This window comes from Antechinus flavipes, chromosome 3 (assembly GCF_016432865.1).
Source record: "Antechinus flavipes isolate AdamAnt ecotype Samford, QLD, Australia chromosome 3, AdamAnt_v2, whole genome shotgun sequence".
Taxonomy (NCBI): Eukaryota; Metazoa; Chordata; class Mammalia; order Dasyuromorphia; family Dasyuridae; genus Antechinus; species Antechinus flavipes.
In genome coordinates this window covers 272,530,437-272,602,525 of record NC_067400.1, presented here as the reverse complement: position 1 = coordinate 272,602,525, position 72,089 = coordinate 272,530,437, and positions in this window count along the sequence as shown.

Sequence of the window (72,089 nt, the reverse complement as noted above, 5' to 3'; positions counted from 1 at the left end):
ATTATTAATCAGAGAAATGCAAATTAAGACAACTCTGAGATACCACTACATACCTGTCAGATTGGCTAGAGTGACAGGGAGAGATAATGTGGAATGTTGGAGGGTATGTGGGAAAACAGGGACACTGATACATTGTTGGTGGAATTGTGAATACATCCAGCCATTCTGGAGAGCAATTTGGAACTATGCTCAAAAAGTTATCAAATTGTGCATACCCTTTGATCCAGCAGTGTTTCTACTGGGCTTATACCCCAAAGAGATACTAAAGAAGGGAAAGGGACCTGTATTTGCCAAAATGTTTGTGGCAGCCCTGTTTGTAGTGGCTAGAAGCTGGAAAATGAATGGATGCCCATCAATTGGAGAATGGCTGAGTAAATTGTGGTATATGAACGTTATGGAATATTATTGTTCTGTAAGGAACGACCAGCAGGATGAATACAGAGAGGACTGGCGAGACTTACATGAACTGATGCTAGGTGAAATGAGCAGAACCAGGAGATCATTATATACCTCAACAATGATACTGTTTGAAGATGTATTCTGATGGAAGTGGATCTCTTTGATAAAGAGAGCTAATTCAGTTCCAATTGATCAAGGATGGACAAAAGCAGCTACACCCAAAGAAAGAACACTGGGAAATGAATATAAACTGCTTGCATTTTTGTTTTTCTTCCAGGGTTATTTATACGTTCTGAATCCAATTCTCCCTGTGCAACAAGAAAACTGTTCGGTTCTGCACACATATATTGTATCTAGGATATACTGTAACCTATTCAACATGTAAAGGACTGATTGCCTCTAGGGGAGGGGGTGGAGGGAGGGAAGGGAAAAATCGGAACAGAAGTGAGTGCAAGGGATAATGCTGTAAAAAAATTACCCTGGCATGGGTTCTGTCAATAAAAAGTTATTAAAAAAAAAAAAGATATACTTTAACATGTTTAACATATATGAGACTGCCTGCTATCTAGGGGAGGGGGTGAAGGGAGAGAAGGGAAAAGTCTGAACAGAAGTGATTGCAAGGGACAATGTTGAAAAATTACCCATGCATATGTTCTATCAATAAAAAGCTATAATAAAAAAATATCCTGGTGATATTTTGGTAGCCATCTCTGATGCAGGAGGTTGAGAGAGGAAATTTTAAAAAAGAAAAATGTCTGCATGATATTTTGTTGTAAATTTTCATGTACAATCATCTTTTTTATTGTATTGTTATAGAAATGCTTGTTTTATTCCAAAAATTTGAAATAGTAAAAGTATTTTTTAAAAATCTTGGTGATTTATAGACCTAATCACATGTGTTTTATGAGATTGGAAATTTTTTTCTGTACGTCTTGGACAATGAAGTCAGCTTTGTCCTTTCTAACTCTAAAATTCTGTACTACTTTGATTTTGTGAGGGGTGAAGGAATAGGGTTCACATTGGGATCCCAACAGGTCAAGTTATATTAATAACAAGGCTCTGTTTGGCGCATCTAAATCCAGGGAACTGAGATGAAAGAAAAAACTTATTGTAGAAGCTGAATTGCAGATTAAGATACAAATATACGAATATGAGTAGGCAGGAAGAAATAGGATGTCAGAGGAGATGATTTGACTGACTTAACTTGATTTTTCAAACTTGAATCTTTTATGATATCTGCTTGTGTTTAATATTTTTAGACTAGATTGATGTGCCTGCATCTACTGGCCAGATCATTCTGACTTTCTCTTCACCCAGCTGTAGTACTAAGGCTTATGTTAAGCCTTTATCTAGCTTGAAGCTGGGCCTAGAATCAGGAAGAGTCATATTCATGAGTTCAAATCTGACCTTAAACATTTAACTAGCTGTGTGACCCTGGGCAAGTCCCTTAACGCAAATAAATCTGGTCAATCTCACAGGTTTATTTTGAAGAAGTACTTTGTAAATGCTATAAAAATAGTTGTTTGGGGAGAAAGTATTGGTGGATAGTTACAGAGTTTTTTGATTTACATATAGTAGAGATTTCAAAAGCCTATAGAAATGTCTCCAGCAAGCTCTGTTAAAAGCTTCCAAGATCTCCATTATTCAATGTGATCTAAAAGTGTCATGGTGTTAATACAAGATTTCCAGTGATGGGGGGAACTGGAGGGGAGGCTGGACCCTTATAGCGACATTCAATGGAATCATATGTGTTCATCTTCCAAGATCTCCATTATTCAATGTGATCTAGAAGTGTCATGGTGTTAAAACAAGATTTCCAGTGATGGGGGGAACTGAAGGGGAGGCTGGACCCTTATAGCGACATTCAATGGAATCATATGTCTTCATCTTTATCCTGGCCATTACTCACCATTTTTTTTTTCCCTTCTGCTCCTGCTGCTGCTATTGCTCTACTCTCTAAACCAGAGGATCATTAGAGGATATAGCTGGAAGGACATTAGCCACTCTGCTTTGCTTCTGCCTAAGGGGCTCTGAAGGGAGAATAGAGAATATAGCAGCCTCTTGGGCCCTTATGTTAACATATGCTATCACAATAATCTCATAAGATAGTGCAATTATTATGACCTTCATTTGACAGAGAAAGAAAGGGAATCACAATAGTTAGTTAAAAGAGCTGAGACGTAGCCCCAAGGAGTCTAACAAAATCCAATAATTTTCCTTCTCCACCATAACTGCTTAAAGTATAAGATATTTTGGAGAACAAATTTTTTTTTTAAATCTTTATTCTGAAAAATCTAGAATGTTTACTTTTTGATGACATGAAGTCATGCTGTGAAGAAAGAAGCCTTCAAGTTTTAATTATTAACTGTTATTCTCTCTGAGAAAGAAAACAGTTCTGTGTATGAGTGGACTGCTTGTCTTAGTGACAGTTTCTATCTAGAGGGTGATATCTTTATCGAGAAGGACTCAAGATTTAGATGAATACCTAAGGGATTCCTGGGGAAAAAAAAATCTCTGCTGTATATTTCATAATAGCAATAAGCACATCCATCTCCAGAGAGGGAAAGAGGAGTGTGCCTCAGAGTTTTGCAGTTCTGTGAATAAAGGTTTATTACTTTCCTTTACCTTCCATCAATCAGCCAAATGTTAGGAGAAGTAAAAAGAAAACAAAGAAACCTAATCTTGGTGTCTGTAACAGAAAATAAAGTGGCCAGAATATTCTCTCATTCCTGACCTTGAAAGTTAACTTTTTCAAAGTTGATTAGAACTAGAAAATGTTTCATGATTAGAACAAACAGCTGCCCATATGATTTGTGGGTCCTGGTCCTAATTTAGACTTTCTTCTATCTGTCATGAAGCTTTTATTTCTTCATTTACTTGGAAAAAAAGTGCATGGTATGCTTTTCTACCCTACAAGAATCTTAACTAAATTGTCAGGCAAGGGCAGCAGGATTTGTAAAGCCAGCAAGCACCATTATTTAGCCTCTTGGGAGGTGTTTGGGCTTGCCAAATCTGATGTTTCCAAGGATACTGCTAATTCTCCTTTTCCTGTCAATGTCTTAAAAACATGTTGAGATGCTACAGGACTCAGTACATTTATTAATTTTTACAACTCCCCAATGCTCAGTTGTAGAGCTAACAAGCTGAAATAGGTGACTGTTCTCTCTCCTTCTATAGAGTCTGTTTTCAGAGAATACCAATGCTGACTGTTTCCCAATCAAAAGATCAACAAGCATTTACTGAACACATACAGTATGCTAAGTGCTGTCCTAGAAATTGAGAATACAAAGACAAAAATAAAATAGTTTCTATCTTCAAGGAACTTCTAATCTTTTGGGAAGACATCATGTCTGTAAATACGCATGTAGAAGATATATATATTTATTTATTTATTTATATCTTGGTCTGTCTTGATTTGTTGTTTTGTTGATTGTCTAGACTTAAGAAACTGATAAAAAAAATGTTAAAAATACAGATTAAACTTGAATATATGTCATGGATATTTTTTGGAGGGTAAGGGGAAACTGGTTATCCAACATTTACCAATACAGTCAATTGTGGGGAAGGGCAAGGGCAGTGTGCTGCTCATGTAAGTTATGTATGTCCACATTCGTCGATCAATATGTGGCTTAAAGGGAAGCATTTAGTAGATAACTCTGGACTCTCCTCTGCCCATACTTATCCAGGGAGCCTTTGGTTCATATCAGGAGGGGAAGCACCATTCTACTCTCTTCAGACAAAAGGTATCACACTGGAATGATATTTTTTTGTCCCTCTTCCCCTCCTGCTAAATACTGCTAGTCTAGGGAAAATAATCTTTAAGTTCAAACTATATGACTGATCTCTACTCCTTAATTGAAGAGGACTGAAAATTATATATCCAAGGCTTGACTTCCTTAACATCAAATATCAAACAAACACATAAGCAGTAGCATTAAAATATTTATTCAAGCTCATAAGAAACAGAAATCTGAGAAGGTATGCTAGTGAAAATATACCAGACATTAATACAGAGTATTATTACATAATTATGTAATACAATATATTATATTGTACAGTAATAATTATATAATTATATAGTATAATAATAAGCATGATAGCTCAAACAAGAGTCTCAGATCTCACTAAAAGGAAAATTCCTCAAAGTCCCTACAGTGGTAAATTAGAGATTGGGACATAATTGAGATGTCAATACCTCTATGTCTGCTTCTTCCCAGAATCTTTCTCTCTCTTTAGGAATATTTCCCTGAAGAGAATTTGGACCTGAGAGTCCTGTCTCTCAAAGCTAAAATACTAGAACCTCTTCTTTTCCCAAGCTCTACTAGATCAGTGCTACTGTACTGAAAAGTATTTATAGAGGTTATAAGATGGAAGAAGACTAAAAACGCAAAGAAAAAGGATAGGTTTAAAAGGATTTTGAATGATAAAGGAGCATGAGAAAAAACATAACCATTAGCAGAAAGGAAAGTTAGAGATAGATTGTCATCTATAAGGAACCAGGTCTCAGGACTAAAGGGTAAAAAGAACCTGAGGGAAATAGTCTAAAATAATAAGTTCATTAATTATAGCATGGACGTTCCAGAGGACAAAGTGGAAAGAGCAGGCAGATACAGAATGGAAAATTGAAAAGATTGAGGTAACTGGGAATGAGAGAGTAAACATCAGTAAATGGAAGCAGGGTTGCTCTTTGGTACTCTGTATATGATATTCAGTATCAGACAAAAGGATGGGCAACTGAACTTTTGGAGAAGGAATTTAGTAGGCTGGCTCTGGATGGTCTATTGGACAAAAGTATTGGAGTTACTAAGGCTTAAAAGATATGTAGTGATTTTGCCAAAAGTCACACAACCCATTATGTAATCAAATAATTTATGGATATGAAGCTATTTGAAAACAGTCCTGAAAATAGACATCTTTCAAATCTCAAGGATACTTACTGTCTAGTAAGTTGCTTGGTAAACTTAGAGAACTTTATCTATCTTTATCTATCTACTGCTCTAGATAAAGTGGATATAATTTTAAAAAGAAAGAGTTTATATTTAGCTCTAATAATAAGGAGTTAACATTATGATGCCCCATATCATGACACAATGAAGAGATTATTGACTTTGAAGTTAAGGACCTCAATTCAAAAATTAGTTCCTACCTTTATGATCTTAGACATCTTCACTTTTCTGGGTCTTGTTTCCTCATTTGTAAAAAAAAAAAAAAAAAGGAGATGTAATAGATAATCTCTAAGCTTCCCCATATCTCTTAAATCTAAGATGAATAAATATGATATATACATAAACTATAATACATAAAAAGATTTTTTTTTGGACAGACTAGGGGTAATAATTGGGAAAGTAAAAGAGGTCTTCCTGAAAATGTATTTGAGCTGAATTTTGGAGGGAGTTGGCATTTGAGTTAGAGAATATCAAAGGCAAATTTACTGCATTTCTTTGCAATAGAGATTAGTTCTCCCTAAAAGACAGCAAAGTTGTCCCTGAAACTTGATTGATTCATGCCCCTCTTAATACAGTTTCTGGTCAAATAAGGATGTAAGAAGCCCTGTCTACCTGGCATCCCTGTTAACTGTCATCTCATTTCTCTTCTGCCCTTTATAGCTAAACTCTTTGAAAAGGCCATCCACAATTGTTGCCTACTCTCTACTCTCAGTCTCTTTTTGATCCTTTATAATCTAGCTTTGCTTCCCACCTTATCATTCTACCCAAACAACTCTCTCCAAAGTTATCAATGATTTCTTTGTTACCAAATTCAATGGTTTTTTCCTCAATCCCCATTCATCTTGACCTTTAAGCATACTTTCACACTACTGACATTGTTCAGCTTCAGGTTTTTGGAATTCAACAATCTCCTGATTTTCTTCCAACCTATCTGGTCATTCCACTTTCTCCTTTGCTGGATCCTTCTCCAGATCACACCCTCTAGCCATAAGTATCCCTCAAGTTTCTGTCCTAGGACTTCTTCTCCCTCTATTTCATTTGGTGTCATCAGCTCTCATGAATTTATTTACCATCTTATGTTGATGATTCTCAAATTATCCTGCTTCAATCTCTCTGCTGACCTCCAATCTCATATTTCTAACTGCCTTTCAGCTATCTCAAACTGGATGTCCACTAGACATCTTAAATTCAACATATGCATTATTTCATTATCTTTTCCCCTAAATTCTCTCCCACCCTCCTACTTTTATTACTATAGATATCAAAGTTCCAATTCCTCCAACTTGACTCCTCACTATCTCTCATCTTCCTATCCCCCAAATCTAATCTGTTGTCAAGGCCTTTATATTTTATCTTTACAACAACTACCCAATAGTCCTTTTCCATATCCCATATGTCCTTTTTTCTCTGATACTGCCACCTCTAGTACAGGTGATCATCACCTCAAGCATATTCTGTTGTAATAGCCTATTGATGGGCCTGTGTGCCCCAAGTCTCTACCCACTCTAAATCTGTTGTCTCTCCTGTTAGATTGAATAAACTCCTTGAAGACTGAAACTATGTTTTGCCTTTTTCTTATTTCTAGCACGTAGCACAGTATCTGAAACATAGTAGGATGTTGAAATATGTTTATTGATTAAGATAAGTTTTGAAGTCAAAACTTCTGACTCCAGAGCCAATACCCTTTCTACTGTCTTAATTGCAAGCATCACACGGGATGGGCAGGTTTGGATAAAATATAATAGGCATTATTGCCAGATGGATTCTGGCAAGAGATTCATTTGAATATTTGAGCATCTTAATATTTTAATTCTTCTAGAAACCTATGATTTTTTCAATATGGGCATTCCCTGAACTCAGCTTGTGATCCCTTCACACCTAGCAGATGGTTTCATGAATTTCTTTGGCCAAAATCTTCATGACCTGATGGCCAGCCTTCTGGTGGCATGCAATTAGCAAGGCTGGTCCTTGGATGACATTCTATTACTGAATCTGTACTCCAAACCTCTCGAATTTGGTATGACTTGCCAGAAATTGTGTTTGGCTGGCAGTGTCTTCAAGGGGTTTATATAAAATTATCAGTTTTAAATAAGGGAAAGGAATGGTATGCAGTAATTCATTTGTAAAAAAATATTTAAGTATTTATTATATTCACATCATTGTATTGGGTAAAGAGGAAAATACAACGGATAAATCATTATGGATTTCATAATTCAGTAGTTAAATATTATAAACAACACACTCTAAACAAACAACTCTACAATTAACAAACAGGACACAATAAAGAATAAATACCTGAAAATAAAGCTTTTTGTAATTGTTAAGATAGAAAAAATAATTTCTCATTCAGGAATTACTAAAAGTTATCATAGAGATAATTGTCATTAACTTTTGGCCATTAAATTCAATATGTACTTACATTGTCCCTATTATGTGTAAGACACTCTGGTAGATACAGAAGTAGCCAAATGAAAAATCATCCTTTTCTTCAAGGATATTATATTCTATGGTGAAGGAGGGGGATACAACACATAATTGGATAAATATCTGCTTGATAGCTGGAGGAGGTAGAGTGCTATTAATTAGGGACTAAGAATAATATTTTATAGAGAAGATAATACATGGGATGAGCTTTGAAGGAGGATAAGAATTCTGAGACAGATATAGGAAGAAGTGTGTTACTGAAAAGTAGGATAGTCTGTATCTGAGACACAAAATACTGTTCGGGGAACAACAAATAGACCACTTTGGCCAGAATAATGAGTAATCGAATAAAAGTAATTGGAATACTTGGAAATATAAGCAGGAATCATTTTGAAAAAGACTTGAAATGCCCAATGGAAGAATTCATATTTCATCTTAGAGGTAATATTGAACCACTGAAGCTTACTGTCACTGGAGTTTATTGAATAGGGGTGATGTGGTTAGTGACAGTGCACAGAGGTGTGAGAGTCCCCTTCTGGTCAGCACAGGTTCAATGTGAAAGAATTCATGAACCCGAAATATTAGGCTGGCAAAAAGAGAGTTTATTGGCACTGCAGAAGTCAGTCCTGGCAGAGAGATTAAGGTCCTAGCAGAGAAATCCTGGCAGAGAGATAAACAGAGGTGTTAACACTGAGAAGAGGGTGTCTTCACAGCAGGCAGGGGTCCTGACAGGCAATTATGCCAAGGAGAGAGGTTCCTTGATAAGGCCCAGTCCTGCTTTGGGCCTCTGCAAATTATGAGTTAAAAATTGCCCTTTTTGATTGATTGATCAATTGAATGAAATTCCTTCAATGTTGTCACTGCCCCCAGGCCTAGATTTCCAATTGAATGAGACCACTTAAGTTTGAGCTAAGTAGGAGTGGTCCTAGACTCAATTTAATAAAGGATGTAACTAGTCCCACCAAGATAACAAAATGAAGCTCTTTATCTTGATTCCCTGAGGTGGGCCTTTCCCAGAGGAGAGTTTCTCAAGAGTTCAAGGAGAGTTTCTCTCCCCCAAAGTCAGAGGACAGTTTTAGGGTTCCTCCCATCATTTCCCCCCCTTCAAGCAATCACCCCCAAATTCATTTGGGGTAAAGGGGCAAAGGTCTCTTCTGTAATTGCTTTGAGCTGGCAAGGATCTCAGAGATGTTCCTAAGTTCACTTGGGGATTCATGTCAGGAGGGGAGGTGTGAGATCTGAAAACAGCAGCAGCAATATCTAATGGGTATTGTGTGTCCCAATCACTCATCCCATGATCTCCAGTCTGGAGGAGCGGTTTAAAATTCACAGTTTGAGCCCTAGAGGAAACAAATCTCAGTAGTAGATTAAAAGTGAGGTATCATCCAGAGTTGAGATGGTGACAATTGGGAATGGGGCCTTTTGCAAAAAAATGCATCAGGTCCCATCTGTTAGCTGCTTTAAGAAAGCTGATAGCCCACCCAAGAATGCTGAATACCCTCACAGCTCCCTAGCTGAAAATAGTTAATAAGTTAATTATGCTGATTGCTAGCAGGGGCATAGAATGCCAATCAAGAAAAGTAGGAGAGAAAATGCTAGGAGCAAAAAAATTCTCATCCTTAGTAAAAATGTTAATAAAACCGAAAGCAGTTCGGAACCCCCTGTAAGGGGGTATAAAGTCTATTTGCCAATCTCCACCTGGGTATATGGGAACTGGCTTCAAGAAAGGGGGAGGTTTAACAGCTCCCTCAGGATTTACCTGGGCACAAATTGGGCAGACCTGGTGAAACCAACCAGAAGGAGAAAGGATATACCACCTTTCTTCAGCAAGAATTTTTTTTTTTTTTCCCGTGGAAGGGGTGTAAGAATCAGGGAGTTGAGAGATTAAAGGTGCCATAGTCAGGGGTAAATGAGTAGCAGCTTTAGCAGCTGAATCTCCAAGAATGTTTCCCTTGGTCTGAAACAAATCTCCCTTCTGGTATCCTTTGGCTTCTAAAATGCTCTGGACCTTGAGGCTAAAACCTCTAATGTCCATTCCAAAGTTAGTTTTGAGGCTTCTTCAATTAAAAGGGCCTTGGCAGCCACGACTCTAACGCAGGATGACCATCCCAGGGAAACCAAGTCCAGTTTTTTGAGAAGTAGACAATCAATCTGGGATCGCCAAGGCGTGGCCCTGCCTGTCAGGATTGCAGATTAAGGTAAGAATGCAGTTAAGCTTTTCCAAATCTCTTAAATGTCTAACTAAAAGTTCATGCTTGAAAATTTTCTCTGAAGATCTGAGAAAATTGGGTCTCCAACTTCACCATTAAATCACCAAGCTGGCAAGGCAGAGGAGAAGTCTCAAGACAGGTCCTGAGCCCCTCTGCGATCCCCACTCTATAGGGAGAGGGGTAGGAGAGACCAGAGAGCTAGAACGACAATGAAGGAGAAGCCCTTCCCATTGCAAACTTACCTGCCACCAGGTGCTGGGCTGTCATGGTGGGGCAAGGGGGAGTTTGACCAAGCCCCAAACTCCTACTGGAGGGTAGGGCACTGGGAGGGGGGGGTGCAGCTCAACCATTGTAGGCAGTCCTTCCTCCAGTGCTCTAACTCAGGACAAGGACTGGGGAGTTTAAAGCACACACCTTTGTGGTTCCTGGAAATAGCAAACAAAAATAGGGATTTTTCTTCAAATCTTGCTTTAATTCCTTGGCCTCTCTCCTCAGCTAAAGCCTGATTCCCATCTGTAAAGAATCCAACAGCTGTTTGTAACAGTGGAGTAGGAGAAACCTGAGGGCTCAAAATTGGCTTCTGCAGCTTCCTCCATTTATCTGGGATAGATTGTTTAACATGAATAACTCCCCAGGAAAGATCAAGGAGGGTGTTGGCCTTGGACCCCTAAAAATGCTGAGCAGGGTCCCCAGAGTAATAGCCAGGTTTCTCCTCAGTCTGGGAGAGGTTAGAATCAGCATCCTGAGGAGGAGAAATAAAGCTGCAAGTCCCAGGATTTAGTTCAGGTGAGAGGGATAGAGTTGAAGAGATAAAGTCCTGTTCTGAAAGGGATTTAGAATCTTCCTGATAAGAACTACAGAGAGATGGGAGGCTTCCTTGTCCCTAGAGGGGCTGGAAGGAGGGAGTTTAATTTCCTTCCAGCAAGTATAAGCAGCACCATACAATGCTGTTTTAATTTAAGCTTTTTAGGTTTGAGATCTTTCGCCTTAGAAACAGAGGTGTTTTGTCCCATTTTGCAAAAAAAAAAAAAAAAAAAAAAAAGCCTTAGTTTCCCTGATTCTGTAGGTCCTCATCCATCTCTAGACTACTCTAGAGATGGAGAGATAACAAAATGCTCCCTGAGTAAGGGGGCCCTTTTGTTAGAGAATGTAGGTATTCTCAAGCAGCATGCATCCCTGAGAGAATTCTGCTTGAGCCAGGGGCTCTGACGACTCAACCTTCCTGGGTATTTGAGTATCCAGATGTAGAATAAAATAATAAAAGGCTTTACCTCATCCAGTTTTGGGGGATCCTGGTCAATGCACTTAATAACAGTGCAGAGAGTTGAGGTGTGAGAATCCCCTTCTGGTTAGCTCAGCTTCAATGTGAAAGAATTCATGAACCTGAAATATTAGAGTGGCAAAAAGGGAGTTTATTGGCATTGTAGAAGTCAGTCCTGGCAGAGAGATAAAGGTTCTAGTAGAGAAATCCTGGCAGAGAGATAAATAGAGATATTAACACTGAGAAGAGGGTGTCTCTTCACAGTGAACAGGGATCCTGGTAGGCAGCTGTGACACTTCAGACCTCTGCAAATTATGAGTTTAAAATTGCCCTTTTTTATAAAAAATATTTTGAATGAAATTACTGCCCCTAAACCTAGATTTTCAGTAGAATGAGACCATTTAAGTTCAAGTTAAGTAGGAGTGGTCCTGGACTAATTTTCAACTCAATAGAGGGTTCAGCTATTCCCACCAAGATAACAGAATGAAACCACTTTATATTGATTCCCTGAGGCCGGTCTTTCCCAGAGGAGAGTTCCCCCACCCCAAAGTCAGAGGACAGTTTCAGGGTTCCCCTCATCAGGGGAATGATATGGTCAAAAGAATATTAAACTTTAGTCTAGTGGATATTAACAAACAGCAATAGAATAGATCAAAAAAGTGGAGACTAAAGTAGGCAGACCAATTGGAAAGTTACTATAATCATTCTGGTGAGAGAAGATGAAGGCCTTGACTAAGGTTATGGCTACAAAGAGGCAAACAGAGATGTTTTGTAGAAAAAAAAAATGACAAGAATTGACAATTGATTGAATATATAAAGTTGATTCAGGGAGAGTCAGTGCTACCAGTCATGCTGATATTTTCAGTGGAAATGGGGGCATATGGAATGGATTCACAAAGGATGCAGAAGGATTTCAAAGGGTAAATATGGAGAGAAGGAGCCAGAAGATGTTGTTACATATATGGAAAATGGTTTGAACAGTAGCACAAAGGCAGAACAAAAGGGATAAAGTATGAGACAATAAGTAGCCTAACCCTATGCTGAAGAAGAGAATGGTATGAATTAAACTAGCATTCATTCAAAAGTTGCTTGGGAGAGGGAAAGCATTGAATATGGAAAGGCTGAATAAGAAGCTATTAAAATAGTTCAAGTGGGGGATAATGAGGTTCTATACTTAAGTAATGGGAATAGGAGTGGAAATTGAATGAAAAGGAAGGATAGACAAATACATTTACCTTGAGAAATTTCCCCAGATACTCACACTTTCCTTATTCACACTTACATATCAATCAAAAAGTAATAATTGAGTGTTACCTATATACCTATAATAGGCCAACCAGCTTCTGTTTGAAGAGGTTAACTAATTACTCTAACTTCTGATAGCTCTGCTTAAAAAAAAAAATGGGCTCCTTTTCAGAGTCAGTATTGCTTTTTATGTGCTAGTAGCAGTAAGATCAATGTATATGGAAAGAAGTAAGATAAAATGAAATTTTAACCTGAAAGTCTTTTTGGAAGCTTCAATGACTTGGGATATTTTATTGATCCCTAAAGTCATTAAAACCATCCTACCCTACCACTGTTTTAAGGAAAGGGAAATAAAAGAGGACCTACTTAGTGAATAAAGATGTGAGAGTAATTAACACAGCCTTTTAAAGGCAGAAGATTAGCTCTATTGATTAGATTACTTTGGTATTGTTAATAGTAATAAATTTAAGTAGCTCTAAACTTAAAAAAAAAAAATAGGCAATGACTTCTGACAAAGAAATGCCTATCTTGTGAAGAATGAAACTAAAGGTTGAGGAATTCAGCTATTCAAGGAGTATGGATGGGAGAACCTTTGATTGAGGCACAATGTTAGGAAATTTCTGAGTCAAAGTCAATTGCATCTAGGGGGGAAACTGTTAAAGTGACATTTATTTAATTTTGTAGAGTCTAGTCTAATAGAAGACACATTAGAATGAGACTCAGAAGATTCTCAGAGAAGAAATATCAGCTTTGATATTGTATGATCTTGAGCAAGCACTTTTCTTTCTAGTTTTTTATCTTTAGTTGTCAAGTCTTCCTGGTTCTATTTGGGGTTTTCTGGGCAAATATAATGGAGTGGCTTGTAATTTTCTCATTTTACAGATGAGGTAACTGATACAAACAGGGTTAAGTTACTTGTCCAAGATCATACAACTAGTAAATGTCTGAGACTGGATTGGTCTTCAGGTCTCCCCCACTCTTGAACTGGCACTGTATCCATTGCATCACCTAAGGCCCCTGATACTAAAGTTCCTTCTGTTATCACTATCAATATCACCACTATCATTACTACTACTGCCACTACTACTAGTACTACACTATTACTAAATTTGTTAGTATTATTCAGGGTTCTCTAGCACTTCAAGGGGCACTAGGTAGCACAGTGGATAGAATGTCAGGCCTGCAGTCAGAAAAATATAAGTTGAAATCTGATCTCGGATACTTTTTAGCCATATATCTCCAGGCAAATCACTTAATCATATTTTCTTTAGTTCCTCATTTTAAAAATGAGCTAAAAAAGGAAATAGCTAACCATTCCAGTATATACGCCCTACTGTATTCTGGAAAAGTTGCAAAGTTTAGACATGATATGGTCTTTGCCCTCATGGAGCTGCTATGTAGAAATTAGACACAATCATAGATAATTTAAATGTTATTTTACATTAAATGTCAAAGGCTATGTGAAGTCCAAGGGGGAAGGCCATTATTGAAAGGGAAGCAAAGGGAAGTCTTGGGAGAAGTGACATTTGAACTGGACTTTAAAGGATGAGTAGGTAGGTCAAAGGCAGGAGGTAGGGGAATATTCTATAAACAAGGAACCATGAGAGTAAAGCTGAGGAAGAAGGAAAGTGAATGCTTTATGCTGTGTAATTTGGCTGGAGCGTAGAATGCATAAAGTTGGTAGCATAAGATAAGATTGAAAGGTCCAGTGTTCCAAATTATCAGGGGTTTTCAATTTCAGGCAAAGTTCTTTGAAATGTACCAAATACAGTGTAAAGAAAAACATCTTTGAAATGCTAGGTATTGCTTAATTTATCCAACTCTACTTGACTGCTTTTGGTTACTTGGTAAAGATACCAGAGTGGTTAATCTTTCTTTTTAAGAGTAATAAACAAGTCTCAACTTGTTGGCAAGTTAGGTGTGTGTCTGCTCCAAGCATGTGAAAATTGCCTTAATGGAATGGACAGATGAGAACAATTTATTCCAAGGTCCATGAAGGTAGCTGAAGCAAGTGTTTTGGGTGGCACTTAAAATTTAGACAAATACTGAAAATGCCAAGGGCATTCACTGCATCCTAAGATTGTCACCTGTCCTCCTAACTTTTGTCTTGGCACTCTGCCTCACTTAAATCCAATTCATGCATACTTCAAAATATGACCCATGATTCAACAGTCAACAACACTTCTCAGTTGTTTTTATTTTTCAACATTTTCTTTTCAAATATTCAATTGTAAACTTAATACAATTAATGTTTTAATTGTTTTGTATGGTATATTCTTGCAAAAAAAAGAAAAAAGGAAAAGAATATGGTGTATCAGATTTATTAGGCTGTCACATAGATGCGAACTTTGTTATTCTGCTTCCTGATGAGCTTCTCCCTATGTATTCAATTTCAGAATTCATAAAGCAATCTTTCACAAGAATAGAAATAACTATCCTGTATTTTTTTTTATACCTTCGCTTTTCTCTTCCCCATTAAAGAGATATATGCTATAGATGAGAGGGACAGATGTAAATTTATTATTATAGGTTGGTTTTTTTATGGAGATATTAAATACAAATTCATGTTTTGTTAGTTGATTTTAAAATTTTAAATGATTTTTAAAATTAAAGAGAAAATGATAGATTTACATGTCAGATGATGATTGGATTTTCTTTTGTCCTTGTGAAAGCATAAATTAGTTGAGGACAAATGGTAAAGCATATCCTTCTGGATTTGGCATGGAGGAAAACTTGGCTTTGAATTGAACTCTCATTTCTAAATCCTCATTGTGGTCAGTCCATCATTGCTGTAAACATAGGCTGATTGCAGCTAAGTATATTCTAGGAATATTTTTGAAAACTTCATATTATTTGTGGACTTCCCAAAGAAATCATCTGTCTGCCATCTTCACTTAGAGATTATCTTATACCTTCATTTAAAATATTTTAACACATTTTATTTATGACTTTAGTCATCAAATCACAATCTCTACTACTATCAAACAAATTTAAAAACTCTCCTTTTTCCTTTTCCCCCTAAAGCAAATCCTTTCCTATCACTAAGGAAAATAGCCAAGCAAAAAACACAAAAACAAGGAACTCATCTGCTCTCATAAACAAGATTCTCTCCTTATTATCCCCTTCCTCTCCCTAATTTATTTCCCAGCTGTGTTTCTAACTTTTCAGAGTCCAATACCTGGCCCCCACTTAGGGGCCTTCATAGGCACACTTTTCATTTCACTTGTTTTTATTAGCTGTCTTCCTCCATTAGAGTGTAATCTCCTGTAAGGCAAGAGCTATCTTTTTTATGTATATTCCCAGTTCTTAGTACAGTTCTTGATCTTAATAAAAAGCAGCGAGGTGGCACAATGTATAGAGTGCCAGGCTTGGAATTAGAAAGTCCTGAGTTCAAATCCAGCCTCAGATATTTACTAGATGTGTGACCCTGGGCAAATCACTTAATCCTGTTTGCCTCAATTTCCTGATATGTAAAATGAGTGCAAACCACACCAATATCTTTGCCCAAGAAAACTCCAAATGTGATCATTAGGAATTGTACATGATTGAAATGACTGAACAAAGAGCTTTAATAAATGCTTGTTGCCTTGTTGTTTTACTCTGCTATAAGGTGAATATAGTACTTTCTCTTCACTGGTCCTTCAGTTTCTCTATGTCCACCTTCCTCTCAGTGATCTTTTCAATTTGCTCTGTTGTAGCCTCTGTATATATTGTTTTCTTGGTTCTGCTTACATCATTCTGTTCCAGTTAGTATAAGATTTCATGTTTCTGATAGTCTCTCATAGTCATCATTTCTTTCTACATAATAATCTTTCATTATATTTACATATCATAAGTCCCCCCAAAAAAATTCCCAAATAGTGGGGGACTGTGCCTTTAGTTTTTTGTTGTAACAAAGTGTTGCAGTGAATATTTTGAGAAATATTAGATATTTCTGTTTATTTTTTTTTTATTTCCTTGAAGTACATGCCTAATAATGGGTTGTTTGGATTGTTGGGTCAATAATGGATTGCTGGGTCAAAAGGTTGACAATTTAGTTGTTTTCTTATAAACTGATAGCCAGAATAGTTAGACTAATTCGTGGTTTCTCCTACAATGTATTAGTAATGTTTGTCTTTCTATCATTCTTTCAACATTGACTATTGCTGGGACATTATTTTGTTGTTTGTCTGGAATTTTTGATATTTTATGTGAAATGAAAATTCAAAGTTGTTTTGGAATTTGTATTTCTCTTAATGTTTCAAGATTCAAGATTTAATCAGTTTTTTATATTTAATTTTTGCAATTTTTTGCATTTTAATTTTAATTTTATTTTTGCATCTTTTTTTTGCAATTCTTTTGAAAACTGTTTACAACCTTTCTTTTCTAATCTTCTTGTACCTTATTCCTTTTATTTTGCTCTAAACAGACTACTTGCTAATTCTAACACATGACACTCTCCCAAATCTATGACATTTCAGTAGCTGTCCTTCTTAACTGAACTATTCTGCCTCATATCTGTCTCCTGGATTCACAGGCTTCTTTTAAGACTCAGCTCAAATATCACCTTCTATAAGGGATTTTTTCCAGTTGTTCTTTTTATTAGCACCTTCTTCATCCTGAATATGTCATGTATGTACATTGTTGTTTGTCTATTTTCTCTCTCATTTCAATATAAGCTCCTTGAGGGCAAGGTTCATGTTTTTGTCTATCTTGTCATCCCAATTTAATGTGTCTATTTTCTCAGAGTTCGTCCAACATTTGTCATTTTCCTTTTTTGTCATCATTGTGAAGTGATAGGTTACTTCCGTATGCTACTTCAAAGGCTGTTCCCTTCCAAATAGCCACCCATCTGCTTTCATGCTAACTCTCTCCATGGCAAGTAAATTCCCCATCAATTCTTGCCAGTTTAAATCAATTGCTGAACTAACATATTCTACCACCTGACTTTTGACCCCTAGAGACTTCAGGTTACCACTTGCTATCTATGGCAATGGCAATCTGGGAGACTCAGTTCAAGAATTATATTCTATAAAGAGTTTTTGCTAATACCCACTAGCTGCTAGTAACCTCATCATTATCTTGTATTTATGTTATATGTAATGGCAGTCTGATAAATTTCCAGACTATCTCAAATGACATCTAGTTTGCAGAAATAGCTTATTTTCCTTATCACTTTTAATTTATTAAAAACAAAAATATATAGTTAAAAGTTTTTATGGGTGAGATAAAAATAGTGTGTATATATATATATGTATAACTAAAATCTATAGTATTTATCATTGTTGAGATATATAACATATACATGTGTGTACATATATATGTATGTATATTAGTATATATATGTATGTATATGCATATATATATATTTGGGGAAGGCAGCATAACTATTACTAGCATAAATTATACAGTGTGGTTTATCTTGAATCACAGAATCAAGGTCTAAATTTTAAGGTTAATATCCTCAGCTACATTATACACATATATCCCAAAAAACTATTAACAATCTGAATCAATTAGCCCAGTGATATTAATAATCAGAATTTTTTGTGATTTAATGTAATGTTTAGCTATTAAGCTGTGTTCTATCATTTAAAATATTAAGTTCATTAAAATTATACCAGATATATTATATACATAACAATATTCATCACATTAACTGCTTAACTAAATAAATGCTACTTCCATTTTCAGAGGCATTATATTGCATAATAATCTTTTAATGATGTTTAAGAGAAGTGCCTTAGAAAAACGTGGGTAGGTAAGGACATGGATATTCTATGACTAGTTCTGGTTAAAGAGGAAGCTTTTTGGATGTGGATATGAAAAAATTCAAAAAGCCTTCTCAAGTATATTTCAATTATACTCTCTGTCTTCTCATTCACTTCTGCAGGATCTTGGTGGCTCTTTCATTCATGTGGTACAGTGAAGGTTATGTAGTCTCTGATTTTAGAAGTTTTGAAAAGTTAAGATTATAAATCACAAATAGTCAAGAGTTGGAGCCCAGTCCAGATTTCTCTTCCAGCACAATGGATATCTCAGTGAAGGAGGAATGATCTTTAGGATTACCTTTTAGAGTTGCAGTAGGTGGACTGATGAGGTCCTGCTCTTTCTGGACATGAACTTGATGAAAGCAATAGTATGTAGGAACTGAACTAAGTTTCAAGTCAAGCTAAGTTTCTTTCTCTTCCTCAAGTGGCAATAAGAAAGATTACTGGGAAAAATGTTTGTCCTTTATGTTAGCTATAACTTTGAAGTAATATTTCTTTGTAAAATCTACCCAATGAATCTATCTAAATGAATCTGAGGACCTAGACCCATATCTTAACAAATGATATATGGAGTAGCGCACCTGGGGGGAGAGGAGGAGAAGATTGAGTTGATGTCAGTAAAGAAAAAAAGCTCACAAGGCAACCCTTGGGGATCTAGAAACTTGAAAAGCAGATTGTACCAGTGCTAGGCCTGCAAGAATGGAACCAGATCATCCATGTTTCATGTTTATAGTTATTTATATATGTGTTGTCTCACTTTCCCAGATAATGTGGAAGCTCCCTGAAGGCATTCTCTATCCTCAATATCTACTACAAAGTAAGCCCTTAATAAGTGCTAGCTTGTTTGAGGTAGATGAAGTGGCACAATGGATAGAATCAAGAGAATTAAGTTTTCAACTTAAGAAGACGTGGGTTTGAATTGTGCTTCAAACTATCACTACTACCTTTTTGACTCTGGGCAAATTATTTAGCATCTCTTAGCTTCAGTGTCCTCATCTTTAAAATGGAAATGCCTCAGGGTTGTAGTGCAGATCAAATGAGATAATATATGTAAAATGAACTTTAAAGCACAATGTAAATATTGGTTATTATTATCATTGATAGATTAAGTTGCCCTGACATTAAATGACCTTCTCGGGAAGACCTCATTTCACTGTATAATTGTAATAACCAAATTTTTCTTATACAAAAACAAATTGAGAAAATGTACCACTCACCCAAATTTTAATTCTATTGTGACTTTATTCTTTACAATTAAATATTAATTTTCTTTTTTCTTACCCTTCCCCTTTGGAAAAAAGAAAAGAAAAACAAAACCTTTGTAGCAAATATGCAAACTCAAGCAGAACTGACCACATCTGAAAAATATATCTCATACATTTTACCATGTCCAAAAATGTCATAATCAGAGAATCCCATACTTCTATCTCAGGAGATGTATAATACATTTCATCACAAATTCTCTGGAAATGTGATTGATCATTACATTGATCAAAGTTCCTAAATCTTTTAAAGTTATTTGTTTTTATAATGTTGTTATGATATAATGCTAGTTATTAGTATTCTCTTGGTTTTGTTCATTTCTCTGCATCAGTGTATTCAAATCTTCATAGGTTTCTCTGAAAACATTCTCCTCCCAATTAAGGGGCTGCATATACAGTCAAATTCAGTTAACATTTTTTTTGGCTAAAATGTTTTTTCACCTTCTTTTTTATTTGTTGTTTCAAGAGATGGTTCCCTGAAATAAAGAAAAAAGATATACTTAGAAATTAAGATGATATGTATAATCTATATCAGATTATTTGCTATCTCGAGAGGAGGGAGGTAAGAGAGGGAGAGGGAAAAAATTTGGAATTCAAAATTTTACAAAAATGAATGTTGAAAACTATCTTTACATGTATTTGGAAAAATAAAATACTATTGAGAAAAAATTAAGATGATATAAAGAATAAAAAGATCAATAAATTTTTTAAAAAGTTGCTTCTTTCTACATATCCAAGGAGTGTTGATCCATTTGTGTTAACTTATTTCTGCTAAAGGAAAAAAAATAAAAATTCTTGTTATTTTGGATTGCTCTAAGGGTTTTTCTTTCCTAAGTGGTGCCTTCACAGTTTCTTATAAATCACAAGTGAGCTTGTTCCCTCAGGCTATTTTGACATTGTACTGGACAGAGCTACACTACAATACCCCTGAAAATCAAAGGTCTCATCTCTATAAGACTTGCCACAATAGGCATATACAGAGCAGGTATGATGAAATTCTGTTTTAAGACACAAAGAAAGCTTTTGTGTTCCCAGAGTATTCTGAGGTAAACCAGACTATTGATTATACAAAAGGGTCATATGTTACTTTGAGCCAGTGAAAAATTACCACGGAGAAACAATAGCATTTTAAACAATGAACTAGCAGCTGCTGGTCTATTAGGCCACCCTATAGTCCAAACTCCCACTCTTTTCATTATCTCCCTGACCTGTAGATGCTACTTGTGGTGACTATCCTTGCTGGGGATGGGCTCCTTTGAAATAATATCTGCATTTAGCATCAAATCTTTTATCTGAACTTAATCACAGAGCCCTTTGAAATGAAAAGAAAAAGTTCCATCTTGTAAAAGAGGAGAAAAATATATACTTACCTCAAAAACCTGATTATTAAGTTTAGCACTTGTGGAATTGGAAATAATAGTTTAAACTTCATCATTTGTATCAAGCCCTGATAGGTTCTCTCAAGATTATTAGAGAGTTACTGTATAGCTAAAGTTTAAACCAAGCATTGAAAAGTCTTCATTTGCAACTTTGTAGTAATTTAATATTTTGTTTTTAAAACAAAAAAGCTCAAAGAAGTACAAGAAATTCTAATACCCAAACCCTCCTTTCCCTTCTCTTCCCTTTTCTTCCTTCCTTCCCCTTACTCTCTCCCTTCTTTTTCCTCCCTTCTCTTTTTCTTCTTTTTTTCTCTTCTCTTGCCTTCTTTCCTTACATTCTATTTTTTCCTCTTTCTCCTTCTGTTAAAGAAGAGCCCTTGACTTTACCTTCTCTCAGTCCTGTTCCTGATATTTTGGATTTCTCCATCATTGGCATGCATCCTCCTCACCCTGAAAGATCCCTCTACTCCTATGGCTCTCTTCTCTGCCTGATGATTTTTTTTCCTGAAATAACTTTTTGAGGATGTGCCAAGACTAGCCAAGCTTACTCTCACTTCTCTCCTAACTTTACTCCTGAATTTCTTGATTTGTCTACATTGCCCACCCCATACTGTCAATATAAATATTGGCAGGCAGAGCTAGGCAGGATGTCCAAGGTTTGGGCAAATAGCCAGAATATATTCCAGAATAGAAGAAGTCACAGGAGATTCAAGGAAATGGAAAGAGCTTGCCAAGTCAAACAAGCTTCAGCTTATACGGTTTTGTCTGGACCTGTTCACTGAGGATTTCAGTACCAACCTGAATTCTGATCATGGGTGAGGAGTGAAGGAGCAGAACTCATGTGGATGGTCAAACACAGAGTTCATTTATTTAAAATTCCCTCAGCTTTGATATCCTTACATAACTACAGCACACTGCATATATGCTAACTATATACTGCACATGCAGGACCACATAAACAACTTGCTATTGTGTGCAGATATTTCTTTGCCACTTAGGATAACTCTGCTTTAATTATAACACAGGTTGTCACTGCTTCCTGACTTCTCAGAAAGGTCAAGACGCCCTTAGGGGAGATGGGGAGCCAAACCAGACATGTCATCAGGTTCCCTAGCTGAGCTGGAGGGTCTTATACCTCACCCAGAGTTCCCCCACTATCTGTGACCTTTTCTTTTTTTTTTTTTTTTTTTTTTTTTGCAGGAAAAAAATGACAGGCTAAATGCCTTTTCAGATGCTTTTTATGGATTGTCTTATTGTACTAGAATGTGGGGTCCTGAGGACAAGGGCTGTTTTTCTTTTCCACTTATATTTGTATTCTTGCTACTATTTAAGCACTTAATAAGTGCTTAAATGGATGTTGACTTGACTTGAAGAAATTACAATTTCAGAGTTTCAAAAGACCTCAGAAATCCTTTAGTTCAACCAGTTGTTGTTTTTCTTTTATTCTCAAAGAGCACCACAACATCAGGGAGGTGATGTCATAACATGGAAGTGAATTAGATTTAAGTGAGAGAGGGCTGTGCAAAGTTACCTGCCTCACTTTCTCCTCCATTATCCAAAAGAGATTCCCTCTATGTCATATCCTCTAAATGATCAATGAGCCTTTGCTTATAGACCTCAAATGTTACTACCTTACAAAGCAAGCTGTACTACTTTTAGATAGTTCTTGTTTTTAGAAAAATACTTTAAAAATTTTCTCATAGCAAGCCAAAATTTGCTTCTTTGTAGCTTTCTTCCAGTGATTTTATTTCTATTTTCTGAGAACAAGAAAAACAGGTTTAATCCTTTTTTCATATAACAATTTATTAGATATTAGTCTGATATATTCAGAGGGGCAATTTTATATATTGGAAAGAGATCCAGCCTTAGTCAAGTAGGCTTGAGTTCAAGCCCAGCCTGTCTGAATCTAGACAAATTACTTTGGGGCAACTAGGTGGTAGAATACATACAGTTCCAGGCCTGATATCAGAAGATCTGGATTCAAACCTGACCTCAGATACTAGCTATGTAACCCTTAGCAAGACATTTAACTGCTACCTGCCTCAGTTTTCTCATTTGTAATGGGGATAATAATAGTACCTACCTCCCAGAGTTGTTGTGAGAATCAAATGAAATAATAAAGTACTCAGCACAGTGCTGGGCCCATAGTAAATACTATTAAAATGTTAGCTATCTTTAGCTATTATTTAACCTCTCTGTATTTTGAGCCACTCTCTACATCAGGGCTTATTAAACTTTTTTCATTCACAACTACTTTTTGCCCAAGAAATTTCATATGATCCCATATATATAGGTATATAAAATAGGTATACAAATCACTTACTAATAATAAATCATAATTTCATGACCCTTACATTCAGTTATGAGACTCCATATAGGATTGTGAACCACAGGTTAGACAGCTGGATTCTATATTGCCAAGCAGATGCTGATTTGAATGGGAAAGTGGGATTGCTCATTGGTAGTTTTCTATACAAGGGCTTTTTAGACTTTTTCCACTCATGACCCTTTTTCACTTAAGAAATTTTTACACAAACTAGGGAATGTGGGGATATAAAATATATCATTTATTGATAGCATAATTTTACAAACTTCAATTTTAGTTACATGATCCCATATGGGAATGAAACCCATAATTTAAGAAGCTTTACTCTACACCAATTAAAGCACAGGTCCAATTTTTAAAACATCATATCTTTATAACTCTTCTAAATATGTCTTCAACTGATCCTTATGTGGCATGATCCTATTTAATTCAAGATGTTGAAGCTTTTCACTATTATCATTGCCTTCTTCTGGATGATCTTCACTCTATCACTGTCCTTCTTAAAATATTCTCCCCAGAACTGAACATAATATTCCAGATGTGGTCTGAAGAGGAAAGACCAGCCAGAGTGTCACCTCCTTATTTCTTAATGCTTTGCCTCTCTACATTTCTAGCCTGTCTTTCTTTCCTGCAAAATCATATGGGCTGAAGCAACCCTTTGCTTGACTTAGCAAGGTCTTTCCTTTTCCTTGACTCTCCTGCTACTTCTCCCACTCTGGAATATATTCTGGTTGTTTGCCCAGACCTTGGACATCCTACTTGGCTCTGCCCGCCAATATTTATGTTCTTCTTCTCAGTCCTGACTTACTACTTGAGTAGTACCCTTCATTCTTATACAGATTCTGACTTTAGCTTGCTTATCTAGCCCTGACCAATTTTCTGTTCTCACCTTTGATATCTATAAAAATGATAACAAATTTATCTCTGTTCCTTGCTTCCTTTCTAGTACCTCAAACTTGCTACCAGCTATGCCAGCCAAAATGACACCAACTGTATCTGAGTGACTAGTAGAGTTAATCAAAGTGATAGAAATAATTATATGAATGTAGATGCCATCTTAAAATTTTTTACCCATTCCCACATTGAAAAAATAGATTGGGATTTGGGGCAGGGGAGGAGTAGGAAAGAAATTAAGAGATATTTAATTGTTTGATGTTAGGGAAGACATTCTCTGATTACAGAAAGATAGCTTTTAATCCAGTCTACATGCTGATTCTGTATGCTGCCATCCAACCTGAGGGTGGAGAAGGATCCTGAAGCAGAGATTCTGACTGACACAAATCCTGCCTGGCATTTCCTGGCTAACCCTGAAAATGAAAATGAAAGCAGGTTTATCTTCAATCCCAACAAAAACACTCCAATGACTGATATAGAGTCATGCAGTTTGTTCTGAGTGTAAATTTTAATGACAGCCTGGGTGACAAAGGGGAATGTAAATAACACGGCAGCAGAGTTGCATCAAAGAGCCCTTTAACCACTCAGAACAGATTGATGTCATGTCACCTTGACTGTGGGAAAAGGAAATCAAAATGGGGTTAGTGTTCAAACAGCAGCTTAGAAACATGCAGCTGCTATTAAATAAATTCCCCTGCAGTAGTCCTTTAAAAAAATCTCCAGGCACCAGTAGCAAAATAATGTTAAAAGATCCCGAAGACTTGCTTCATCAATCAGGAAGGACACACATTGCATAATAATTTTATCTGGACTTTGAGGCTACCAGCCTCTTATGAATCAGATAGAAAAATACAGCCCTATGAGATAAATGAGCACAGTGCCAAAGATTCTCTCTCTGTTATTAGAATAGTAAGTAATCACGGATATGAAAGAAGATGAACCGAATCTGAAGTACTGGTCCTGCCAAAATGCTGATGCTGATTTTATTCACTTCTTGATATCTAAATTGGAAAATCAAAAAGCATCAGATTGAACACAGGTCTTTCTGATATACTGTAATCAAAGACAATATGGGACCAGAACAATAGCATAATGGAAGGCTTTGATAAATAGAACTTGTTGATTCTAAGTACTTGGAGTGAGTGCCATTATCAGAATGAGTTTTATTTTACAATTTGGTGATTTATCATTCATGTTGCCAATTCACAGATCATTGTCACATCACTCAGAAAAAAGAAATCAGAGGCTTTATGAAAAATAAATAAGGAAGAGGAAAGAATTATGTGCAAATAAAGAAACAAAATCCTAAAGCTCTATCAAATGGGTTTTGATCCTAACTCAAATAATACATTAAGGCAAAAAGGCCAATTATTTTCACAGTTGGAAATATTTTGTTAACATTTTTTTCAAGTGAAATGGCATGGTGGATTGCAAGCTAGTCTTGGAGCCAAGATCTGGCTATAAGTGTCACCTCTAACACATACTGGCAATATGACCCTGAACAAGTCATTTAATTTATCAATACTTTAGATACCAGGGGTTCTAAGCTGTAGAGGACTTGACTTGTATTGGCAGGAGGAGTGTCTTCATTAGTATTCTCTGTATCAATGAAATCACAGAACCAGTCTCCATCCCATATTTTAAAGTGTTAAACTAGTTAAAAATCAGGTCATATGACTACACAAACCAATGTACATAAATCAAGATGGGAGTCTTGAATTCATAGAATCATTCAACGAGAAGTTGGGAGATTGAGATGGCAGGACTAAATTCCAAAACTTTATCATAAATTGGCTGTTTCTTCCACCAAGAATGTAGACATGATCAAAATATATTTCAGAAAGATTTAGCTTTACATATGGATTTATGTCTAGAAAGTTATCATTTATTCCAGAATATTGTAAAGGAAATTGATATGATAATGAAAGACAAGTCCTAACTAGGTTTCAACCAAATTAAACATTTTTATTTTCCATCTCCAGTGTTTTAACCCTCTATTTTAAATGAGATAAAAACTTAGTTATTATTAAAAGAAAGCTAATGTGTGCCTGCACTTATTTATGCATAGCTAAAACATTTAATATATTCCTCAGATGTAATTAAAACATTATTATATTCTCATATAGAAAGCTAAGTGCATATTGTATATATTTGTGGGAATATTAATTAAATTCAATCCCTACTCTGTGGAAGACTGATCAGAAGAATTCCATGAGCAATTTGATAATTTTATAGGATGGAGAGCCTGTATTTGGCATTTTGTTGCATTTTCCTGTAGCATTTTTCTCTTTTTATATTAATGAAACTAATGCTCTCCTAGCAACTCACAATTTGAAATCTTGAAGTTATTTGATTCCTACACTTCTCTTACTACCTCTTGATGGCACTCTCAGGTGATGAGACATGAAGCATACTCAAGTCATTGGACATCTAACAAAGGAGGTTTACTTTGTCTTAACACAGAAAGAATATGCACCAAGGATACAGTGCCACAAATGGAAATGCTTGACTATACATATTTATAACAAGGATATTGCAATTCTTCTTATTATTATATGGTCTGTATCTAGAAACACATCTGGTCAGTATGCCATAAGTGTTTGGGACCCATCATCTTGGGTATTGTATTTGTCTTAAGTACCTATCAAATTTGAAAGACCCAAATAACACACATGCTTCTAAATGTCACATAACTGCATCAAGGAAGCCAAGATCAACCAGGTCTCAGAGACAGTTTTGTCCTGGGTCTACCTCATGTTGGCTGGGTCATAATGGGAGGGTGCAGAAGGAAGCTGAATCAGAGGAGCTAAATTCCCTCACATTCTGGAAGCAGAAAGTGAAGTTGTCTTCTTTTATATAAAACCTCCCCTTGTTATGTGTGGGAGGAAAGAAGTTGCTTCAAAGAAACACTGATCCCATCAGGCCATTGATATCTGATTGGTTGCCAAACTCCACTGAATCTACTTTCTTGATGTTTCTCAGAAGCAGTTCTTCTCCTCTATTGCTATTGTCAGCAAGCTGGATTGGTCCCTACCTCATTGCCATTCTCCTGGATTACTACTAAATCTCCTAATGTCTACTAGTTTCCACCTCTGGTTTTTCAATTTATCCTGTCAAATCTTTCAAAACTCTGAATTGTATTATGGGGAGTTGGGGAATAGTAGTGATGAGGTTTAGGTTTTGGGGTTCTGGGAACCCAAATATGATGAGGTCTAGATTTAGGGTTGTCAAGGAGCCAAATAATGAGATGAGATTCAGGGAACCAAAATGAGATTAGGATTCCTGGTGGTCAGGGAGTTAAATGATGAGGTCTAGTGGCAGGTTCAGGGTTCAGGGAACCAAATGGAGAGGTTAGGCTCCCCAATACCCCCTTGGATTCGGATTAGGGAGTTTGGGGAACCCCACTTCTGGCAGTGCAGAAATTCTTCGTAAAGGAATTTATGAACCTGAAAACCTAGATTGATAAAAGGGGTTTATTATTGAAATTGGGAAGTAAAGTTTAGAGAAATCCCAACAGAGAGGCATAAAGACGCATTAGGGAAATAGATGAGGGAGATAAAGAGGGGGTAGTGCTGGAAGAGAATATTATTCTAGTGGGCAGAGGTTTCCTTGGCATAGCATGGCATAGCATAGCATAACATTGCATGGTATGTGAGGATCTCTACAAGGACTGAACCCCAAGTTGGCTTTTTTTATCTACAAGCTGGGTTTCACCTTGAGCTAGAATTGAAAAGAAAATCTTCAATTGAATAGGATTGGGATTCTCCAGTTTAGGACTGAACCAACACCACCTAAATAACAGAATTAAGCAGTTTATCTTGTTTCTCTCTTGCAGGTTCCCATAGATGCAGGGTCCTAGGAGAATCTCTCCTTTAAGGAGTTTTAGGGAGTTGGGGGTACCTTTCTTCAGTAGGAAGTTGAAAGGGAGGATAAACAGGAAAAAAAGTGTGTCCTGAAATGTGAATTCCTTGGTGTTCCCTGTCATTTTATTTTATGTTAGTAGTTGTGAGGGTAGGAGGAAGCTGCCCTATTGAAGTGGGGAAAGATTTAAGAGTCTCTGGAAGTAGCCTCTTGTGTGGGTTGATTGGTGGCCAGTCTGGGTGTAAAGCAGGGAAAAGAGAAAAATTGGTTATTGCAAGTGAACATACTGCAGATGACTTCATTGGAAATTAGGGAGTAGGAGAAGTGTTAGGAATAAGAACAGTTCTAACAAATGTACCTTTAAAAATGATTTGAATGAGTCTATGTGGTGGGTGTGGAGGCTAAAGGGAGTTCTTAATTAGTGATATCAGTGAGTGTTGGGGATATCTTTACAAGGTGAAGGCAGTATTAGATTTCTCTGTCATGATAACAAGATCTAAGTTCGCATAAAGATTAGAGAATCTAGATATCTTGCTGGGAAGTTCTTCTCGTGAACAGGCATCATATAATGTATTTGTAGAACAAATCACCTTATTCACCTCCTTTTGTCTTCATCTATAAAATAAAAGGACTGTATTGTCTCCAAAGTTTCTTCCAGCTCTGTCTTTCTGTGATTTTGTGAAAGCTTACCCTTCTCAAGGTCCAATTCCAATGCTACCTCCTTTCTCCATAAATATATACAAACATTCCAGAAAGAAGACAAATGATCACATCTCAGAGACTTCAAAAGAAAATATTTTACAATTCTTTAGGGAATTTACTACATTCAAGCATATTTTCTTGTGTCTCTTTCTCAATCTAGCACCACTGATACACTTGAGAACTCTGCTGGAAAGAAACTGGAGTTATACAGAGAAACATATTTTTGAATTTACTATTTGTGACTTCCTTATTTCAGATGACTCATGTATAAATGCAACACTGACCTTTAAGCATCTTACTGGGGATGTGTAAAAAATAAACAAAACAAAATAATAAACAACCAGCCAAGCATTGTGCTTTTAATTTGGCTTGCTACTGTCTTATAACATGTTGATTTGAGGAATATAATTTGTCTTGTTAGAGTTGCCATAAGACAGGAAACCACTAGACACAAGCAATGAAGCTTAATAAGGCCTCCTTGTAAACATATTTTAAATAAACAAATGAATACACATTTCTGAATCTTACTTGTTCTGTGCTTGAACTCTGAGAATAAAAATAGTCAATGCATGTCTATGATATCCAGAGGAATAGAGACTGGTTATTTTTCATTGAGAATGAATCTCAAATATAGGATTGGAGTAATAGAGGCACTGTGGTAGGTTTTGAATCAGGAAGCCTGGGGTTCAAATGTTGCTTCTGAAATTTACGATCTGTATTACCTTGCACAACTCACTTTATTTCTACATTCCTCAGATAATCACTCAATTCATCATTCAACAAGCATTTATTAGTACTTAAATATACTTAATATTATGCTAGCTACTGGGGAGGCCGTGACAAAATGTCTAAATATCTGTCCAAAATGACCTTATATTCCATTTGGGAGAGACAAATAAATACAATCATAGTTGGATGTAAAATATATACAAAGTTATTTGAATGGGAAGAGGGAGGGAAGAAGTTATATTGGCAGCTCTAGGAATTAGAAAAGACTTCACAAGTATCGAATATTAATATTACAACAATAACTACTACTATTACTACTACTACTACTACTACTACTACTACTACTACTAGCTAACAGTATTTGTTGTGCTTTTAAGGTTTGTAAAGAACTTTACCAAATTTAACTCTTTTTATCTTTACAATAAACATAAGAAATAAGTACTATTATTATCCCCATTTTACAGATGGGGAAACTGAAGCAGACAGAATGATTGATCAAAGTCACAAAACTAATAAATATATACCTGAGGTTGGATTTGAATTTGGGTATTTTCTAGCTCTGGGTGGGTTCATCCATTTTATCTCCTAGTGGCCAATTTTAAAGAATCTGTAGAATTTGATATTTTTCAAGTATGAACAAAATGGTCCTTGAATGAAAAAAAAAAAAAGAACAGTTTTTCATTTAGTGACTTTTCTCTAGTACTTCAGGGACCTAATCAAGGCACATGCTGGTTCCCTGAATATGCAGTAATGGAGGACGTTATTTGGAGAGTACTACCCTCCAGGAATAAGATATGATGCTTCTTTTGAACTCTGCCATGCTCAAACTGATAGGGTTGATGGTAGCACCAAATGTTGTTATTTAGGTACCAAATGATGTGCTTTAGGAGAAGCACCAAAAGTTGGGGTTCTGTCATGTGAAGAATTCACAATGGCATTTCTCTTTGGCAAAAGGTAGGTTTATTCAAAAGAGGTTACAGACAAAATGATGGGACACTAAGAATGGTAAATATGAAATAAAGTAGTAGAGAATCTAAAATTCCTAAGGGAACTCACAATTACCTAATAGAAAGGGAATATCCCCTGAGGTTGGGGCATGCCTTTAACTGGCAGGCTAAATCCTGAAAGAGACAGCACCCTAAAAGAGTCAGTTAGCCATAAAGAGAAGTACAGTAAGGAGCATAGTGGGGTTAGGAGAAATATCATATAGAGTGGGGGAGAAGTAAAGGCAAAAATATCAAGGCAAAGTGCTATTGCAGACTGACCCAAAGGAAGGCAGTATCAAAGCTATTGGCCATAAGATGTTTTATAGAAAAAATTTAGCCTCCAGGACTTGACATAACTTGGATTTCTAACTGAATTATCTCCAAAGAATGGGACCATGGAACTAAACTGATCTCAATAATCAGAGTCTTCTTCCTGCCTGACCCAGAGAATAATTTTTATCAGTTCTTCAGTTTCTTTCTGCCAACCACACTGACTCAGGAACTCATCAAAAACATAGTAATTTTATTCTATGTGCCACATTATAGAATGGATATTGGTAAGCTGAAAGACTGCAATGATAATTCAGCTAGACTTGTTTTCCACAGGGCAGGAGTCTCTGGGCTGGCTCTTTGACAGGCAGTTGTAGTCACCATCTCAAGTTTCAGATGTAGCTCTAATAATCTGTAGTGGTACTACTGTGTTCTTCAGATACTTCTACCTATACATTGGTGAATTCTTTCCAGTTCTGCTCCTTAGGGCCTCAACTCTTGAATTTTATCACCTCTCAAACAAAAAAACAGAATCAAGGTTTAGCCTTTCCTTTCAATAACTTCCTGATCCAGTACTAGGTCTCCTTGGTGAGAGACCTAATTCTAACTTATGAAGACTGTCAAGTAAATTTCTCAAATATCTTAGCAGACTAGGCCATAACGTAGCAATGTCGTTTGTCCAATTATCAACAAACAAATTTGGGGTTCCAGATTCTCCAGTTGTATTAAAGGCTGAGATTTTCTTAATGGTTTTTGAAAATAAGTGCCTGGGAAAAAGATAAAACCTTTATGTGTTCTTAGTTCTCGTGTTCTCTCTCTCTTTCTCTCTCTCTCTTTCTCTCTCTCTCTCTCTTTCTCTCTCTCTCTCTCTCTGTCTCTCTCTCTCTTTCTGTCTCTCTCTCTCTTTCTGTCTCTCACACTCTCTCTCTCTTTCTGTCTCTCTCTCTCTCTGTCTCTCTCTCTCTCTCTCTCTCTCTCTCTCTCTCTTTATATATATGCAAATAAAGCATTCACAGACTCATACTTTGTAAGGCTTAAAATGATATATTTACAGTTGAAAAGGGCTCATCCTCGACTAAGTACAAATACAGCCTCAATGGTGTGTGGTCTTATACACTATTGCTCTGTAGCTAACTTCTTTTGACATAAATTTGCTGAAGTCTAAAAGGCCATACTCTTACAAGTGTATATACCACACGTGGTTTTGTTGAAGGAACTGGTATGTTTAGTGGGAAAGAAGAAGAAGCTCAGGTGCTATTGATATCTGATGCCAAGGTCTTGGTTATTTGTCATATGGAAGAAATATTATACTCATTTTGTTTTGCATCAAAGGAAAGAAGAAGAAACAATGGATGGAAGTTGCAAAGGGACATATTTTGCTTTGAAAAGCTTCCTAACTGTGACAGATCCTGAAGTGGATTGGGATGCCTTGGGGAATAGTGGGTTCCCCCTCCCCAGAGGTCTTTAAATAGTGCTAGAACAATGGATTCCAATGATTTTTGTTCCTCAAATCTCTTTAAAGTAAAAACAACACAATCAAAAGAAAATAAAACACCTAAATAATGTGTTGTGAACCCCAAGAGAATTTAACATATTATTCATAAGATTCTATTAGATGTAAATTTGAATAACTACAGTGATAACTTTTTTCTCCAAAAAGCTCAAAATTAAAATTTACATTATATAATAACAATTTGAAGCTTTATTCTACCTATAATTTTGAAAACTAAATATAAAATTACAAAGCTTTAATTACAAAATAATTGTTGTTGTTTCATTATTTCAGTCATATCCAACTCTGCAATCCCATTTGAGGCTTTCTTGGCAAAGATACTAAGTGGTTTGCCATTTCCTTCTCCAGTTTATTTTACAAAAGAGGAAACTGAGGTAAACAGAGTTAAGTGGCTTGAGCAGAATCCTATAGCTAATTAATATCTAAGACAAGATTTGAACTCAGGAGGAAGATTCTTGCTGATTCCAGGTCTAGCACTCTATGCACTATGCCACCTTGCTGTCCACAAAATATAAATATCTTATGTGTGAAATTCCATAAAACTTAGAAGAAATAATCCAATGAGACCTCATATACATACCATTCAGATTATGACAGAAACAAACCTATAATACTTCAACTATAGAAATGTTGTCAAGAATAAAAATATATTTGTAACATAATTGGGAAGGGGTAGCTAAGTAATGTAATGGAAGAGTACCAGGTCCAGAATCAGGAAAATTTATTTTCCTCAGTTCAAATCTAGCCTCTGATATTTATTAATATATGTCTTTAGGCAAATCACTCAAATTTATTTGCTTAAGTTTCCTCATCTGTAAAATGAACTGAAGAAGGAAATGGCAAACCACTTCAGTATCTTTGCCAAGAAACCCTCAAATGGGGTCAAGAAGTAACAGACATAACTGAAAGATAACGGAACATTGGGTTAAGAACTGTGGATATGAAGGAAGGTGAAAAAACATTTACTGCTCTCAAGGACCTGTTTAATGAGGGAGACAACATTCAATCAAATATGTGCAAAGAAAAATATATACAGAATCAATCAGAAATCCAGATCAAAAACATATACAATCTCCTATAGAAAAGCTCAGGTCAAGGAACTCTGTTGAAATTATTACATTATTAGCAATAATACACCAGAGCACCTGGGTCAGGGGACTATTTTTAGGCAAGGTGTCTTTCTAATCAATCACACCTCTACTGAGACAACTGTATTGAAAATTTTGCTAATGTTCATAGAGTTGGAATGATGCTGATTAGATAAATGAGTTCTTCTAATCAACTTGACAAGATAGCAAGGTGTGGGTCTTTGTGTCTCCAGCACCTGGTTCAATGTGTGGTATCTCTGAATGCTTATTGATTGATTGTCAATTTGCACTTGCTCTTTTATGTTTTCCTCTCTGTTTTTAGGGATTATGCATTTTTGTGGGTTTTAATTGGGAGTACAAGGGGGGGAGTGTTGCATGCTATGTTGGAACAAAATGTATCAATTGCATTCTTTTAAAAAAGATGTTATCTATAACATTCTGTAAATAATATAATGTTTTACATAATAGCCTTTTTTCAAACCTCAAATAGAAGTGAAAGGAACTTTTCCTCTCTATTGTTAAAATCCTATTAGAAGCTGGCTAATTACATAATTGTTTCATTGACCACTATATAGCATTTGTAAACTGCCTACTTTTGAGAAATTTCTGAGAAAATTAATGTGCATCAAAGTATTTGTAGTTCCAGTATTATTTTTGCAGTGGTTACAGATTGCTATTGCTGATTATTTCTTATGTCAAGAATCAGAAATGCTTCCCTTCTGTAGAACTATCCCTATTTTATGGCTCCTAATTATCTCACATGAAATGTGAAATTATACACAATTATGGTCTCAGACTTGTTAAGGCTGAATGAAAAGTACATTCTGCAAGCTGGGCAACCAAATTCTTTTGTAGCTGCAATAATATCTTTAACTGACAAATGAGCCTACATTTCTTATGATAGACTAAAACTGGCTCTTGTTTTCATCTTTCTCACTGGATATTGTGTCTTCAGTCTTTCTAGGATTTAGCTTGAGAATGAGAGAGAATTCATCTAAATGTAGTTTTTAGAGAACAGAATGGACAAGTAAGACACTACTGTCCTTGGAGTATCCTATACCCTGCCTTTAGTCATAAATACCATAGATTTTTGACATTCCCATATCTTAAATATAGATTTTTCAAATCTGATTCTATCAACAAATTCCTCAATAATGTTTTCTTATGCAATGTTCTCTGTGTGTAGACATATATATATGTGTATATATATATACATATATATATAATGCACACAGATATATATATATATAATGTGTGTGTGTGTGTGTATACATATATCTCTGTGTATATATTCACATTTTCCCTTATGCTTAGTTGCTCAGGTAATTAGTAACCCAAAGATATCATATAGTCACCCCATTTATTCACCTGCTAAAACCAAAATAAAGCCAGTGCCAGTCTAGGTCATGGCCTACCTTATATCAAGAAAGAAGATAATTTGATTTCAGGGAATGTTTCTTTTCTCTCTCCCCAGTGTGGTGGAAGATGGAATTCTTTCTCTAATAAGGTTAACTGGATTCTTGTGCTAGTTGTCTTAAGGCTTATGGACAGGTGGAAGATTTATCCCTTTCCTCTTTTCTCTGACTGCAAAGGGAATCACAAAACTGCAAGCTGGAATACCTCCAAGTCATTCATTATTTTAAAATTGATGGTTCAGAAATTGATTGAAGATATAGTATCGTGAATTGAATCTATCCTTTTACAGACACTTTGAAATTTGGAAGATAATATTCTCCTATTGTAGTCTTCCATGTAAGTTCATCTATAATTTCATAATGGTGGTTCATGGAAGTTTTTTCAAAATGACTAATGCTTTTAACCAGTTGGATTCTAATAACCTCATGGTCCTGAATCTATTGTAGTGACCAAGGGAGAAGCATTGAAAGCTTGTGGATATTGATATTTCAGCTCTTTAATACAGTTTTTCAAGAAAATTTTCAAAATGCAAAATCTGAAATTTAGAGAAAAAACTACTTTGTTATTTTGCATGTGGAGGATAGAGAATGCAAATAGTTAACAAGTGAAAGCATTTTTCAAAGCAGCCCCCAGAGCAATGAAAGTTTTATATTTATTCTTGGTCCTAAAAGTTATTTTTATTTTAACTTCTGCAAGGGAGAGTAGCAATTTTAATATTGTCAAGAATAAAGGGAAAAGATCCCCAACTCTCCTCCACCATTCCAGTACTGTTAAATATATTTCTTGGGCAATTTATGTGAACCTGGTATCAGCAGACAGGATGTGACAAGAATTTAAAGGAATTTTTTCATCCTAACCCAAACAGCAATAGGCTTGGTGGAATTGTTCTGGGAAAAAAAGAAAATGAATTCAAAATATAGACATGACCTATAAGTTTTTGGTGGTTGACAGGGTGCAGCTGTGTATCTGACTCACAGAAAAGCTGAAATACACCTGAGACCATGGGCCACATATACAAAAGTTATCTGTGACTATTTCACTGTGGAAATAATGTGTGGTAATTCTAATTCAGAAGAAGACCAGCAGGTGGCAGCAGCACAATGGAGCATCAACCAGTATCAACAATAACTCAACTGAAAAGTAGGAACTGGCAATTTTGGAAGTAAAGACAGATTTGAAATGGGATATAGTCCTAGGGGCATGTATTGCCCTGGCTATATGTTCTTTGGTATACGTTCCCTTGCTACATGTTCTTAATGACAGGTTTTTTCTCCTACAAGTATCATGGAAATTAGTGGGAAGTATCCCCCTGCATGTAGGGGAGAAGGATGGGGGAAAAGGAGTTATTCACATTGCTACTGTGCTTAATTAAATGACTTTTTCTTTCTATTAATTAATGTGTCTCCTGGTTCAGTCTTCTCCTGACTCATGGTGAAAGTTCAGAAGTTGTGACCTTGAATAGATGTCTCCTAATAATGGTGGTCTTCCTGAAATTAGTGTTTTTCATTTTTTTTAGTTGGATATCTTTATAAGACATATATTTCTATGGAAGTACATAGTCTCCTAGTAGAAACTAGTTTTTAAAAATCACCACAAAAGTGGCAGTACAAATTAGTAGACAGCTGGAATGTAAAATAAGGTACCAACTGAAAAGACTCAATATTTCATGTCTTCTAATGAACCTTGCACAGAAAATAGAAGGTAAAATTATTTTCAGTTAATTTATGTCTGTAAAGGCCATTAGTAAATAAAAATGTACAACCAGATTATCACATTCCATAAATTACTTCCTGGGAATAAACTAGGCAGATCTGAAAGCTGTAGGATTTTTTTCAGTCCTCTGGAGAGTCTTTAATGGAGTCTTGCTTTAGGATACCAATTAAATGCAGTCTAACAAGTATTGTTTGTAAGATACAAGGTACTATACTCTCATATCTGGGGATACAATGATGGGAAGGGAAAACTGACCTGTCTCTTAGGAGCTTATTTTCCCTTAGGAGATAAAACATGTACACAGGTAAGTAAGTAGAAGATAATTTAAGGACACAGAAAGAAAGCACTAAATACTATGTGGAAAGTATTTCCTTCACTTATTTGCTTAAATCATGACATGAATGCCTTCAGAAACTCAAAGGCTATAGTTTAGAATGCAAGTATTGAGAGGTTTTATCAACCTGGAAAGGTTTCACAATCAGCTCTCCTTGATTAGCACTGACTGCAGCACATTCCTGGCATCTCTCACTTTTGCTATATCATTTGCCTATTTCCTTGTCCCCTCCTTTGTTTCCCTGATATTCTCAATATTTCTGGTTGTCAATTTATATTTGGCAATACGTGGTAACAGATTATGCATTTCTCCATTAGGTCACCTGCCGTTTTGATTCTATTGATTGTCACTGGGAGACAATTAGCATTTTTAAAGTAGATTTTTATATTAGAGAACAGCTTGAGATCACTGAAAGCATAATACTTCCCCCCAAATGCAATCCAACTTGCTCTCTTCTTCCTCATTTTCGAGACAACCTTATTGTGCATCTGCAATGCTTCTCTAAAATATTGATAAATTACATGTATAGGACTGCTTGCCATCTGGGGGAAGGGGTGAAGGGAGGGAGGGGAAAAACCGAAACAGAAGTGAATGCAAGGGATAATGTTGTAAAAAATTACCCAGGCATGGGTTCTGTCAATAAAAAGTTATAATTATTTTTAAAAATAAAATAAAATTTTGATAAATTAATCAAATATCTGTGGTGACAGTGAAATTACACTGACTGGAGGTGGATCATAAACTCTCCCAGGTTCTGCTAAGTTGGGTCAGTTCTGAATATGGCCTTGGTAACAGACCATGCCTGCTATTCAAGGGTCACCTTACTACCCAAGTACAAGGAAACTTGCCATTAGCAGATTGACTAATAGATGACAAATTCTTTTTTTTTATTTTAATAACTTTTTATTGATAGAACTCATGCCAGGGTAATTTTTTACAGCATTATCCCTTGCATTCATTTCTGTTCCAATTTTTCCCCTCCCTCCCTCCATCTCCTCCTCCAGATGGCAAGCAGTCCTATACATGTTGAATAGGTTACAGTATATCCTAGATACAATATATGTGTGCAGAACCGAACAGTTTTCTTGTTGCGCAGGGAGAATTGGATTCAGAAGGTATAAATAACTCGGGAAGAAAAATAAAAATGCAAGCAGTTTATATTCATTTCCCAGTGTTCTTTCTTTGGGTGTAGCTGCTTCTGTCCATCCTTGATCAATTGGAACTGAATTAGCTCTCTTTATCGAAGAGATCCACTTCCATCAGAATACATCCTCAAACAGTATCGTTGTTGAGGTATATAATGATCTCCTGGTTCTGCTCATTTCACTTAGCATCAGTTCATGTAAGTCTCTCCAGTCCTCTCTGTATTCATCCCGCTGGTCATTCCTTACAGAACAGTAATATTCCATAATGTTCATATACCACAATTTACTCAACCATTCTCCAATTGATGGGCATCCATTCATTTTCCAGCTTCTAGCCACTACAAACAGGGCTGCTACAAACATTTTGGCACATACAGATCCCTTTCCCTTCTTTAGTATCTCTTTGGGGTATAAGCCCAGTAGAAACACTGCTGGATCAAAGGGTATGCACAGTTTGATAACTTTTTGAGCATAGTTCCAAATTGCTCTCCAGAATGCCTGGATGTGTTCACAATTCTACCAACAATGTATCAGTGTCCCTGTTTTCCCACATCCCCTCCAACATTCCCCATTATCTTTCCCTGTCATTCTAGCCAATCTGACAGGTGTGTAATGGTATCTCAGAGTTGCCTTTATTTGCATTTCTCTGATTAATAATGATTTGGAGCATATTTTCATATGTCTATAAATAGTTTCAATTTCTTCATCTGAGAATTGTCTGTTCATATCCTTTGACCATTTATCGATTGGAGAATGGTTTGATTTTTTATAAATTAGAGTCAATTCTCTATATATTTTGGAAATGAGGCCTTTATCAGAACCTTTTATTGTAAAAATGTTTTCCCAGTTTATGGTTTCCCTTCTAATTTTGTCTGCATTTGTTTTGTTCATACAAAAACTTTTCAATTTGATATAATCAAAATTTTCTATTTTGTGGTCAATAGTGATCTCTAGTTCTTCTTTGGTCATAAATTCCTCCCTCTTCCACAGATCTGACAGGTAAACTATCCTATGCTCTTCCAATTTATTTATAATCTCATTCTTTATGCCTAGGTCATGAACCCATTTTGACCTTATCTTGGTGTACAGTGTTAAGTGTGAGTCAATGCCTAGTTTCTGCCATACTTATTTCCAATTTTCCCAGCAATTTTTGTCAAATAATGCATTCTTATCCCAGAAACTGGTGTCTTTGGGTTTTTCAAACACTATATTATTAAAGTTATTGGCTGTTTTGTCCTTTGAACCTAACCTATTCCATTGATCAACTAGTCTATTTCTTAGCCAATACCAGATGGTTTTAGTAACTGCTGCTTTATAATATAATTTTAGGTCTGGTATAGCTAGGCCACCTTCATTTGATTTTTTTTTTCATTAATTCCCTTGAAATTCTTGACCTTTTGTTTTTCCATATGAACTTTGTTGTTATTTTTTCTAGTTCATCAAAGTAGTTTTTTGGGAGTCTGATTGGTACAGCACTAAATAAATAGATTAATTTAGGTAGTATTGTCATCTTTATTATATTTGCTCGCCCAATCCAAGAGCATTTAATATTTTTCCAGTTGGTTAGATCAGACTTAATTTGTGTGGAAAGTGTTTTGTAGTTTTGCTCATAAAGTTTCTGATTTTCCCTTGGCAGAGAGATTCCTAAATATTTTATACAATCAGTATTTACTTTAAATGGAATTTCTTTTTGTAACTCTAACTGTTGGGTTTTGTTAGTGACATATAAGAATGCTGATGACTTATGTGGGTTTATTTTGTATCCTGACAAATTCTTTAGAGATAACAAAACATAAAAATAAGGCTGTTTTTTTTTAAATGATTTATTAGAAACCTAAAATGGAACATTAGAACAAATAAGCAAACTTCCTTTGTAGCTATTTACTTTTTTGTTTTGTTTTGCTTTTTCATTTTTTTCCCTGAGGCAATTGGGTTTAAGTGACTTGCCCAGAGTTACACAGCAAGGAAGAGTTAAGTGTTTGAGGTCACATTTGAACTCAGGTACTCCTGACTTCAGAGCTGGCTCTGTAGCTATTTACTTTTAAATTAATTTCAATATCCAAAGCACAAAACCACTATTTAAGTGAATCCCTTAAAGTCCCCTTCAGAATTCATTATATCTATGCTTATTTAACTTTCTTCATATGACTGGGATTAGTGTTTACCCCATATTTCTGTTCTGTTTTCCCCTCCCCACTTTAGTATTATTACATAAACTTCTTTCTAAATTAGAAACTAAGTTTTTCCAGATAAAAAGGCACAATGATATAGTAGGAAGAATGATAGATTTGGAGACAAAGAACATGATTTTGAACCCTAACACTTCCTATCTTTCTCACCTTGGGAGGTCATGTAAGTACTCTGGTCCTCAGTTTCTTTATCTTTTAAAATATTCTAAAGCTTTTTCTAGCTTGAAATTTACCTTTGGATTCTTCATATTTCAATTTAATAGGGACATTCAATTATATTAAACAAAATAGGGATAAATGTCAAGTCTTCCATTAAGGTTCAAAAAGTCAACTGCACAAGAATAGGATAGGAGAGATGTGACTTTTGAGCAGTTTCAGAGGAGTTTAGTGAGCTAATTACAAGTTCACTGTAAGATAACAATATAAAATAACAGCTCAGAAAATTAATGTGATATTAGGTAATACAGTAGAAAATATACTATATAAAATAAAGCAGATGATAATTCTAATATATTCTGCCAGGTGAGACTATATTTACAGAGTTGCATTCACTTCTGAGCACTGCATTTTCAGAGATACATTAATAAACTGGAGCTTATTTGGTATGTTAAGGGGACTAAAGTTAATATTAAGTCATATGAAGATAGATTGAAAGAACTGGGGATGTTTACTATGGAAAAACTGACTTAGGGGATGTTTATGATTTTCAGATTCTAACATTTTCATGTAGAGGAAGAAATAGACTTTTTCTATTAAACCCCAGATGGTAGAACTATAACTAATGACTAGAAATTGCAGAAAGGAGATTCTATATCTTTTCACATTCTTAGTGCCTATCCGAGAGCCTGGTACACAGTAGTCGATCATTAATTGTTGACCACAAAAAAGGAGAAGAGAAAATTCACTTCTCACTTTGCCTTTGGAAGACAAGCCTTTATTAAGTACTTGTTCTCTGCCAGGAACTGTACTAAGAGCTTTACAAATATTATGCCACTTAATCTTCACAATCACATGAAGCAGGTACTATTATAATTTTACTGCTGAAGAAACTGAGATAGACAGAAATTAAGTGACTAGCCCAGGGGTCACATTATTAATAAGGTTGCACACTGTCTAAAGTCAGATTTAAAAACAAATCTTCCTGACAACAGGTCTAGTACTTTACCATGTCTCCTCATCCCTTACAGAAGAGAGATGTGGTTGTGCGAAAATAAATATATTTTAGATGTGGTTGATATTGGCTAATTTTGCTCAGTGCTTTTTCCCTCCCTCCCTCCCTCCCTTCCTTCCTTCTTTCCTTCCTTTCTTCCTTCTTTCCTTCCTTCCTTTTTTTTTGTTACAAGGAACAGCTTACTGAAAAGGAAAGAAAGAGGATACATTTGAAAACTAATGTGATTTAAAAACAACAGATACCAATAAAATAAGGCAAAAATAAATCCTTACTGGAATGAAATGAGACATTTCTATCATTATTTGGATCATTATGATCCAAAAATAGAATGAGTTGCCTTATAAGGTAGAGACTTGGTTATTGTAAATGAACATTTATTCACAGTAGTGTTGAAGGGTTCATTACTTTGGAAGTAGTTTAATTAGACCTCTGAGATCATCTAATCAACCAGGATTATACTTGTTCTTGGTCATAAAAGACAGAAGTAGGAGCAATGTTTAATAGTCAAAGAAAGGTGATTTAAGTTTGATATAAAGTTAACTTTTCAAACAATACTCTCTAAAAGTAAAATAGAACATCTTGGGAAAATAATTCCACTCTTGAGAGGTCTTCAAGTGGAGGCTGGGTGGCTACCCAATGGGAATTTTTGTTAAAATATGAATTGAATTAGAAGATTTTTGAGGTCACTGAAACATTGAGATTCCATGCTTCTAAATAATCTTTGAATCTATGATTTCCTAATTCTATAACTAGGTTTGTGTGTTGATGTTTAGCTGTTTTCGGTCATATCTGACTCTTCATAATCCCATTTGGAGTTTTTTAAGCAAAGAGACTAGAATGATCTGCCGTTGCCTTCTCTAACTCATTTTACATATGAGGAACCAGGTAAATAGGGGTAAGTGACTTGGTTAGAATCATATAGTTAGTAAGTGTCGAAGGCTGGATTTGAACTCAGAAAAATGAGCCTCCAGGCCCTGCACTCTAGCTCTCCCTGTAACTAGGTAATGGTACAAATGTGTCCATGGTTCTCAGATATCTGAATAAATTTATTCAGAGAGAAAATCTTCAAAATCAAAGGAACAGCCCCCCTCTAGAAATTACCATAATAAAAAGAAATTAAACTATGATGACAGTGTCCTGTACTCTTCCCCCCTCCCAAGTTTCTTCTTATATCTCTGTCTGTTCAACACTTCCAGCCACCCATTTGATAAATGGATATTTCCAAACGAATATCCTGTGGACATCTAGAACACAAATCTAAAAGAGAATTATCATTCACCCCAAACTCAATCCTTTTTCTACCTTCCTTAATTCTTTTGAGGGCATCATCATTTTTCCAGTTCTGCAGCATCAATTATCCTTTACTTCCCACTCTCCTTTATCCTACAGAACCAATCAGTTGCTTCTTCAAGTCAATTCTATCCCCACACTCTTTTGAAGGGTGTTATTTGTACAATGCAGTCCCTAGGTAAAATATAAAATGCCCATTTAGCAATCTTTCAAGTTGCTCAGTATTTAGATGTTTAAGCCTACTGATATGCCCCAAATTATGTGGAACCACAAGCTTATATCTTTGTTTAAGGCACTTGTGAGAGCCTTATGTATTTAACATTTCCCCTAGCAGAATGGGTGGATGATGAACAATATATTTTAATAGCAATGAAAGCAGCTGAAGCAGGTGCTATGTGGTACTTAGAGCTTAGTCAAGCACTGAATATTCCAAGGTTACCATTGCATTTTGAGCCATCTCTAGTCATACTGACTTTTGTTCTGCCATGGGACTTCAATGACTCTGGAAGAGATAGTAAGGCTGACAACTTTGTGCAACTCTGCCTCACTTAAATCCAATTTATACTCAAGTCAACATATCACCGCCCTATTATGTCACTGATCCTCTTTGAAAAGATGAAGCATGGGGATAACTGGAAATTAGTATGGCAGAAATTAGGCAAGGACCCACACTTAACACCACATACCAAGATAAGATCAAAATGGGTCCATGACCTAGGCATAAAGAACGAGATTATAAATAGATTAGAGGAACATAGGATAGTTTATCTCTCAGACTTGTGGAGGAGAAAGAAATTTGTGACCAAAGATGAACTAGAGACCATTACCAATCACAAAATAGAAAATTTTGATTATATCAAATTAAAAAGCCTTTGTACAAACAGAACGAATGCAAACAAGATTAGTAGGGAAGTAATAAACTGGGAAAACATCTTTACAATTAAAGTTCTGATAAAGGCCTCATTTCCAAAATATATAGAGAACTGACTCAAATTTATAAAAAATCAAGCCATTCTCCAATTGATAAATGGTCAAAGATATGAACAGACAATTTTCAGATGAAGAAATTGAAACTATTACCACTCACATGAAAGAGTGTTCCAAATCACTATTGATCAGAGAAATGCAAATTAAGACAACTCTGAGATATCACTACACACCTGTCAGATTGGCTAAGATGACAGGAAAAAATAATGATGAATGTTGGAGGGGATGCGGGAAAACGGGGACACTGATGCATTGTTGGTGGAGTTGTGAACGAATCCAGCCATTCTGGAGAGCAATCTGGAATTATGCCCAAAAAGTTATCAAACTGTGCATACCCTTTGATCCAGCAGTGTTTCTATTGGGCTTATACCCCAAAGAGATACTAAAAAAGGGAAGGGGACCTGTATGTGCCAAAATGTTTGTAGCAGCCCTGTTTGTAGTGGCTAGAAACTGGAAAATGAATGGATGCCCATCAATTGGAGAATGGCTGGGTAAATTGTGGTATATGAATGTTATGGAATATTATTGCTCTGTAAGGAATGACCAGCAGGATGAATACAGAGAGGCTTGGAGAGACCTACATGGACTGATGCTAAGTGAGATGAGCAGAACCAGGAGATCATTATACACTTCGACAACGATATTGTATGAGGATGTATTCTGATGGAAGTGGATTTCTCTGACAAAGAGACTTAACTGAGTTTCATTGGAGAAATGATGGACAGAAACAGCTACACCCAAAGAAGGAATACTGGGAAATGAATGTGAACTATTTGCATTTTTGATTTTCTTCCCGAGTTATTTTTACCTTCTGAATCCAATTCTCCCTGTGCAACAAGAGAACTGTTCGGTTCTGCAAATATGTATTGTATCTAGGATATACTGCAACATGTTTAGCATATATAGGACTGCTTGCCATCCTGGGCGGGGGGGAGGAGGGAGGGAGGGGAAAAAACGAAACATAAGTGATTGCAAGGGATAATGTCGTGTAGAAATTATCCTGGCATGGATTCTGTCAATGCGAAGTTATTATTAAATAAAATAAAATTTATTTTAAAAAAAAAAAAAAAAAAAAAGAAAAGATGAAGCATGAACAAGGAATTTTTATTTTATTCTGTAGAAAACTGGGAGATGAGATATCAGGTAAAATTAGCCAGCCTCATAAAACAAAGTATAAGAGTCAACCACCATTTGGTGTAATATTAGTGAAACGTCTGGATAATTTATGTTTTTACTACATTAGATAAATTGACCAGATCTACAAAATCTTGTTTGAAATTCAGTTTAGCCAGAACACCACATATAGGATGGGAAAGAAAATACAAATGAATGGAAACATAGTCTCAAGTTATATGGAGTTTAATTTTATTACATATATACTAATGAAGACAATTTAAAAAGAGCTATCTTTTGTTGTTCCTCAACACCAGAAACAAACATAAATCTCTTTTGTATATCATTCTGCAATATAAGAACTTTAGAGACAGTGTTTATGCTGGAAGAAAGTAAAATTGAAGTTAATAATAAGTGTTTTTATACTTAGATCTGTTAACTTATCAGCAGAACCTTTGAATCTATAGGATTTAGCTAAAATGATTAAGTGCAATGAACTTAAATGGTTCGTAGTGCAATGGACTAGACCAAGAAGCAGCATACCTGCGTTCAAGTCTCAACTCTGCTATTTACTGGCAATTTCTTTTGCAATTCTTTTTGCCTCCCTAAGACTCCATTTCTTTAACTGTCAAATGGAGATAATAATACTTTCTCTATTTACCTCAAATGGATTTTGAGAGTATCACATGAGATGATGAATGTAAGACATGTTATAAAAAAGTAAAGTATAAATATTAATTTTTTTAAAAATAACTTTGTAAACGATAAATTGATAATATAAATGTGATTTATTGTTACTGAGTTTTGAATGCAAATGAAGTGCCTTATGGATTGATAACTTGTTAAAAATTATGCTGAAATGTCCTGTGAGGGGAAAACATTGTTGACAATTATAATTACTATTAACAGCTGCAGGGTTATAGCCCATCTACCTACCAACTTGTATTACAATACCATTTAAACAGTTCCCAGTGACCAGATTAACCCTTTCAGTCGGGATTTCACTTTCAGAAGCTCCCTCCCCATTGCCTTTAGGACAGTACTTAGCCTGACCTTAAAAGCCTTTCCCAATGTGACTCTGGCCTACGTTTCTCAATCCATTTCATACTAAATTTCCTTTACAACACTATATTCTAACCAACCTGAATTCTGATTTAAACACACTTAGAGAACGTCGGCCTTCAGCCATAGTTCAATAATGCAAAGAGCTCAGTGTCTGAATTGTCTGAATAAATTAAGGAATCTATTTTCTAACAAGCTTTATTTCATTTGATAGTATAGAAAGATTAATATTTTCATGATGCCTGAGCCTTTAGTGACTTATACTAACATACCCTAAATCTCCTGTTCTATAACCCATCGAAGTCAGGGTGAATATATTCAGTGCCCCTCAGCTAAAAATAAATGGCATATGGGCACATCTGGCTTCTTTAAGTTTAGCACAGCTGCTCTGTTGTCTCCCAGGGGGATTATGTCCCCACCTACTCTAGGAGATTGCATAGACTAATGGCAATTAGCCCTAATAAGCCAGCAGGAGTTTCCTGTGGGGGACGCATTGCTGACAATTATAATTACTATTAGCAGTTGCAGAATTGTAGCCCATCTACCTACCAGAGTACATTACAGTACCACTAAAATAGCTCCTAGTGGCCAAATCAGTCCTTCCAGTCAGGTGATTTCATGACCAAAGGTAATTAGAGGTTAGAATGTAATTGGCTTTGTTTAAACCTACTATTAAATTCAGAACAACAAAGTGGTGATCACAGAAACTAAATTATTTTTGAACTTCTTATATTGCGGTCATTGTGTAGCTCAGGAATCTACAATGGCTCCCTATTAACTCTTCAAATCATTTCTAACCCCAGATTTCCATTCAAAATTTTCCATCATCTGGATACAACTTTGCCTTTCTAACTTGAATTGTCTTTGGTTTCTAATACAGAATTTCTGTTCTCATCGAACTAGTCTTGTTGCTGTAATCCTATTCCCTTGTGCTATGCTCATGTCCAGTGTTTTTTTTTTTTCTCTCAAAGTGTGATAAGATTATAACTCTAACAACAGAAATAATCACAAAGCTCATTTATACCAACCCTTCAATTTCCTGTCAAGAATATTATCATCCTAGTAGGCTGATCTCAGAAAAGCCTGAAAAAACTTACATGAATTAATATTGAATAAAGTGAGCAGAACCAAGAGAACATTGTACACAGTAACAAGATTATGTGGTGATCAAATGTGATGGACTTGGTTCTTCTTAACAATGTGATGATTCAAAGCATTTCCAATAGACTTTCCAATAGATGAAAAAATGTCATCCACATCTAGAAAGAGAATTATGGAGCTTGAATGTAGATTGAAGCATAGTATTTTCACTTTTTCTTTGCTTGTTTTTTTTTCTTTCTCATAGTTTTTCTCTTTTAGTATTATTTTTCTTGCATCACATGAAAACTGTGGAAATATGTTTTAAAAAATTGCACATATTTAACCTATATCAGATTATTTGTTGTCTTGGAGAGGAGAGAGGTAAAGAAGAGAGAAAAACTTGGAACACAAAATCTTACAAAAATTAATGTTGAAAACTACTTATATTTGGAAAAGAAATACTATTGAAAATTAAAAACAAAACAAAACAAAAAAGAATATCGTCCTTATCTTTACAATTTTTCTCATACAACATGCAATCAGTTGCCAGATATTGTCAATTTTACCTTCACAATCTGTCTCTTTTGCTCTATTCATACATCTACTAAACTAGTTAAGTCCCCTATTACCTCTTGTCTAAACTATTCAAATAGCCTTCTAATTGATATCACTGGCTACATTCTTTCTTCTATCCAATCCATCTTCACATTAGCTGCCCAACTGGTATTCCTAAAGCAACAGGTCTGACCATGTCACTTCACTGCTCAAAAAATTCCAGTGGTTCACTATATTGTACTAGTGACATATATGCAAACTCCTTTATTTAGCATTTTAAAACTCAAAATCTGGATTCAGCCTATCTTTCCAAATTTATTCCATAATACTTCTTCCATGCAATATATATATAAAAGTTTTGAGCTCCAAATTCTAAGTAAGCAATCTGATATAGGTTATATACATGTAATTATGTAAAACATTTCTGTATTAGTCATTTTGTGCAAAAAAGAGTAATACAAACAAAAAGAAAGGAAGGAAAGAAGGGAGGGAGGGAGGAAGGAAGGAAGGAAGGAAGGAAGGAAGGAAGGAAGGAAGGAAGGAAGGAAGGAAAGTGAAAAATATTATGCTTCAGTCTGTATTCAAACAACATCAGTTCTTTCTCTGGAGGTAGAAAACATTTTTTCATCATGAGTTTTTTGGTATTGTCATGGATCGTTGTATTTCTGAAAATAGCTAAATCATTCACAGTTGTTCACTATACAATAGTGCTGTTGAACCATATACAATGTTCTCTCAGTTCTGCTGACTTCACTCTGTATCAGTTCATATAAGGCTTTTCAGGTTATTTTTAAATCATCAGGCTCATCATTTTTTTATAGCACAATAATATCCATTCCAATCTTATACCACAACTTGTTCAGCCATGCCCCAGGTATTGGGCATCCCCTCAAATTCTCATTCTTAGTCACCACAAAAAGGCCTGCTCTCAATATTTTTGTAAAATAGATATTTTTCCCTATTTTAAAAAAATCTCTTTGAGATCCAAATCTAGCAATGGTCTCGCTGAATCAAAAGGTATACACACAGTTCTCTAGCCCTTTGGGCACAATGTGAAATTGCTCTCCATAATGGTCAGTTCAGTTCACAAATCCATCAATAGTGCCTTAATGTCCTAGTTTTCCTCCTCCAATATTTATCATTTTCCTTTTTTGGTCATATTAGCCAAAGTATTATCTCCATGCACTTTTTACTCAATCCAAACTGCAGATCTATAGAGCCATTGTGCTAACTTCATTGTTGTATGTCTATAAACTCTGAATAGTATGCCAGTGTCGTGGCAGGAAACTAAATCACTTCCATTTGCATCGTTTTAGGAAGATTCTAAAGATCACCTGGAAGGGTTAGATACCAAACACTGAGATTCTTTCTTGAACTAAACTGCCAGGCATTCAAACTCTGCTTCAGAAAGCACAACTCTATTGGGTGGCCATATTATTCCAATGTCAAACATATGCTTGCCATAAAAGACTATTTTATGGGGAACTCACAGAGGGCAAGTGTTCTTCTACTGGTCAGAAAAAGTGATACAAGGACACTCTCTAAGGCTCTTTAGAATTGTTTGCATGAAATGGAAGACCCTGGCACAAGACTACTTAGCCTGTCATGCCCTCATCAGAGAAGATGCTGCACTCTGTGAACAAAGCAGAATTAAACTAGTTCAAAAAAAACTGCTAGATGTGCAAAGTTAGAGAATCCACTCCAAATGTTCACAGGGACCATTTGCACTTGACCTGTGGCAGAGTATTCTGAACTTGTATTGATCTGATCAGCCACAGTTGGATAAGCTGTAACTTAACTCTAACATGGTGGTGTCATTTTGGTCCTTTTCAACAGTGAAGATCAACAACCAACCAACCTAGACAGATCATGATCTCCTAAAAGCCAGAGATGGTGGCTTTGTGTGATGACCACGTATTTAAAATCAGCAGGAGTCAGGAAGGGAAAAATCTTCAATCTTTATTCTTTTTGAGGTGAAGGGGGATTGTGATAGCAATATGGGCAGCTGCGACAGAAAGCCAGCCAGCAGAGGTGAAGGGGGATTGTAGATGAAGGGGGATCGCAATAGCAATGCGAGCAGCTGTGTCAAGAAACCAGCCAGCAGTCTCTCTTTCTGCTTCCCTTTCCACTCCGCTGCCTCCACCCACCAAAACTGTCATTTCCTATACAACACATCAGGACTTTCACAAAGAGTGGGCGGGGGCCGTTCTTTCTCCAAGCATATATATCAATAGAGTATGGTCCAATTACTATTTAGCCTCATGTGCTTGGGACCTCAGTGCATCAACTCGAGCCTCAGCCCATTACAGCTTTGAATTCCTTTGTATGACTCACAGCCCTAGGCACAGAGTTGGTCATATAACAGTAGCTTTAAAAAGATTTACTGAATGATTTTATTTTATTTTTTTTAACTATACTAAATTTAAACAGTGCCACACTGGGTTTCATGGAATTAGTTTAGCCCCAGTTCTGATTACTGGCTCTCCTTATTCAGAAGCTATTATGTAATTTCTCAAATGTACCATTAAATAGTAGAAATCAATAGCTTGGGTTTCCTTTAGGACTGGGAGAAATATACAGAGAAATAAAGATGTGTTACCAACTCTTCTTCCTTTCCTACTGGCTATATTTACATATTAAAAAGCCAGTCAGACAACTAAGTGGCATTGTACATAGACCATCAGCTCTAAAATCAGGAGGACCTGAGTTCAAATACAGTCTCAGATACTTAACACTTCCTGGCTGTGTGACCCTGGTCCCGTCACTTAACCCCAATTGCCTCAGGGGAAAAAAAAAAAAAAAGAAAGAAAGTCAGGAATATCAATCATTAAGACTCTTATTCCCCTAAACTTTGCATTATCCCAGTACTTCTCTCCATGTACTCATCTAAGTGGGTGAATGGAAAAGGCTTATGGGTTAAAACAAAACAAAAGGAAAAACCCCAAAACTGGGGAACTCTGAACATTAGAGCTATTTGCTAACTTTGGAGTAAATAATCACTTACAGTTTATAATCTAGTCTTCAGGGATTAAAATTGAGAATATATGAAATTCCTACAATAAGTTTGAGTGAGATATCTGACAGAGAGATCCAAGCTCTTTGATTAAAAGAAAATAATAACATTGATGATATAAACTGGCTAAGAGAGGTCTTCTCTTTGTTCCAGAGAGATTGACACTTGGGTTTCAGAATCTTCTTTTAGAGAAACAAGAGATTTCAGTAGCAATGACACTGAGGAAACAAAAAAGGAGAACTTAATGCTGGTTCCTAGCAAGGTTTTTTCTTTTCTTGAAAAAAAAAGTGGGGGGGGGGGACCACAACTGAAGGGCTGGTGAGGAAACAAGCTAGTCATCCCCATTAGGAAAGATGAACTCAAGGTACAGAATAAGACATATGTTTTTACATATGGCAAATACATTATTTTGTTTTATTTGACTATACTTATTTGTTACAAAGATTATTATTTTGTTTTGCTTTTTATTTGGGGAAAATAGATTCAAAGGGAAGCTAGTGTTACTGTTGTCAATAAAAAGAGTCATTGAAGCACTTTTCAAAAATGCCTAGAAACGAACAGAAGGAGACACAGGAGAAATGAAAATACAAAAAAGCCTTAAAAGTAACATGTTGAATAATTATACAGTTTTTAAAATGGAAGTTTGTATAATATATGTAATAGAGAATTACAGGGACATGTACACTCCTTTTGTGTTCTAATTTACATATGGAAATATTCTTTTTTTGAGATATTTATTAAATTCAGAAAAAAAATAAAAAATCTGGGGAAAGCTGCTCTTCTCCTGAAGAAAAGATAACCAAAGCTTTCAGTTGAACCAATAATTCAAGAGAGGAGAGAACCCAGCTGAGAGCATCTTATGAAAACTATACACCTGGCTGGGACTTGGCATCCAGCCAAACAATGTCTGGCAGATGTTTAGCCAGTGAACCAGTTTCCAGCAGAGCAGTGTTCATTGGAGCAGCATCTGGGAGAGCTGTGTCCAGTGGAAACTATGGAACTAGCATCCAGGAGTAGAAAAAACATACTCAACTAAGCAGTTCCTGTGGAAATGCTGAGCCCATTGAGGAAACAAGCCTAGAGGGAGCAGTGTGTTGATGTGACTAGAAATTACCAGTAGTCCTACAGCATTAGAGGCTTGAGTTGCCCTTCAATAAATGTAAGAAATTAATTTCAAAAGCATTTATTAAGTGCTTAACATGTACAAAGAACTGTACTAAGCAATAGAGGTACAAATAAGGAAACAACATTTCTTGCTCTTAAGGATCTTAATGAAGGGACATTTTGGCTACAAGTCTCATTGAAAGGTTTCCCAAGAAAGAGACCTTACAGTTAGTTAGATATATTCCTTAATGTCATTTCCTGATAAAAATCATAGCAGTTTTAAAAAACTGAACTATTTGATAGTTTCAATGATTTTAGTGGTCCTTGGAGGTTCCGGGACAGTCTTTTCTGGTTTTTCAGTGAAGTATAACTACAGTACCTCTGGGAGAAGTTTCTAGATTCTATTTCCAAAAAGGTTGCTCTGTGGGATGATGTGGCTTTAGGGGGTGGGATAAAACTAAAATCAGGAATCTGGATAATTTTGTGACTCCTGGATCTCTTGGGCTTATCTGCCCTTTAGTGACAGTTGGTCAGCAGATGGTAATCACAAGGACAATGTGGTTTTTTCCATTGTAATTACTCTCTTCAATGACAGATATGGGCTAGAAGTGGTCAAGAGATCACTTCCATCCTTCCAATTCTTGTGTTTAAGGTTTTGGGTTGACTTCGTTGGGTTTTGAGGGAAGATAATGATAGCTGAGATAGTAGTAGTGGTTTTTTGACCAGTTTGGCACAAACTGTCTTCCATCTCTCTTTCATGGTACCCTGTTTCTTCATCTAAACAACCTTACATGTCTGGTAAGTGGAAAATGCTCAGGTGACATGTGTTTCCTATGTAAGTCTACTCTTTTCTACTGATGTTTCATGAATTTGTGGGAGAATACACCCAAGATTTATGGTGGAATAATTTGTTGCTACTTATGCTACTATGAAATTTCATTAAATGCCTTTGTTTTGAACTAACAACATCATTTGGCTAGCTATTAATGGTAAACACATCACTGGGTACTCATGAACTGTAGTTTTAGGAGAGTTGAGAGATATTACCAGGTTATATATATGAAGTCATCCATTGACCATACATATCGACAAATGTATAGATTATGGGAGGTCATTTAGGTTCTTTATAGATTAATTTCTTGCTGAATTCATATCTCATATAGTATGAAATGAGAAAGAAGGAAAACAAAATAAGACACTTGGTATTTATAGCTAAAAATGGTCTACTCTTAAAAGTATGGAAACTTGAAATATACCCCTTGCTCTACCATTTAGGAGTGGCTTAAACTTAAGAGAGTTATTTTACTTATCCAAGTGTGTTTCTCCAACTATAAAATTAATGGGCTGAAGTAGATATTTAAAGTATCTGATGTTTTTTAACTGACTATAGTGAAATATTTATTTTTCTAAGTTTACAAGTAGAAGAAATGCAAAAAGAGATTTTTTTTATCTCTCTTTTTTTAAAAATAACTTTTTATTGACAGAACCCATGCGAGGGTAATTTTTTACATTATCCCTTGTACTCACTTCTATTCCAATTTTTCCCATCTCTCCCTCCACCCCCTCCCCAAGATGGCAAGCAGTCCTTTACATGTTAAATAGGTTACATTATATCCTAAATAAATACAATATATGTGTGCAGAACTGAACAGTTCGCAAGAAGAGATATTGATGGAAAAGAAAAGGGAAAATGGGGAAAGACAGAAAAAACAAGGAGGAAGGAGAGATGAGGAAATATAAGAAGACAAGATATTGTTATGATCCCTAAACAAAAGTACAATTGAGAGTAATCAGAATCCCTGAATTTCTAATATGATTGGATTTCTTTGTCTCTGTGTCCTTTAAATTATAAAATCAACTTGGAAAACTGGTAATCTAAGAAAAAATTGTCAGAATTAATATAATTGGTTAAAAGTTGCTAGCAAGTTTGTTTACAAAGCTTATTTAAAATAATTTAGTTATGCTACCCTTTGACCTATTCATACTGATACTAGGTTTATATTGTAAAGAGATCAAGAAAAGAGAAAAGAGATCCATATGTACAAAAATATTTATATAGCTCTGAAACTAAGGGGATGCTCATCAATTGGGGAGTGGCTGAACATGTGATGATATATGGATGTAATGGAGTATTATTGAGTTGTGAAGAATGATGAAGGGAATGATGTAGTGTGCTTTCTAGAGCCCCCCAAGTTAGGGTGTCAAAATATACTATGCTTTCTAGAGCCCCCATACAGGGATGCCAAAATATACCATCTGGACTAGCTCTCTGGAGGATTTCAGGACCAGTCTGAGTCCTTGGTCTTGGAGGAGAAGGAGACCAGATTCATGTGGATGGTCAAAGATGGAGTTCATTTATTTCAAGTCCTCTCAGCCCCTAAATACCTTAGTACAATTACATCACTACAGCAAGCATGTGTTAACTATAGTACCATTATATCACCACAGCACACTGAATAAGTGCTTGTGCACTTTATTATTATTATTAGGTGCACTAACTTGTGCAAACTGCTAATGATATGTAAATGCCTCTCTTCTGTAAGTATCCCTGCTACATCCCCTCCCACTTCTCAAGAAGGCTGAGATGCCCCAAGGGGAGATGAGAGCCCAACTAAACATTGTCAGTAGTTTCCTTCTGGGCTGAAAGGTCTTATATATCATTGAGAGTTCCTCCACTATCTGTGGCTCTCTACAGGATGGTTCTGAGAAGACTAATATGAATTGATGCAAAGTGAAATGAGCAGAGACAGGAGAATAATGTAACCATTTATATGATAATAATAATATTTGAAGGATAATTAACTGTGGAAGACTTAGGAACTCTGATTGACAGAGTGACCTGCTCCCTACCTTCAGTTGGAGAAATGATGAACTCAGATGAAAGCACATATTCTTTTTATTCTTTCTTTTTTTTTTTCTTTTGGACATGGATAATGTGGGAATTTGTTTTGTATGATTATGCATATTTGTGATAGGTTTTATTTTTCTTACATTTTTTAAAAATGGGGTAGGGAAAGGGAGAGAATTTGGAATTGAAAATTAAACTAGAAGAAAATTCAAAAACTAAAAAACAATAATTTGGGATACTTTTCTAAGTATAAAATATGAAAAATATTAGTAACATAGTTTTTAAAAAAATCTTATTTTGATAAGTCTTCTTTTAATGAAAAAAATAATGTCAATACCATTGGTTTAATGCCTTCCTTTTATCTCCTGCCAACAATTTGGCCTTACCCACTTTTTCTATCACCTTGTGAAAATTCAGTCTCTGTCTCTCATGAGGAAAAAAATGTGTAATATGTAGGAACCCTGCTGGCCTATTTGCTGATTTATGGGTCAAGCCTCTAGTTATTACAGACAAAATTTGAAAGTCTCTGATTAAGAAGCCCTGCTGATTTAAAGATCTCACTAGAAATATATGCATAATGAATTATCTACAGATAATAATTCAAGTTATCCCAAAGTGATTCATATCACCCACTTTTATTAAATTATCTATTTTACTAGGACATTCAGGTCTGCACAAAGTAAGATATAGTAGAGCACATAATATCATAAGAGTTTTAGCAGAGAACATTTTTGTTGGGGAACAGCATTAACTCCAAATGAAAGGCTAATTTTTGCAGGGCAATTGCTGCTTAAGTAGAAATCTCACAGCTGTTTTCAGGAAAATCTTCTGCCTCTCAGAGTGCTTAGTGTTAACTTTTTCAAAAATATATTTGTGAAAAAGATAGAATGGATTTCTAAGTGGCAAGTAAAAGAAGCAAGATTAAAAATATCAAATGAATTCAAATGGCAGAATTTCTCAAAGTATATATTTTTTCAAGATCAGAGATAGGCCTGAGAAGATATTCCTTAGAAAAAGTGGGCTGCCCTTAAATATGCAAGTTTATGGAGCAGAAAAATTGGCTGAATTAAAAAAGAAGGAGCTGACTGTCTAGAAATTCAGAAAGTTCTGAATCCCATGTCCAACACACACACACACACACACACACACACATACACACACACATACACACACAGAGAATTAAAAAAAAAAAAAAAAACATGGCTTTATAAAAACAACATGAACCTTCAGACAGTAATACCTATGTCAGAGTCTGTGAATGCTTTTCCTTTGAACAACATATCTACAAATAGTTCTACTTTCTTTTTAAATTTTTTTTATTTTTTAAAGTTTTTTTTTTCCCCCTGAGGCATTTGGCATTAAGTGACTTGCCCAGGGTCACACAGTTAGGAAGCATTAAGTATGTGAGGCCAAATTTGAACTCAGGTCCTCCTGACTTCAGGGCTGATGCTTTATCCACTGCACCACCTAGTTGCCCCTCTGCTCCCATTTTTAAATAGAAGGCTTGAGCAAATGTTTGTCTTCCTGCTTCTTGAGTAACCTCTGAAAGTGAACATCCCAGCAATGTATTCAGGCCAGAAATCCTGATGGAAGGAACTCTGAATAAGGAATACCCTTAAAGAAGCTGGATCCTAGAAGGTACGGAAGAGGAATTGAACACAAAATACAAACCCAGAAGCATTTTAGTTCCCTCTGCTTCACCTGCACATTTCGATTTTCCAAGTTATTTTAAGGTTGTCATACTGCAGGCAAGGTGATTTATTATTATTAGGCCTTTATATAACTCTTTATTTTTGCAAAGTGCTTTACAATCATTTTTCTTCCTTGTTCAGAGGTTTGCCTCCTCTCAACTGCCACTTTAATTGGCTTTTCTGGAGGCGGCACTTCCTCTCCCAGGGAAAAGAAGATGCTCTTTCTGGCATAATGCATTGTCTGTATTTTGTGTTTATCCCTGTCTTGCCAGTACTTGGTTACTTTCCCTTATTGGATTGCATTTCTCACTGCCTCTTGTCTCCCTCTCCCCCTTTTTTCCCCCTTCTTTCTATCATTCCTTGTGCCACAGAAAGCCTTCTTTAATCTAGGTCCACCATTCACTTGCTACCCTCTTCTTACAATTCAATTCAAGTCCCTGGCAAGGACTATTCTCTTCCCACTAAACCTTATTCCCCAAGGAAATAGCATGATTGTTTTTGCTCATGAAGTCAGTAGCTTCCTTCTTGCTGTTCGACTGAAAATCACATGCACAGTGGAAGATATTTTTTGTTATTGTTAGAAAGACCTGTGATTTCAATTGCATAGGGTCTGTCAGTGAAGAATTCTTTCTTCAAAGAAGATCAACCAATCTATCGATATTTATTAAGGGTTTACTATGTGCTGTGTATTGTGCTGTTGTTCTTTTTCAGTCATTTTAGTCTTGTTCAACGCTTTATGACCCCTTCAAGGGATTTCTTGGCAGAGATATTGGGATGGTTTTCCATTTCCCTCTTTATCTCATACAGATGAGTAATTAAGGCAGAGTTAAGTGGTTTGCTTAGGGTCACACAACTAGGACATGTCTGAGGACAGATTTGAACTCAGGAAGATGAATTTTACTGACTTCAGGTCCAGCACTCAATGTACTATGGTGCCATCTAGCTGCCCCCACTATACTAAGTACTGAAAATTAAGATAGATCTTTAGAACATCCTTGTATTTTTTTCTCTGACCACCACATGAGCATAAAATAGTCTTTTGGCAAGTGTATGTTTGTCATTGGAACAATGTGACTAGCCCATCGGCGTCATGCTCTCTGCTGCAGAGTTGGAATGCTTGGCAGTTTAATTCAAGAAAGGACCTCACTGTCTGGTATCTTATGTTACCAAGTGAGCTTCAGAATCTTCCTAAGACAATTCAAATGGAAATGAATCAATTTTCTGGCATGGCACTGGTATACTATCCAGATTTCACAGATAAACACCATTGAGGTTCAATGAGGATCAATTCAATGGCTCTGTAGACCTTCAGTTTGGGAGTCAATCTAAAATCCCTTCTCTCCCATCCTTTCTTTCAGAGTCTCCCAAACACTGGGCTACCTCTGGAAATGTATATCAACCTTCTTATCAATGTGAACATCCCTGGAATAATATACTGGCACAGGACCACCCAGCATGACATGCCTTATCAGGGAAGATACTGTGGTGTATGAGAAAAACAAAATTGAAGCAGTTCAAAAGAAATGCAGCAAGATGATCAAAGTTAGGAAACAAATGTTCATAGGGACTATTTGTGCCCAATCTGTGGCAGAACATTCCAAGCTCATAATGGTCTCATCAGTCACAGTCAGACACACATTTTGGTTCTCTTCTAGAACAAGCACAGGGAACAACCAACTGAGAATACAAAGAAAGGACAGTCCCTGCCCTCGAGGAATTCACTTCCTAATGTGGGAGATAATATGCAGACAAATATGTGCAAACAAGACCTATACAGTGCAAGTAGAAGGTTGTTTGTCCTTAACTTTCCAAGACATCATGGGATGATTTGACTTGTGTGTGGATTGGATTTGAGTGAGGCAGTCATCAAGTCATCCCCATCACTCACATTTTGCGCATCATTGAAATTTTCTGACAAGACAAAAGTGATGGTCCAGGTGCAATGGATGATCTTAGTGTCCTTGTCTGAGCAACCTCTAAGCTCTCCACAGTACCTAAGTCAGCTGCCTTCATGGCAGTTCGTACACACTGTTCTCATTCATCTACTTCTCCACAGGAAATGTTCACATGCTTGGGTAAGTACCCTTCTAATTCATTGAAGCCTTTGAGACCATCAATTACCCTCAACCTAGAGATATTCTCAACTAGTTAAGCCTGTCTGCCCAAGACAATTTACCAGGGTATAGCCACTAAGCAAGCAGTCCAATGTCACAGAATTGTGGAGTAAGTAAAGAGGAGTAAAATTTTTAAAACTGTAAATGAGGGATAGGATGTGAAGTGCTTTCAAAATCAAATAGTATTTTATATCTGATCCTAGTGGTAATAGGGAAAAAAATGTGTCAGACTTGTGATTTAAGAAGATCCACTTTGGCAACTAAGTCTAAGGTGGACAAGGGAGGGGGGGGGGAGAAACTAAGAGAGAGAGACCAACCAGAAGGCTCTAAATGGCAACACTTGATGTACAATTAAAGAGTCTCTTGAGGTAGTGAGAAGTTGAAGTTAAATAATTTGTTAAGGGTCATACAAGATAATATCAGAGGTAGGAGTTATATATGGGTCTTCTTAACTCCAAAATAAGCCCTCTTTCCTCTGCTCTGCATTGTCTCTGCAGATGCATTTAAATGTAAGTTCTATTAAAGCTAGAGAGGGAATGTTGTGAAAAGTAATTCTACTTCTATATTATCTGTTATTCTGATAGTCCTCTTTCTGATCATAAAGTCTTATTCTTCTATCTCTTTCTGAACCTTAGTTCTGAAATTATTATCCAATATTACCACAAATTAGCCACTCCACCCCTCCCTACTTCTCTAAGCCATTCCCTTGCTCTGGTCTTGCTTTCTTCCTTTCAAAAATGTAACCCTACAGTTAATTTAGTTCACCTCAATGGTCTTCTATCCCACTGTTCGTTGAGACTTATTCACAGCCCTGAATCATTCCTATCATCTGATTTCTCTACTTAAACCAAGTGTTGCTGAACACATTGGATTAAATTACATAAAGTGATCCCTGGATCTCCTCCAAATTTATGTTATGTAATCTCAAATGAGGCTTCACTGTTATATGCCATTCTTCCCTGATTGTCTTATTTTCCTACTTCTTTCAATGTCAGTTCCTAATCTTTTTTTTTTCCCCTCAAGCCATCCACATTACTTCTCCCTACACTTTCAGCAAAGGATCTCGTCAAATATTTCACTTAAAAAATGAGACTATATATTACAAACTGCCTTTTCTCTCAAAATAAATTTGTCTTTGCAAATAACAAGCCCATCTCCCTGCTTGTACCCTTAATCCTATTTCTTTCTTTTTCCTAGAATATACCTATTTAATCATTCCTTCTCCCTAAATTTTAATCTCTTCTTATCCACTGTTTGTTTTTCCACTTCTTACAAAAATACACCCCAACCTTAAAAAAACAAACAAAAAAACTTCACAATCACAGATTACTGTCCTCTCATACCTATACTTCTAGAAAAAGTTATCTTTACTTTTTGCTCCACTTTCTAATCTCCCACTCATTCCCCTTACAATCTGCTTTCTGACCTCATCATTCAACTGAAACTGTTCTCTTCAAGGTTACCAATGATCCATTGCCAAATCTAATGGCATTTTCTCAGTCCTTAATCTTCTTGAATTCTCTGTAGTATTTGACATTGTTGGAACGTTCCATTACTATCATTACCTCTAACTCCAAAACACATACACACAAATACTCCTTTCTGGGTTTTCATAGCATTGCTTTCTTGGCTTTCCTTCTATTTGGCTGTTTCCCAATCTCTTTTTCTCATTTGCCTGGACTCTTTGGAATAATTCTTTTTCTTTTGACTTGCTGTATCACTCTGCTCTGGGACTACACAACTAATTGGTGACTGCCTCCCCCAAACCATTATTTCAGAAAAGATCCCAACTATTCCTTTATTGTGTTGATGCTTGGTATCTTACCTACAATATTGTCTCATCTACCACGGTGTCCTTCTAACCTTCCTCCCTCCTTCTTCTCTCATTATTTTCCTTCTTCTTTCCAGTTTCCCTTTATGTATTTGTTTTACATTCCCTTTTATATGCTTTTCTCCATTCAAATTTTAACATACTGGAGTATAGAGGCTGTTTTGCTTGTTTATATTTGTGTCTAGTGCTTAGCAGAGTGTTTGATATATAGTATTAGCTTAATAAATGTTTTATTTATGTACATGTCTGTCTGTCAATCTATCCTTTTTAGGATCATCATCCTTATCTCACCTCTAATATACAGAATACAGGACTGTACCCCAGCTCTCTTCATTTCCCCCACAATATTCTCTCAGTTGATGATTTCATCAACTCCAGTGGTTAATTATCATTTCAATGTAGAGGATTCCCAGATCAATATGTCCTAGCCTAAACCTTTCCCCAAAATTCTACTCCTATATTATCAACTCATTTCCCTTCTCAAACCCTGTTCTGTTTTCTACTATTTTCCAGTGTACTAGATCCTCCCAGTCTCTCAAGCTCTCAATTTTGCTGTCATACTTGATTCTTTTCTTTGTAATCATGCCATATATCCAATCTGTGACCAAGTGTTATCATTTCTATCTTGGTTCTCAAACATATCCCTTTCCCCCTACTTTCATAACTCCCACCTATGTGAAGGTTCTCATAAATTAACACCAGGACTATTATAATAATCTTCTGATTTGTTTCCCTACATCAAATCTTTCCTCTGTTCAATGTACACTCCACTAGGTGTGTCAAAGTGGTTTCCCTAAAGCTCAGATTTGATCACATCATCCTTCTACACAATAAACACTATTAACTCGTTATTTCTGGATTAAATATAAGATTCTCTATCATTCAAAACCTTGGCTTTTTCTATCTTTTCTACTTTCTAAACTTTATTATTTCCAATTTATTCTATAATCCAATGATTCTGAATGTCTTTTTCTTCTTCATACATAACACCTCTTGATTCTTTGTCTTTTCACTAGTTGTTTTCTATTTTTAGAATGCTCTCCCTCCTCATTTCTCCATCCTGATTTCACTAGTTTCCTTCATGACCCAGCACAAATCCCATATTTTGTGGAAGAATCTTTCTGGATCCTCTCATTCCTAGTTTCTTCCGAGATAATCTTACATCTACATCATATATATATATATTTGTCTTGTATATACACAGTTGTGTGGATAGTGTCTCTTCTATTAGAATTCCTTGATGTCAGGGACTATGTTTTTGCCTTTCTTTGTATCCCAGTACTTAGCACAGTGCCTTTATATAGCAAGCACTGAATAAATCCTTGCTGATTGACAAAACAACATAGTTTTGTATAATAGCATCTATAGGGAGCCTGTCCAGAGTCCCTCACTCTCTCCCATTCCTTCACCCCCACACACACTTCACACACCAGAAAATGCATTGTAATTATTTTATATATAATTTTCTGCTTAAATGTTTCATCTTCTCAGTGAAATGTATGCTCTTTGAGAACAGGTACTATTTAATTGCTGTCATTATATCTCTAGATGTTCATACATAGTAGATCTTTAATATCTTCATCAAATGAACAAATAAATGGATGTCTTGTTGCCTATCTCTTAAATCAGGAGGCAATATGATCTGATTAATTCTATACAATTGTTAGGATTAAGTTTATTCAACATTATGCACTTAAATAGTTTATAATTTTTTTCTTGCTTAAAGTCACTCTTAGAGACATAATTTTGTTATAGTCCAAGTGAAACTTCAGTAGAGGTTCTTGGGTCTCCCAGTACATTGATGAATCAGCTAACCCAAGTAAATGACTCAATGATTCATGAAACATGTATTTAAAGGGAAACATAGGACTGAAAGTATTTTAGAACCTGCCTAAGTGAGATTTACTATTGTTCTTTTTTTGGAGATTATTCTGCCCTAGTCCTTTGGGAGGCAGTAGATGATCACATGCTCCATGTATACAATGTACTTTAAAAGTAGATCTCACAAGATCCAAGATTTTTATCTTTATCAAGGTTCCAAGAAGGTTTCAATAAATCAGCAAAGTAGTTCTTCAGAAGCTCTGTTCAAGTCATAGTACTGATCCTATTTCCTCATGACAAATGGACTACAAGATAAGTTTTGGTGGCAATTATTCACATGCATGCTTCATTGGATTGTTTCTTGCTTTCTATGTTCTCTGTGTATTATTTTATTTTATTTGCAGTTTTTGATAGCTACAGTGCATATAGCATGGTATAATGGAGAGTAATGGGCCTGGTGTTAGAAAGACTGACAAAATTCAAATCCTTTGTCCATCATTATGTGACCATGGGAGTCACTTAATCTCTTAGCCTCAGTTTTGCTGTCTGTAAAATAATGATATTATTTGTAGGGTTATTGTGTGGCTTAAATGAAATGATTTGTATAAAATGCCTTGTAGAATTATATTAAGCATTATAATGTCAGTTATAATTTACTCATTTGATATTCTGGCCAGATTCATGTGGAGGATGAAATCCCAACTACTAAAATTTTCCTTATGTAATTTCATGTGTTTTCTTACTCCTGTCTATAAACAGGTTGGTTGTTCTTGAAACAATTTCATTTTAGTGATTATTGGGCCTTAAATAGTCTTCTTTCACTGAATCAATCACTGAAAGATAAGCAAATTCTGGTTGAATTAGGGACTACTACAATAGTTCCTAAGGCTTTATATTAAGCATTTTGCTCCAAATCATATTCAAGTCAGACTTTGTCATTTTTTTTCTTATGGATTTCTTATGGAAACATGGAAATATCCATGTATAGAATGTTCCAAAAGTCCTAGTACATTTTAAAGTTATTAAAGCATTAAAGAGCACTAAGATTTTGGGGACACTTAGGATATAAGAGTGGGAGAATGAGGAGAGAGAAACTTATTTTGAGCCACCCTGAAGAATTCTGAGTCATCTTTCTTGATTCATTGTTGACAAGTGAAAAATGTAAGAAAATGAGTAGCACACTTATCCTGACCAAACAATGGCACCTTTAAAAGCCAATAAGTTGAAAAAAGCATGTTTGTAATTTAAACACAGTTTATAAGCCTTGCAACTAACCATTCACCCCAATGAGACATATATTTGTTATAGATTAGATAAATAGCAAGGCTGCTGATTTAATTCATTTTGTGATTTTTGTACCTCCTGGTGGGCAGGGTTAAAATAGCAAAGCTCTTGATTTTGTTGTTATTTTCAAGAATGGAAAATATGGATTTCTTAGTAATCTTTATATCCGTGTTTCTCGGTGTCCCTGTGTCTTTCTGCTTGTGTCTTTCTGAGCGTCTCTCTTTACCAAGGCATCATTCCATTAAATAAGACTTCTAGGAAGTGATTTCCTAAGGAAAGGGCTTCTGCCACCAAACACATTTAGCAAGAGGAAAGACATGCATTTAAGGTGATTCTAAAAGGAATTTAATCATAATATAAAAGATTCCTAGTGTGTAGCCAGGTTGCACGGGCCTCCTCTATTTACCACCCTAGTCTCATTTAATCTCTTATATGCAGCCAATGTTCCCCATTGCAACAAGAGCACTCAGCTTGAGCATTATTACATTTCTGATCCTCCAGGAAGCTTTTCTGCCTCAACAAGCTGCAAGCCTCCATCACTGTCTTTGATGAAATCATTCATCTTGTATGTCTACAGAAGGGCCTTGGAAACGGGCTCACAGGAAGGATTATGCATGCTTTTATGGAGTCGAGCGATTATTATTGACAATCAGCTTGGAGAAGACTGAAGCCATATGTCACCCTGTGCGAGGGAGGCTCTCTGGGCAGCCCAAATGCTTCACTGGCAATAAGAATAGACAGAAAGACTATTGAAGGATTCTTCTATCTCAGCAGGCAATTGCCAAAGTGTGCAATTACTGCTACGGACTACAAAGCCATTACCTTTAAGCTCATGTTCCTAATAACTAAAGTTCTATAAGGCTTTGTGATCAGAGTAAATTAAAGTTCTACTGAGATGATGGCAGCCAAGATAGTGAGAAGTTCTTTAGTCCTTTAGCATCTGGACAGTCAGATAGGTGTAATCTGGGTACCATGCTTAAAAATAACTATCAACTTTAAAGCATCTAATTGGGAGGCTGGGAAATCTTCGGGGTACTTCATATCCTCTGAACCCAAAATTGTAAGTAGGGTGTGGTGACCAGAGCTTTGTATCTGGATCCTGAAATGTGGAAGCACCAACAGTTTTTCTGCAGCAACCTGATGGTGTCCTGATATGTACTTTCTCTCAAGCAGCTATATATACTACAAGTGAGGTCCTTCCTGGTCCCTTATATCAATAGTTCTGGTAAGAACAATTGCTAGATACAGATATTTCCAAACCTATGCTCAACTTTTTTAGTTGGCATTACAATAATTTTCATTTTCATTTTCATTTATAGGATGCTTTATAGTTTACAAAGTATTTTTTATACAATAGCCTGATAATATTGGCTAGTACCATGCTTGACATATCATAGATGCTTAATAAATGCTTGATTAAATTTTTTTTAAATGCTTGATTGGTTGCGATAGATAGTACAAGTAACATGCAAACTTTTTGCACATGAAGATAAAAGATGTTTGCATATGAAAATAAAAGATAAAAAATTATTTGCCCAAAATTATAGAACTAGTAGTTTTTTGATTATATCAAGTATTCTTTCCATTTTCCCATATAGTTATCTTGTACAAATAAATGGCTGCAGGATAGATACTACTGATATAGCCCGGGAGCCAGCAGAAGAAAGCGATGCTGTCAGAAATGGACAATTATGCCCAGAATGCACTATAGTGATGTTAATAATGATGGCTGGGAAATGAAAGCCTCCTTATACTAGCAAACTAGCAGATGATAGGAAAGTGTGTTCTCAAAGAAAGGCTCAGTCTGAAAAAAAAAATATCAGGTTCCTCAGGAACCTAGAAGTCATGACTGGCAGCAGTGACATACCCTATAGGCAACAGCTGCTGTAATTAGAGACAGACCAAATGTGCAATCAGCACAGAAGGACTAGTCATGCCTCAGTCTCTCCAGTGGATTTCTGATACACTGGAAATATCAGAGTCAGCACTATTATCTTTGGATGCCACAGACAATGACAAAATACATGATGATTCTATATTAAGCCCTGGTTTTGTACAAGTGAATTATGCTAATGTAGGACAGATTCCTATCAAATACTTCCTCATAATAATTTAAATGAAAATTCTAAAATGTAGCAAAATGCAGTGAGTAATTTTCAGTACTTGGAAGGCTCATTTGAGCCTCTCTGTTAAAACGATGAGCAAATAGCTTATTTGCTACAATCTTGCTTCTTTTGCATTTTCTTCCCTATTTTTTCATCTTTTTCTCTTATTTTGCACTCTAGCTATTTCTTTTTTCTTCCCTCTCCTTTTTCTTTGTAATTTACTGTTGAACTTAACCCACTTCCTTCTCAAACAAATGCTATATCATGAGTCATTATAACCATGTTCCTATTTAAAAGTTAATTTTGTTCTTATTCTACTATATTTTCTATCTGTTCATATTTCTTTTCTTTAGAGGTGGTAGTCTTCACTAGCCAATAGATGGAGCACATCTACTGTTTTAAACACTCCTGTATGTTGTGTGTGTGTGTGTGTGTGTGTGTGTGTGTGTGTATTTAAACAATCTGTCATTTCTACTGCAGTGAAATAGTAGTCAGAAGATAGTGTAATGCAAAACAAAACTGCTAATCTTGGCTACACCAAAGCATATAATTTTCTGACTCATGTCAGCAATGCAGGGTTTAACAGCAGCTGATCTAGATGGGTGGTATCTGAAAAATAATAGGAGATGTTGTTTCAAACAACTGACAGTATTGTGACCACTGGTTTAGTAGCTTGCTTCCTTTCTTTTTTCCTTTCTTCCTTCCCTCTTTTCCTTCCTCCCTTTTTTTTTCATCCTTTCTTCCTTCTTCCCTCCTTTACTTTCTTTCCTCTTTTCTTCCCTTCCTTCTTCCCTTTTTAGCTTCTCTTTTCTTTCCTCTCTTCCCTGTTTCCTCTTCCCTTTTCTCATTGTCTTCTTTCTTTCCTCTCAGAGATCTGTATATGATTTGTCCATCATAATGCAAAATGACCTGTTTTTCTCCAAAATCACAAAGTGGGATAATGAACTTTTAGAACTGAAAGCGATCTCAGGGATAATTTAGTCCAATTGGCAGTAGCCTATCACTTGAAAAAGAAATTATATTTGGACTGCTTTTGTTTTGCTCTCAAAAATTTTTCTTGTATCCTGTTATGGGCAAGAACAAGGTCATCAGTAAGTTCCCTCCCTCAACTTTCCTCTTTTCTACCTTAAAAATCTCCTCCCTTTTTTTCTCTCTCCTTTCTCTCTGAAGATATGTCTCTTCCTCACCATATCACCCATGCTGCCTTTCCTACATTTTCCTGAATTCTGTACCCCCAACACTCTTTAATTACTACCTTTTTATCAGATACTACATCTAGATAAATAAATGGGGCATGTGACATATTTGCACAATAGTTAAAAGTGAAGGGTTTGGAGACAGGAAAATTTAGATTTAGTACTCACTTCTGATGTTAATCATGTGATCATGGACCAGTCAAAACTTTGCTGAACCTCAGGAAACTCTAAAACTGCATTGATAAAGGAACATCCACACTACCAAATTAACAGATTTCTTCCAACTCTGCTGCCTGTACTCAAACTACTCTCCTATTTTTCTCCTATTCACTACTACCTGATCTCTTGAGACAGAAGCTTACATTTTCTTCCTCTTCTTTCTATTCATTCTTCTTTGATCATTACCATACTATTAAAAAATAAAAAACTCTCAAAGGCCATTCATTTGATAAATCTACTATGTTAATTCACATTCACCTTTACCTCCTCAACTGACCATTACTTTTTCTGGAAATTTTCAGTTCTCTTGGTTTTGTGACGAAGTTCTATACCCTTACTTTGCTGACAAATTTCTTCTTTTTTTTTTTTTTTTTTTTTTTTTGCTGCTTCCTCTTCCTCCTTCCAGGTTCTATATGTGAGTTTTAAAGTGTCAAACCTTCCCATATGTGTAAAAATATTTATAGCAGCTCTTTTTGTGGTGACAAATAATTGAAAACTGAAGGGATACCATTTACTGGGGAATGGCTAAGCAAATTATGGTACTTAGAGGTGATGGAGTACTACTGTACTGTAAGAAATGCTAAAGAAATGATGTCAGAAAAATCTGGGAAAACTTATATGAATTGATTTAAAGTGAAGTGAACAGAACCAGGAGAACAATATACAGTAATAGCAATATTGTAAAAAGTAATCAATTATAAAGATTTAGTAATACTTATCAGTACTGACTTAGTGCAATACCCAAGGACACATGATGAAAGTTTTTATCTACCTCCAGATAGAAAAGTGATGAATTCAGAGGACAGATTAAAACAAATTTTCTCTCTTTCTTTCTTTTTTCCCCTTCAGAACATGACTAATGCAGGAATTTGTTTTCATGACCTCATATTTGCAATGGGTTTTGTAGTTTTTCTATTCTCAGTGGGTGGGAGAATGGATAGGGAAAAGCAGAGAATCTGAAGGCAAAAACAAAATAATTTTTTATTATATTTCTTTTTTTAAACTTATTTTAAACAAATACAAAATAAAAAAAAGTAAACATTGCCTTGTGCACAGCAGAACATAAATGAAGGATTCAGATTTTAAAACAATAAGAAGAAAGAATTTCAAGAAAGAATAATACTACACATTATAGTCAGTGCTGTCCATTTTTTTCTTGACTTTCTTATAAGTTTTCTTTTGTTCTTTGATCTTTTCTCCTCTTCCTAAAGAGGCTATAATTAATCATGGACATTATATACATATACACATATCCATATTCATAAATACATGCATACATATGCATACACATACATAGATATATGTAATCATACATATAATAAACACACATATATGTTTTTATGTAAGACTATACTATGTTTGTTTGTCCTCCATTTCTCAAACAGTGGATATCTTCCTTCATAAGTCCAAGTTTTTTCATATTTTTTCTAAGTTTACTAATTCATCGTTTCCTACACCACAATAATATTCCATTGTCTAGTTATTTTAAATAGTCTAAAACAAAACTGACAAACATAGCTGATATATACTGTAGTTTCCCTATTTTTCTTTTGATTAAATCTGTTAACTTCAACTTTTTTTCTGAGATCATGATTATTGCCCCTGCTTTTTTACATAATAAATTATACTCCCAGTCTTTATCATCACGTCTATATCTATATCTTATTTCACATCCCTCCTAATTCCTCTGCTTTACTTCTACCCACTACCTTGCCCTCTTATTATTCAACTACACTCCTTATCCCCAGAATCTCTTCCTTATTCTCTCCTCACACCCTTTTCTTTTGCCTCTTGTTTCTATCTGAATTTTTAAGACTTTTATAGCTTTCTAAATACATATTGTTCATTTTTTATCCCATTCATGTTAATATACTTACATTATCCAGTTCTTGTTAATCTATATACTCTTCTATAGCCCTTATCCTATTCTCTTGTTGTCATATTTCTTTTGCATTTAAAAGATTTTTATTCCCGTCTAAATATATATGTTGTAGCTCTGCATACTCTTTGATCCAGCAAAATCTCTACTAGGTTGTATCACAAAGAAATCATAAAAAAGTAAAAGAATCTATATGTGCAAAAACATTTGTAGCAGCCCTTTTTGTAGTGGCAAGGAACTGAAAACTGAGTGGATGCCCATCAGTTGGGGAGTGGCTGAATAAATCATGGTATATGAATGTTATGGAATATTATTGTTCTTTAATAAACAATCAGCAGGCTGATTTCAGAAAAGTCTAGAGAGACTTATATGAATTGACACTAAGTGAAGTGAGAACACTGTATACAGCAACAACTAGATTATGTGATAATCAACTGTGATAGATTTGGGTCTTTTCAATATTGAGGTGATTCGGGCTAATTCCAATAGACTTAAGATGGAGAGAGCCATCTATATCCAGAAAGAGGACTATAGGGACTGAATGTGGATCACAACATGGTATTTTCACATTTGTTGTTGTTGATTGCTTGTTCTTTTTTTTTTTAACCATTTTTTTCTTTTTTTTTAATATGATTTTTCTCGTGTAGCATGATAAATGTGGAAATATATATAGAAGAATTGTACATGTTTAACATATATTGAATTGCTTACTGTCTAGGGAAGGGGGTTGGGGAAAGAGAGGAAGAAAAATATGGAACACAAGATTTTGCATGGGTGAATATTGAAAACTATTTTGCATATATTTTGATAATAAAAGCTATTATTTTAAATATATATATACACACACACACACACACACACACACACACATATATGTACATATTGTTCTCTCTTTAACTCAGATCTGATGATGGTAGGGTTCTCTCTAAAAATCTCTCCCTTATCCTTTCCCACTTCCAATCCCTTTAGCCTCTTATTTCTTTTTGAGTTTAGGTGACTTTTATACATATACATATATATGTATTTGTGTATATACATACATACATACATACACACATATATATGCATTATTTCCTCTTTAGCCCCATTCCCAATGAGAGCAGGGTTTCAAAACTACCAGTATTTCTTCTCCATTTAATTTCTCTGTGTCAGTTCTTCTTGAACCTCATTTGTATGACATAATTACTCTTTTTACCTTTTCCTAAAAAGTTTTGTTTTCAAAATCATATCATGCTCAGCTCAACCCCAATCTTTCTTTTGAACTACCCAATTATCAATGGCAATCTTAGACATATGATTTATATTTCACTGTATAAAAATAGTCTCTTTATTGAATTTCTTATAATTAGTATTTGATATTTATGTTTCTCTTGGATCTTGTATGTCAAATTTTCTATTAAATTCAGATTTTTTGCAACAAAATTCTGAAAGTCTGACAATTCTCTGAATATCGACTTTTTTCTTTCAGCTTTATGCTTAACTTTGTTGGGTATACTTTCAGCTACAACCATAATTCTTTTGCTCTTTGAGATGGTACCTTGGCACCTATCTGCTTTGAAACTCATTGAATTTGGTATTCGAGGCATTTTGATGAGTAAAAAATAATTCAGCCCTTGATGCTTACCTGGAATTCATTACATTTGATTGTCTTGGTTGAGCAGTAGGGCTGTTGAGGTTAGCCAGTCCCCACTGCAGCTGTTATTGCCCTCTGCTGTGAGCAGCTCCTCCCCAGCAAAAGCTGCAGTGTGCAGGACTGTCAGTTTGGAGCCCATTGATGTTGAAATTGTAGGCCTCAGCAAGAAGGTCTTTTGGCACTTTTTGTCACAGGATGATATGGCTGCAATATATAGTCTCCTGACTTTCAAAATATTAGTAGTGGAAGGGGCATGGAGCAGCTGGCATGTTAGTAGGAGGAAAAACAGCAGGAGCAGTGGCAGTGACAGGAATAGCAGGGTGAGAGGATAGGCAGAAGCATCTATGGCAGAGGACTCAGGATTCCTGGCAGCCCCAAGTTCTGGCTGATCAGAGCCCTGGGTGGCAGAAGGGGAAGGACCATAATTTCCTCCTTCACACCCAGGGGCAACCACCCTCCTTCCCCCACCCCAAGGAAGCTTGGAAAGCATGAGATGGGGAGGAGAGTATAAAAGATAGAGATCTTCTCAGAAAATTAGTTGTCAAGAAGGGAGGAATCTGTCTGGGCTGGCTTAATGGGAGGTTGTAGGCTGTAGACTAGAGATGTAGTCCTTGTGGGAAAAATTGGTTCTGAACTTGCATTTTCCACCTGTGCCTTCTAGAATAAATTAATGACAAATATCAAGATACCATTTTATAGTGTTCCAATTTCTGAGGTCTTTTTTAAGTAGCTACTGCTAGATTTTGTGTGATTCTAATTGTGGCTCCACCATATTTGAATCTTTTTTTTTTCATTGTTGTTCATAATATTTTCTTCTTGAACTGGGGGTTCCAGAATTTGGATAAGATATTCCTGTAGGTTTTCCTCTTAAGGATCATTTTCAGTTGGTGATTGGTGGGTTTTTTTCTATTTATACTTTTTCCTCTTGTTTTAACACTTCAAGAAAATTTTCTTTAATTATTTCTTTTATTATTCAATCAATTTTTTTTATCATGGCTTTCAGATAATCTGATTATTTTTATGTTTTATCTTCTTGGTTTGTTTTCCCAATCAGTTATTTTTCTTATGAGCTATTTCACATTCTCCTCTATTTTTCTATTCTTTTAATTTTGTTTCATTATTTCTTCATCTCATAACTTTGTTGCCTTTCCTTTATCCAATTCTAATTTCCAAGTAGTCATTTTCTTTCTTAATTTTCTGAATCTTCTTTTCCAGTTGATTGATTTTATTTTCATAATCTTTTGGGTTTTCTAGGATTGTTATTTCTAAAAAAAAAAAATGTCCTTAATCACTCTTATTTAATTTTTAAAGTCTTAATTCTCAGACGAAGCAATTAAAACTATTTCCAGCCATATAAAAATATGCTCCAAATCATTATTGGTCAGAGAAATGCAAATTAAGACAACTCTGAGATACCACTACACACCTGTCAGATTGGCTAGAATGACAAGGAAAGATAATGCGGAATGTTGGAGGGGATATGGGAAAACAGGGACACTGATACATTGTTGGTGGAATTGTGAACACATCCAGCCATTCTGGAGAGCAATTTGGAACTATGCTCAAAAAGTTATCAAACTGGGCATACCCTTTGATCCAGCAGTGTTTCTACTGGGCTTATACCCCAAAGAGATACTAAAGAAGGGAAAGGGACCTGTATGTGCCAAAATGTTTGTGGCAGCCCTGTTTATAGTGGCTAGAAGCTGGAAAATGAATGGATGCCCATCAATTGGAGAATGGCTGGGTAAATTGTGGTGTATAAATGTTATGGAATATTATTGTTCTGTAAGAAATGACCAGGAGGATGAATACAGAGAGGACTGGTGAGACTTACATGAACTGATGCTAAGTGAAATGAGCAGAACCAGGAGATCATTATGTATCTCAACAACGATACTGTATGAGGATGTATTCTGATGGAAGTGGATTTCTTCGACAAAGAGACCTAACTCAGTTTCAATTGATCAATAATGGACAGAAGCAGCTACAACCAAAGAAAGAATACTGGGAAATGAATGCAAACTGCTTGCATTTTTGTTTTCTTTACCGTC